The sequence below is a fragment of the Diadema antillarum genome, unplaced genomic scaffold (assembly GCF_040938485.1).
Source record: "Diadema antillarum isolate AM-2024a unplaced genomic scaffold, OU_Dant_1.0 seq00000693_RagTag, whole genome shotgun sequence".
Lineage (NCBI taxonomy): Eukaryota > Metazoa > Echinodermata > Echinoidea > Diadematoida > Diadematidae > Diadema > Diadema antillarum.
The window spans coordinates 1,445,513-1,517,417 of NW_027271598.1; the positions used below are offsets into that span (position 1 = coordinate 1,445,513).

General features: G+C 37.1%; 2 protein-coding genes across 2 annotated transcripts; both read left to right on the top strand.

The window, feature by feature from the left end:
- The first annotated feature begins 510 nt into the window (after positions 1-510).
- LOC139737451 (acid-sensing ion channel 3-like) lies at positions 511-11,886 on the top strand. Its single transcript, XM_071648127.1, has 9 exons — positions 511-758; positions 1,330-1,497; positions 2,928-3,052; positions 3,361-3,551; positions 6,693-6,876; positions 7,384-7,440; positions 8,552-8,720; positions 9,510-9,601; positions 11,777-11,886. Exons 1-9 carry the CDS (start codon positions 511-513, stop codon positions 11,884-11,886), a joined length of 1,344 nt encoding a protein of 447 aa, XP_071504228.1.
- A 10,607-nt stretch (positions 11,887-22,493) lies between these two features.
- LOC139737452 (acid-sensing ion channel 1B-like) lies at positions 22,494-39,065 on the top strand. Its single transcript, XM_071648128.1, has 7 exons — positions 22,494-22,822; positions 24,673-24,840; positions 25,596-25,772; positions 26,612-26,730; positions 27,659-27,849; positions 32,360-32,450; positions 38,929-39,065. Exons 1-7 carry the CDS (start codon positions 22,494-22,496, stop codon positions 39,063-39,065), a joined length of 1,212 nt encoding a protein of 403 aa, XP_071504229.1.
- Positions 39,066-71,905: the final 32,840 nt, after the last annotated feature.

Genomic DNA, 71,905 nt, shown 5'->3' on the forward strand with positions numbered 1-71,905 from the left:
CAAAATGAATCTTCAGATTGCTCAGCAAGACGGCGGCGTCGAACATCGATTATCAAAGGCACAAGTGCACCTGTGGAATTCTTTTGTTCATCAGTAGAAATCTGACAACTGTTTGAATAATTGCAGCCAGTTGGAACTCCATGTATAAAACCTCCTTGGACAATCCTAGTACTTGCGGGTATACTGTGTTACCTGTGTGCCAGGCGCGTAGGGGCTGACAACACAGTGAAGGAATTCCTCTGAAGGAATGGCATAAGTCCCACAGAATGTCATTATCTTGGCCGCATACGGGGACTGCGAAGTACCTGCAACGCCATCACTGGATTGGTATTATTCTGTAAGCTGGATAAAGTGAGCCGTACATACGTCTCCCAACTGGCCATGAAAGTGGACACTCGAGGCAGTAAAACGGCTAAACGCCTTCTGGATACCTGCAGAAAGAAGATGATTTCATAATAGACGAGCTTGCAAGAAGATCCAGCATGTAACTCTTCTCTGCTCGCATTCAATATGGCGACCGACGTTGGCGTGGTCTTTCTCTCAATAGATCCGGAGGGGGATCCAGGAAGTTATTTAGGTAGTGAGAATGGGCAGAAGATCACTTCTGCGCGGGATCATGAAGTGGAAATTAGTGACAGAGAACAACCCCAACAGAATGCCTCAAATTGGTGGGCGGCGATGTACAGCAATATTCCCGACTCGATCGGTTTATCGGGAGTGAAATACGTCTGCAGACCGAGGGAGAAAAGAACCAGACGGTGAGAGTAAACGTCATAACGGTTTTTTTTTTTATTTATTAGATGCCGCAATAGATTTGAAGATTTGTAATGATAACAGCAACAGGACACGGTTTGATGTGCTTAGTACAGGTCTGTTTTCTATTTAGGCATTTATAAGTAGGGTGCCATTTTGTAAAAGTTATTTTACAATGTCAACCATTTAAAGCCTGTCTCAATAAAAAAAAAAAAACAAAGCAAAAGATTGGCAAAGCGTGGTGCCATGTACATTATCCATTTAAGCGTTTATTACTAGAATGCCATTTTAAGAGATTTAATACAGCGAAATGAGCCCAAGGACATGAATGGGTTTGCTCGCTTCGAACTACATGACGTATTAGTACATTTGTATGACTCGTCAGTACAGAATACTTTGTACGGACACTTAAAATTCCTAGGAAGATGCAGCAACTTACAGCTTATCAGATTATGATAACGCCACAATGAATACAAATTCTTTCTTTTCTTGAATCCTTTTAAAGCTGTGGTTAATCTTATGTTCAAATTTTAGTTGTGTTTTAGTTTTTGGTAATTTGTTTTGTCCTCCTGTCAGGTATGGCTGGCTTGTTATTCTTTCCTGTGTAATGGTCGCGATGACGGTGCATGTAGGACTCAGAATATGGTACTTCTACTCGCGACCTTCGACTGTGGACCTAGCTATCACTTATGCCGACGAGCTAGTTTTTCCAAAGATCATCATTTGTAATCATAACAGCTTCATGTAAGTATCATTCTTTATTTCTTTTTCTTCCCATATTATGTCGAACAACATTTATGCGCTCCCTGTTCGATTATTTTTCTCCGATCTGTAAACATCATGAAACCTGTATTATCCACTTTTTTGTGTATAAACTTTCCGTCATGTGTCGTTGCTTTATCTTGATTTGTTACCATGCAACCTCGTATTGCTACAATACAACCATAATAAATAGGATTACGAATTTCTTCCAAACCGATGTCGTAAAATTTGTAAGTACTTATGAGAGTAACTGATATTTTGCCTTTTTTGTCATCAGGAAAATAACTTGAATTATCTCCTTCTGTAGGCAGTGTGAAGATACTACCCTTTATTTGTGCCAGTTTCAATTCCAAGGAATGTGTGCTCTTTTAAGTGGTATATGTAGGATTCTCTGTATATTTATAGTGTATAACTGTACTATATTGTCCTCCCGTCAAGTGATGGTAGCATCCGAACCTAATAACAAAAAAAAAGGAAGTCATGACTTTTGCACGGCTCTACCAAATGTCTTCAATCTTCACTGAAATTTTCATGAAATCTGCATGTTCGTTAATTTGATTCACCTGATATCTGGAGTAAATTCTCTCGTTGTTTCAACTCCTAGGTTTTTGTTACGCCCCGGATAAATGTTGTTTCGGGTGTTTTTCACTGCATCGCTACAAAGCAACTACAAATTCGCTTATTCGTTCATACACTTTACCAAACCACTGAAAGCGTTTCTTTCCATTCTCTTGGAATTTTAGGAGGTCAAGGACGGAAAAATTGCCGACGGTAGATATCCTTGTCAGAAACTATGCATACTTAGAAGCACCCTTCATCAATGCAACACGACCTTTAACTGAGGAAGAAAGACAGGAATTACGCGGAATGAACGCGACTGAGCTTTATCTGGACCTCGCACATCAGGCGAATGACACGTTCTTAATGTAAGTGATCAGTGTATCTCTATAGAAACATCGAGGTGAGAATATGGTCAAGTGATGTTCAACATACTTCAAACATCTAATTGTGAACTTGGCTTCGAAGGTTTCTGACATCAGTTATTTTAGGTAGTTCACATAGTGTCCATGTACTGTATACCCATTGGCCCGAATGCACGAAGGTGGTACAATCTGTGGACAAAGACCGTAGTTTTGTATGGGGCGCCAAGTGTCGCAAATTTCATTACGAAATCAGTCATTTCATTACGAAATTCTAACAATTCATCGAAGAATGATGATTTTGTAACGAAATAGGCCATATGCGACACTTGGCGCCCCATACAAACTAAGGCCTTTGTCCAGGGTTCAAACCATGGACACGATCGTATAGCAACTTCGTGAATTCTATTATAGTCGTACACAAGTCATTAACATTACATAATGCAAACATCATGAAATGAAATTGAATCTGCTCATGTTTCTCTATTGTAGGATTACATGGGCTGGTAGGGAGCTCAGCGTTGCCAACGTGACACCAATACTAGCAACCAGTGGCGTGTGCTACCAACTCAACGCCGACCCCGACCCAACAAAAGTTCTAAAAACAAAAGTAGCTGGTAAGAACGAAAAATGTACGGGTAAGAAATGTACAGGCTCCCCCCCCCCCCCACTCTCTCTCTCCCTCTCTCTCTCTTTTCACTGTCTTCCACAAACCTATCGGAAAATAGTGTCATTCCTGATACCTCGAAATTCGTAATTTTGATAAGGTCCTCTAAGTCCATCTTATTTTTGTTTACATTAGATTTTGTTTTTGTTTTCTTCGTCCATTATTCATACTTGTAGTCTCAATCCGTTCCCATCTCTCATTATCTTTTATTTATCATACGATAATATTACAATGTATAAATGTATTCGCTATTCAAAGGACAGACCAATAGAATGAGACTGATATTGGATACCCAGCAGAGTGAGTATTACTACGGATCGGTGTCAAGCTTCGCTGCGGGATTTGATCTGTACCTGTTACCACAGAACGAGACAGAAAGCAACACTGCAGTCGTGGGTGTAGATATCAATCCAGGAACCCTGAATTCTATCGGTATCACCACTACGCGGGTAAGTCTAATCTAAAACACACTTGGCGTATTCCACAATCTATTTTCAATATAGCTAGCCTTCGACATCTCCCCTCTCGTTCTCTCCCCCCCCCCCCCCTCTCTCTCTCTCTCCCCGAATCACAGCTGGCAGAAAAAGAGTGCCAATTTCCCCATGTATTCAGAACAATAATATCGGCTGAGTTGCCGAGTCGGATATCTGGTTAGTCGCAACAAAAAATCTACTCTCTTTCACTTGAAATACATAGCAATTTCATCGCTTAAGTGACCGGAGTCATCCCTGTTCCCTGGATCTTCTGTGTAGGCCAACACGTCAGTCCCGATAAGGAGCCAAAAGAAGAGTGTGTGGAATCGTTTTGCGTGTCACAACATAAATGAGTGAAGTTCATAGCTAGCGCTAACTGGCCGCCAAAGCATTACAATAAATATCAATGGAGTGTGTTCGTTTTTTTTTTTGTCTATACAGGGCGTATCCAAGAAAACGTTACACTTTTGAAAAAAAAAATGCCTAAATTATATTTCAAATATATTGAAGTTTTTTTTTTATTTATGGATGCCCAATAGTCTCATCTATCAAGTGCAATCAACAAAACAAATTTTTGTTCACGCTTTGCTGAACACTGACGCTCTTTGTCCAGAGTGTGAAAAATGACTTGCGCCAAATTAAAAGAAGATGGAAAATTCAGCCAACAGTCCAAATAAGTGCTCCTATTCAAACAAATTGCTCTTTTGCTTAAAGCTTTGATTATGTTATAGTCTGAGATTTCTTTTGACAGCTTTATCGTAATTTTGATGATTTCATTTCTAAACTAATTAGTGAGAATTGGAGTGCGTAATTACTTCAAGATCTTTAAAGCACAGTTTTCACAATACACGGACACATCAATACCATACGCCAGTTATTCATTAATGTGGTAGTGGTACCAAATGTTCAAATCAATCAATCAATTAATCAATCAATCAATCAATCAATCAATCAATCAATCAACCCATCAATACATGGGTAAAAGGGCTTGTGGTGGAAACAACAAGGGAAGAGAGCAGTGGCCATTTTGGATGAAGAAAATACCAAAAACCTAAACAAAACAAAAAACCGAGCCTTTAAACCACGGGGGTGGGGGAGGTTTTTTCCCCCCTATGTCGATCTGCCACTTTAATCATGCATACAATTGTGACTGACTGACTGATTGATTGATTGATTGAATGATTAATTGATTTATTGATTAATTGATTGATTGAATGAATTATTGATTGATTGCCTGATTGATTAATTGCTTGATTGATTGCTTGATTGATTGCTTGATTGAATGATTGAATGATTGATTGATTGATTGATTGATTGATTGATTGAATGATCTGAGGATGTATTAATTTTGTACTTTTCTTCTTGACTGAGCGACTGGCATGTGGGTTCGATAAGTCTCTGCATGATTTGTGATAACTGTGCTTAAAAGATCTTGATGTTGTTAATCAACCTTCCATAACACAATGGAATGTTTTAAAACGTGACAGAAAATCGCCAGAAAATTCCTAAACTATCATAACATAATCAAAACTGTGAGCAAAGGACCAATTTGTTTCAATGAGAACACTTATTTGGACTGCTGGCTGAATTTTCCATCTTCTTTCAATTTGGCGCAAGTCATTTTTCACACTCTGGACAGAGAGCGTCAGTGTTCAGCCAAGTGTGAACAAAAATTTGTTTTGTTGATTGCACTTGATAGATGAGACTATTGGGCATCCATGGATATGAAAAAAAAATCTTCTATATATTTAGAGATATAATTTAGACTTTTTTTTTCAAAAGTGTAACGCTTTTTTTATACGCCCTTCATCAGGAAATGAAAGAGGTCGAGATGACTGTTATGACAACAGGTGAAGCATGTGGACTATTTATTATGATATTGAACATTGGCAAGTAAAATAGAAGTGATCCCTAACAACTTAAAGATGGTCCATCCCTTTTGAATTCCTCCCCAAATAGCACAGAACATGATATATTTCGCCAGAATGACAAGACTATTGTAAAGCTATAACATTTCTGTGATGTTTGAGGATTGTTAGCCGTTAAAATTTAAATAATGCACCAAACTCTCACCGTAACGTATTCTGTGTACTAGGCACAGCTGCACACATTAATCGTCCTGTGGTTGTATTATGATACTTATACTTCGAACAAAACATATGCGTGTTAAAGCTGTCAGAAAAGAAGAATTCACTAGCTTCTTTTCGATGGAACGTAACAAAACTGCTGGAGTGAGGTAGGCTCTATACCTGGAGTATGCCTAGAGGGGGAAGTGTTGATGCGGTGGTACGGATGAGCGATAAAGGGATAATGTTTTATAGGTATGGATTATGTACAGACATTGATCATGTAGATTTGTCAAGCTTTTGAATGTATGTGTGTACATGGGTATGGAGGCATACTGTTGACCCCTTACATAGATATGTAGGCCTTTTGTTGACCCCTTAACAATAATTGATTTCATTATCTAATAATTACGGTTGTGACGAGCATACGGACGCAGTTAATGGGTATATTTTGTATTGTGTATTGTACATACACATTGGTTTTGCTGACCCATTATTAGAAAATGATCTTATAATTATTGCGGTTTACAATGACTATATTTGTGAAGCAGTTACTGTGTATTGTATAGTGGAATAATCAGAAATTGACAGAATGACAGTCCTAGGAATTCTTTTGTTATATTCTGATATGTTTGAAATGTCACGCAGCTAGCAACAACAACTAAATTTTGAATTGTAATCAAGGATGGATGACGGAATCGAAATGAAATATTGTTTGAAACACACCACTTTCATGAAATACATGTGCAACTAAGTACATCACACAGGCCTGTAAAACTAGACTAGTAGTTAAGATTTGTAAGTTTTTTTGTAGTACGAAAAAATTATTCAAATCTTAACTGTCAATAAATGAACTAACAAATAAAGATCATCTTGAGTTCAAGGTGTTCTCCTTCAATACCTAAGTGTTCTCACCAATTTTTCAAAAAAAAAATGCATGCAACAAGGATTGGCTGTCTTTAAACGTGCACAAACATAAGTACGTTTACTTTTACGAATTTTCCATTTTCCCGATTATTTGTAACCATCATCACATTTTCAATCCTTCCAGTCGAACTACTTAAAGCCTCCGTATGGAGTGTGTGGCGAGCACGAGCTCAAGTATTTCGACACGTACTCCCGCTTGAAATGTCGACTAGAGTGCCAGACCGACCTTGTGCTGAGAAAATGTCGCTGCAAACCTCCTTTTATGCCGGGTAAGAATGCCTGGGGGTGCATCCAGAGGTGGCATCAAGGTTTGATTTTATCATTATAATATCCCAATAGGCGTTTTCACATCAGCCCGATGTTTCGAAATAGCGCGCTATTTTCTTACTTGGGAAATTAAAAAATATCTCGAGCTTGGATTTTTATCGGGCTGACGTGAAAACGCCTATTGTTGTAAAAGGCGTTTTCACATCAGCCCGATGTTTCGAAATAGCGCGATATTTTCTGACTTGAGAAATAGCGCGATGCATCCCATCATGCCTAGCGTGTGTGACCCGATCGGTCGAGGCAAACTGCACACAAATCATGAGGAATTTTTGAGAGGGCACACACATTACTGATGCTGTCTGCACATACTCAGCTGTCGAATTAGCTCGAAAAAAATTCGGGCTAATTCTCTTCGGGCTGATGAGAATAAGAAATGAAATAGCGCGCTAATTCGCAATCGCGAAAAATATCTCGAGCTTGGATTTTTATCGGACTGATGTGAAAACCCCTCATGACACCTGTGGGTCTTTTTTTTTATCCCTCTCTAGGAAGATTTCCAGTCTGCGATCCTCTGACATACAAAGAATGCGGATATCCAGCCATCAGTAAGTAATAATAGACCAGTTTTAGTACCGACATCTACGTTATATACATCATTGTAATATATCACAAACATGAATTCTTTGATATTGTAATGACCATATCTTGTATATGTGTTGTACTCTCATACCCCGGAATGGGGTCGGAAGAGTCAAATAAAATGTAAATGTAAATCTAAATCTAATCAAGTTATTCATATTTTATGCAAACCATTCTTCTTGACAACCAAAATGTTGCCCGAGGTTTGCAACAGCTAATGTAAGCTAAGTGCTATCCATTTGATGAATGGCGTTGATTACAAAACAGCATGTACTACTGTACGTACATCAGGCCAGCGAAATGGCCTACAGAAATAGTACAAAGAGTCACTGGGATGAAGTTATGGGAGAACCGATACGAGGCAGTTTTCTTTTCTCCAGCATCGTTTTCAGTTTCCAGGGGTGAACCGTCGTATTTTCCGACTAAGAAGCGGTTTTGTCGAGAGTCATGATAACATGGACACCTGTAATCAGAGTAAAAAAGGATTAGTCTATCTTTAATATGAAAATAACAAATATCATCTTGCCTACTCGTGCTGTGTTGAGTACTCGTCTAGAAACTATGATGAAAAAATGTCTTTTCTGAGCAAAAGAACAAAGAATTACAAACTCCATAATAACACCCAGAATGTTCGCTATAAGTTGAAAGTCTCAACCCATTCGTAAAATATCACCCGTTTTTATGGCGTTGAATATAAATTGACAACTTCAAGACCTTAAAGTAACTATACAGGAGCGACATTGTATGTCAAGCGTTAGCCTATCGATGATATGAACTATGATTTCCTCTCATAAATCAATTATTGTTGCTTTGGTTTTTTTTTTCTGGAATCCAACTCCTTTTACCGTGAATTCTATTTCTCCATGCTTCTTTTGTCTCGTCTGTTCCCTATCTCTATACTGTATGTCCTCTTTTCTTATTCTCTCCCGTTCTTTGAGTTATTTATCTTCGTTTCTTTTATGTTAATTGAGATTGTTCTTCTCTGCCTCTTTCTCCTCTTTTTTTTACACTTTCTTTTTCTCTGTTTTTCGTCTCCTTCATCTTCTTCGTCGTTTCCTTCTCCACGTATCCTCGCAGAAAAGGCACAACATCAACTGAACGAGTGCGACTGCCCGGTGAACTGCGAAACTCTGCTGTACTCGTATACGCTTTCGTCGTCCAAGTTTCCTTCTCTCTTCTGGGACGACATTCTGGCGAGCAGAATCAAACGTCATGGCCAAGGACTTGTGGACAGGGCGTATCTCGAGTAAGTGTCAATCAACAAACAAACAAGCAAATCCAAACCCACATAGTGATAGGTATAACAATAAAGAAAAAATGAACAGAAATAAAGGAAACGACTTTAGGGAGATTATTTACGTCGATAACATAAAATACGTGTAGCAGCCGCGTTATACGAGGCATTGCACTTTTTTGGGAATGTCTGTAGTAAGCAGGAGAAGATACATGCTCCATGTCTACATATTCTGTTATGTTTAGATAATGACTTTAGAAGATAAGTTATTGAATAGCACATTGGCGATCATGATTTCGACGATGACATCGACAGTGGCCATTGTCAAAATAACGATTAGTAATACTGTATATATATATATATATATATATATTTACATATATATGTATGTATTATGTATATATATATAGTATATATGAATATATATATATATACATATATATATACTTATATATTTTTTCTTTGCTCAAAGTTTTCGCTATATATATATATATATATTCATCATAACTATTACTAATGCAATCGTTATTTTGTCCCCTGTACAAAAGATTGAAGTTACAAATACTAATGCAATAACTGGAATCCCTGTTTATGGATCAATTCAATAACTTGGTGCGGCTATACCAAGAGCCCCCTGGTAGCCATTTGCTTGCTTGTTCGTTTGCATGATCGGTTGAGTTTACCTTTTCAATTTCATTTTTCAAAGTTTATTTCATTTTTGGACAAAGCATATATTATTTCACTTCTTTGATAACAAAGCGAATGTAACCTACAATACTGCTACGTTGAATTCCAATTCAGGGAAAACGTTTGCGCCATCGATGTATACTTCACGAGCATGGAATTGACGACGATTAAGCAACAGGCAGCATATACCCCCCTTGCCTTGCTCAGTAAGTACTTATCGTTGATTATAGTATCAATCCACATCTGGTTGTGCAACTCAGCCAGAATGGTTTTTGATAATTTAAGGGCAATCTCACGAAACACCTTTATGGTGGCATCCATAATTAGTTTACCCATATTATTCTAGCCAGCTTAGGCAAGCTCACAGCAGGTAAACCATTAGTACACCTGTGCTCATGAGAACATAATAAGTGAAACTGATAGTTCAATTTGCGCAGAGTAGAGCCAAGGGTACATGGTATACCTCTACGGATCAAAGAAATAAACACAAATAATAAACAGCTACGATACTTTAGCCATCAAAGGCATCATTTACCATTTGCAGATAAAACCGATTAAAAATCCAGCAGTAGTGCTTCAAAATAGTTCTAACATGTGAGTTAGAGGTAGAAACAACCGATGTAAAAATTTGAAACAGTATGATTGATGTTAAGTGTATGATTATGAAGTATTGATAAATATACAAAATGTGAACAATAGTTATGATAAAAATGTTTCCAGACTAAACCGTCTACAGTTATGGTTTAATGAGAAAAATGTGATATCTTCTTGCATTTTACGCTTTACAAAGTTTTACATGGTAAGATGCTTTGTGATACAACTGGCCTACACATATGCATCAAATGTGATATATTGAACATTTTTTAAAATTACTGCTCCCAAAGGTAAACACTTAACTTTGAAGTATCTTAATGACAGTTCATTAATGCCGTTTTTCAAAGATCAAAAAGATTATACAGCACAATCAAATTCAAGCACTTTGCTCCATACTACTGCGCTGTTTTATCAAGCATATGCAAGGTGGCTATTACAGAAAAAGTTGATCGACGTAATATCATCATTTTTTGATATATTTAAACATAATACGTGACGTTGCATTCATGATTGCTCTGCTAAGATCAAATAGCTAGTGTGGAAACTTTTTTTTTTGCTTCTTAGATAGCGTCAAACGGACTCTACGTAAACATGATGACACTATAGTTTCTGTGTTGACGTCAAAGAAGTGGGGTTCAGATGATTTCACCCTTGTTCTCAGTAATGATAAAATAATGATAATAGTGGCTACTTGTATAGCGCACAGGTCCACTTTTCAGTGCTCATGGCGCTTCAAAAATGAAAAGATATATATTTACATGCATATACATATTCAAACATTTCAACAAAGAAGAAAATGGTTAACAAAAACAAATATATAACAAATAAAGAATGCAACATATACCAATTAAAAATACATTATTGATCCAACATCAATGACAAACAGCAATTACAGTCCTCAGTATGAAAGGAACAGATAAGTTTTAAGTTTGGATTTGAATGACTCTGTAGATGACAGTTCTCTTAACTGAAGAAGTAACTGATTCCATAATTTTGGTCCCATAACGGAAAAAGCACGATCACCATACCCATGTTTTACTCTGGGTGTTTGGAGTAAGAATGTATCTGATTATGAACTTAGCCTTCGTGTCATAATATATCGGACATATGACATCAAACATAGACGCTGCAGTGTTCACAAAGTGGTTCTGATGTGATGACATGAAACAGACGACATTCACCTTAAAGGAAACCAAAACCCAAAAGAAAATGTGGATTGAGTGAAAGCAGCAACACTATAGTACAGTGCAATACATCAGTGAAAGTTTGAGGTGAATCGGATAATCGAGGCAAAAGCTTTGAATCTTTAATGTTTTGGTGCTGGAACCGCTGGATGAGGAGACTACTAGACCTCCTGACGTCATGTGTACGTACAACTATATGAGAAGATATAAAGGAAATTCCACAAATATTCATTTTTCATGGAAACTATACATTCTATCTATTTGCTACTAACATAAGTAAGTTTAAAGTAGCAATTACTCCCCCTGATTTCTGAAAGTGATAAGTCAAGTGCTCTTTCATTATGCTAGAAAAGTGAAAGCATGTTGAATTTTCTTTATGTTTTCTTTATGGTTGTTGTCATCACATGGTGTCATAAACTCAAGTAGTCTCCTCATTAAGCGGTTCCAACATCAAAACTGTAAAAATTCATAACTTTTGCATCGATTGTCAGATTTTCCTCAAAGTTTCACTGATGTGTTGTACCATTGTTGCTGCTTTCACTAAATCCACATTTCTCTTTGTGTTTTGGTTTCCTTCTGATTTTTACATTGGCGTCTGTATAGGTGACATTGGCGGTGCAATGGGCCTGTGGTTAGGAGGAAGCCTACTCACGATCTACGAAGTCTTCGACCTCCTTGCCGACTCCTGCTTGCTTTACAGACGACTTGGGTGAATGACATCAACGACAGCAGTCACTGTTGACCTACCAATCCACCACTATATCTTTATCTTAATTTTGATTATTGTGATGTTGTGTGGTCAAACATTATTATATAGTTGTATTAAACGTCTTCAAATTATCCAAAGTCGGTTTCTAGGAACAGCGTTGCGGGTAAATTGGAGATATCCAACTGATTTGTTATACTCACAAATCAATATTGACAAACTTGAGATGAGAAAAATTCAAGTGGATTCAATTCAAATGAGATTTTATTTCCAATAGGATATTCTTATTGATACGAGTTCAAGGGGATAAAAGTACAATGTATACAACATTATATGTATGTATATATATATATATGTATATTTATATATATATATGTATATATTCATGTGAAACAATATATATATATATATATATATATTCATGTGAAACTGATTTTCAAAATAATTGGGTTATTGGAAAAGAGAGGACCACGTAAAAGACAAGTGTGTAGAAATGTGGGCCAACTCGCAATGCAGACAGAAAGAAAACAAACAAACATAAGTTTTGCACAATGCATAAGTTTGCTTAAAATTGAACCCCAAAATACAGATATGTGAGATGTTTCAGTTATATATATATATATATATATATATACATATATATACATATATATATATGTACATATATATATTATATAAATATATACAATTCAAGGAATGTAACATTGATATTCAAATTACCATGTATCAAGACCTGCTGTAAGCAAATGAGTTTTAATCATCAAGGTCCAAATTATTGAATGCATTGTCAACATGCATGAAACAATAAATAACTTTTAGCAGTTATAAATAGAGTTTAATTATTCTATTTGACACCATAATCACTTTTTACCCCTCCCTCATTTTTGATAAATCTCAGTATGAATTCATTTATTTTCTGTAAAAATATAACGTACATTATATATCATATATATATAATATATATATATTATATTTATACTATATATATATATATATCTTACATGATATATATATTATATATGTATATATCATATATATAATATATATATTATATGTATATATTATATAATATGTATATCATATATATATATATATATATATATATATATATATATAATTATATATATATACATTGGTCTGTTTTGTTTCATCTAATTCTATGTTGTATATGCTATGTTTTCAAGTACATGTATACATGGTTTGAAATGAGTTTATGTCATTTTTATGTCATGACATGAGGTAGAACAGCCGTGTTGGCTGAATCATGCTGAAATAAATGAAAGAAATCAAATGAAATGAAATCAGCAACATTACTTTGGATTTTTCTGCAATTTTATTATCAAAGAAAGATAAGACGGAATTTAGTCAAATGCATCATTACCGTGCAAAAGAAGAACAAGTGAACAGCCAAACAAAACGTTTATTGTAGATTTGAGGGAAGAACAGTCACTTTGATTTTCCGAAATGTGTTGCCAAAACAAAGAAATGGGTTCCAAGTTTATCAAATAAATTTCACGACCAAAACAGAAAAGGGGTATAGGAACGAATACAAAAGAACCGACTTTATATGAATTTGCATAGTAAAATGAAATAATACAGCACTCAGCCGCGCAATGTGGCGATTGGGTTTTTGCAGGATTTACACGAGCATTGTTATGTGATAATAGTGTGTGGGAAAAAGACCAAACAATACGATTTCTATAAAAATCTTAGTTGTAAATTATTATGCCCTTGCTGATAATGATAAACGAAGAGAACTATGGTAAGATTTATGTTTATGCATCTTTATGGAAAAATCTTCCGATCTCCAAAATAAATGAAGATAATAGTATGGCAATTGACGCAAGGATTCAAGAGATCCTTTAGTTCCTCCAACCTACAATTTTCTGGCAACTGACTTTCATACCACATTAAAACAATTTCCTGCATTCCATGGTGCTGAATAAGTCCATAAAACACATCTATTAAAATGGATCTATATTCTATTAACAAAAAGAAAATACAAGACAACCACTTTGTTTGAAAGGGATCTACCAATTACAATGCTGCATCTTCGAATGATCCAAATGAATATGTATGATATGGTGTCTATATTTTGATTGCAATGTTCTCTCAGAATTTAATCTCGTACAACCGTTTTATTTCCACTGCAATGCTAGTGAAAGTGGCGCGTGAGTATCTTATATTTCCATACAGTGCCCTGTTTAACATCGTGTAGTAACTTTTCAAACCATTCTAAATAATATTATTGAAAAGGATACAACAGCTTCCAGCTCTGAGGTATGACAGAAATAACATCTCCCAGTTGTTACAGTTATAAACGCCAATTTGTGGCTGAAAACAATCTGAAATTGCAGAAGCAAAGAATATCATAATATATTATGATATAATATAATACAATAAAATAAAATGAAATAAAATATGATATAGTATAATATAATGTGATATTATTATATAATATAATATAACGTAATATATGTTTCCCCAGCCAATTTCGAAAAATGTTATTTTTTTTTCATTTTATGTGCATTCAAATTAGTACTATGGGTTCGATAAGCATATTTTAGGCAAGCGATTTTACAATTTTCTCAATTTCGTAATGCGCGTATACCCATAAATAGGCAAGAGTGACTATGTCCAATTAATCTTTGAATGTGACTTTTACTTTTAATCTTACATTTCATTATCATGATCAGTACTTGTTTATTTGAACATCCAGATTGTTTTCTTTTGTAAAACATGCTATGTAAACTTCAATATAAAGTCCTCATTTCGTCATGTCATCTCATGGCTGTCTTGAAAGACTTCGACACACCGAGCACGGTAACGGTAACGGTCCGGTTTTTAGCTATGGTGCGCCAAAAGGAACCACGTCTGGTTCTGTTACAGTATCATTTCCCCGCTGATAGTTTTGTTGCAAAATAAATCTTCAACTCGGTCTACAACGCATGTACTGTAATTATGACACAGATGCATGTGTAATGGAAACTGTTGAAATTTTAGGAACTGGTATAATGAGTATCGCATTTGTATGTATTATGCTTGATTTATTGCTAAAAAATGAAAATGATGCAATACTGAGATAAATAAATCAAATCAAATCAAATAAATCAAATCATGCGTCTTTCTAATCTTCATCTTATATACTTATTTGCATCATCATGTGTGATCCACATGTAGACATTTTCAACATTTAATTTAAAACGCAGTAAAATTAATGTACTTTTCAATGGGAATTTTATAAGTTTAACTTGGAATGCTCCTTTTACGGACTTGTTTGCCCATGTCCGAACTTAAATACTCGGAAAGAGCTGGCGACAGGTGGAGACGAAATCGAATAACCATTGCCGAAAATGTATACGCATGCAATGAATTAGAATGCGCGAATGCGAAATCGGTTGCCAAATTAGTCCATTTGAACGAAGAAAAATGATTTTGAATTACCGTATTTTGATGCCTGAGCATATCTGACGAAAATGAATGCTTCTAATATGAAACTGAATGACAAAATAATAAAAATGGCCAGGAAAACCTATAGTCGATGGCCTTTTGTTTATTGTCCACAGAAAAGCAAAGACACTTTTTGTACATATTATCAAAGATTGCTCCACGTACATGTTCTTCAATTATCAGAAGTTTTAGTTTGTTTGTTTCTCTCTGCGTCTCCTTCGAAACCATTAACAATATAACAAACTTTACATGTGTCAAAATATGCAGGACATATGCACAACATGGTATCAAGTAACAGGCTGGCCTTCGATCTGTGCGTGTATTTTAATGCGAGGCCGAGCCATATTAGAAATAATAACACCAAAGTACACGTAGCACGAAATCAAGACGGAATAGAGGGTACTTACATTACGTTTCTCAGAGCCCGCATTTATAAATTACAGTCATGTCGGGATGGGTTGCGGGGGGAGGGAGGGGGGGGGGCAGGGGCGGGCAATATGACAAACTAATGCCTTGACACAATTTGCATTTTGAGACTAACCTTGTGCAACATACTATGACATGATATCAGTCCATTGTACGTTTCTTTCCACTTCATGCATCTTGACCTATACAGATTCCTTTCTGAATGTGGTTTTGTTGATCTCAATAACCCAAAATTTTGGGTTGTATATACTTCATAAATGAAAAATTCATGTTAAATATGTGAAGAAATATGAATATGATAATAGAAATAGATAAGTGTATATAAGAATCAATAAATCTATCTATATTTATATATATATATATATATATATATATATATATTATATATAACAGCAATAGGTTTCTGCTCGGAGTCCAAGAAAGTATTAATTCACAACAGTAGTTCAATATGAAAACTCCGTGAGAGACGTAGTTTCCATATTGAACTATAGATATATAGATAGATATATATAGATAGATATATATATGCATACATATATATACATATATATATGTACATGCATATATATGTATATATATACAGATACATCGTTATCAGAGTAATGTGTATATACAATGTATATGTATAAAATGTGTAAATAGGAGCTTAAAGATACAGATATACAATCATATATCTATATTTTATAATCTGACGATAATACCATGTCGCTAACGATTGCTTTGTGCCTCCTTCTCTAGTCACTCTTATCAATCAAGAAAAGGTCTCCGAACTGTACACTTCTGATAATGATGACCATAAAACACCCATTCACTATCAGATACACACAAGTCATTGTCACACAACTTCTTCACATCTTTGCGTCATGCACTGCACTTAGATTATCTTTATATTTTTCTTTTCTTTTCCGGTGAGTGGTGACGTGATTATCCAATCGTTTCTTTGTATTTTTCTACAATGTGTATTTCTGAGGCTGATATCCTGGTCAAGCGCTTGCTCATAGTAATGTAGTCTCCTGCATTTCTGTTCTAAACATTACGTTGAAGTTCATGTACGCATTCCTGGTAATGCTGTGTTGATTCAAGGCCGATTCGTTTGTAGCTTGCACCAGATAGATTGAAATCTCTTCCGGATGCACGTGTTCGTTCGACACCCAAGAGCCTTACAGCCCATGAACTCAACAATAGGCTAATAATGCCCATGAGTCTGACAGAATGGAAAAAAAAGGCCCATGGGACCGACATTACATCACAGGGCTTAATGTGTCGGTTTCGTAGGCCTTCTTTGCTTAGTGTCGGACTGGTGGACCGTGTTTGCCTATAGTGTAGGATTCATTGTCCACCTTTAAATAGTATCGAGCTCGTCGGCTTTATGAGTTGTTGGCTGCACCCGGAAGAGGTATGAATTTATCTGGTGCAAACTACATACGAATCGGTCTTAAATCATCACAGTATTGCCATGGATACATTTACTTCAACATACATTTAGTGAACTGGGTATGTCTTTTTGCACGACCTAAGAATGCATGGTTTGGATATGTCTGACATTTAACGTGAACAAAATACCAGTAACTATATACTGGCATAGTCAATAAATCATCCAATAATTAACATGCAATAACGCCACACTAAAATCATACATCAGCGTGCAGTGAGGGTGAATGGACGCACAACCATACACAACCATGATCAGTTATGGGAAATAGTTATAACGACGTCATAATGCAATGTCAACTCTGTCAACTCTCAACTTTTCTTGAGCTTTATCTCAGCCAGTGACACATTAATTTTCCTACTGGAGATAAGGAACAACAGAAGGCATTTTTCCATAGAAGACGAGTATGTTAGCCACATTAAAAAAAAAAATCAAACTCCCTATTCTTGAGTTACATGGAACTCGAGACACCAGACGTTTTGGCGGAATTGAAGAAGAACCCCGCACATTTTAGGGCTAAAGTGAAAGAAGCTGGTTTAATGAGACATAGCACAAGAAAGTATTGAATTTTTCGTGTTTTGTATTCGATCTTTGAGAATTTAATTTCAGTTCACGTGTGCTTACGTCAGACACGTCTTTGTTCGGACTTTACTTACCAGACAACTACTGCCAGGCTACCACCTACGTGACTTACACCGGCCAGTAGAGTATTAGACTCGCGCCATCTATTGACGGCCAGTAAAATGATGAAACATTCCATTTGAATTTATTTTATTTGAATTGATTTATTAGTTTCTGCATTATCATTGTGCATGTACACAGAATATCGATAATACATATACATACTCTTTGATTAAAAGATAACTTTGCTTCCAATGGATTTACATGGCTGAGAAAGAATACCTTATGATCTATGTTAGAAGAGTCAACACAATTGAAATTGTTTGCTTCACTTTTTCAGTGGTTTACAAAACGTTAATCAAATCAACTTATAATCAATAAAGCTGCATTACTTGCGATACCCTCGTTTGAGTCTGAACGGCATGTAGGCAAAGTATACAACATACACGATGTTTTTTCGCAGCTTACAGATCTAAAGACAAACATTTCTTCTTCTTTTTTTTTCAAAACAAATCTGAACACATCTAAAAATCGTGAAAAATCCGAAATCCTAGACATTTTTTTTTTCAACAGGCATGACAGAGTGTTACACATTTCTTGATTCCTCATCTCTCTATGATGATACATGATTTCCTGATTCATTTCAATTACTCTAATCAAGAAGGCAACAAGGAAGGAAAATGAAAATGACGAGAACAAAATGAAAAATAAATAAAATGAAAAGAGCTGGAGTGGAGTTAACCTTTGGAGTGAGCGCATGCAGGCTACCTCAGTATCATCTCTAATGGTGATACTGTTTCATGTGGCTCAAGTAGCCCGATGGTTAGGGGGCCTCTAAGAATTGATATAGGACCACCAAATTTTCAAAAAGGCTATCTTTTGGTGAACTGATTGAGCAGCTAAAATTCAGAGATAATCTGTATCATTTTTTTCCTTTATTTGGGGGCCCCTAAAATTTCAGATTCAAAGAAATTAGTGGCCCAAAGAAAGAATGTGGTGTTAGCCTTGTTACATACGTATAATTATGTATTTCGTTGTATCCTAAGGTTTACATGTGTACAGAGACCATTATCAATATTCCAATCTATTCTCTTTGTACTGGGATATGGCCTTTGGGTGATATGCGCGTCATATAATTCTCCCGTATTTCTAACTGACAGAATAAAACACATACACAGATAAACAACTTGAGATTTCGAGTACTTTCAGTATCATCTGGCAGAGAAGAACAACACAGGGAACTATCCCAAGATATAAACGCATTTATGGGACAAAAAATGCCTGATCAAGAAAAGTTGATAGATGATAAGCAATGTATAAGTAGACCTACATTGTTGTAGTTTGGAGATCTGATATATGCAAGAAATAAAACTATTATTATTGTTATTATTATTATTATTATTATAATTATTATTATTATTACTATTATTATTATTATTATCGTTGTTATTATTATCATTGTATTATTATTATTATTGTTATTGTTATTATTATTATTATTATTATTATATTCAGGAATTGATACGAGAACAACTTTTTTGGGGATGAGGATTTAAACATTGTAGAAAAGAACTAAGACAATGAGTTCGATAGATTTTATTTCAATTCCTATATTTTCAATTCTAACAAACACTGTCGATGTACAAAACATAGAATGAAGAAAAAAAAAACAATGTAAGAAGAAAGAAAAAAATACATCAAACACCATGGTGTCTCATGAATTTATTAGTTGTGATAAGTATCGATTTTCTGCAGTGACTATATACGCGATAGTCTAATGCATGTCTGATGGGAATTAATGAATGGTACAATAAACGTATTTTAAACACTATTGGAAGTTGTTTATTAGTAAACTAATAAAGAAATGATGCGGTTTTAAAATAATGTATGTAAAGCAGTGATTCTAAATCTTTAATTCGTAAAACAATCTTTCAGTCGAGTGCTAGATAATGAGAACTATTCATAAGTCTTATACATGTTTTTGTAGTGACAATGATAGAAGTGATTTTGGTAATACCACAGTTTCTCCATACAGTGTTACAATATGCGATATAATAAGGTATAGTAAATGAGTGTATTATAAAGAATTTGCAGCTTTTTTATTACGATATTCTCTAACTTTCCAGAGGATCCCTATATTTCGTGATTATCATCAAATAAACTTTGAATTCCTCTTAAAATGGCATGCTCTGTACTATTTTCTGAGTGATTTCTTGGTATCTCGCAAAAAGTTAAAAGCCCACTCCTCATCTCCATTAATACTGTACCATCCCTTTAAGGTCTGAACTTAGTTCCTGCATCGGACGATCTTGAATCATCGGATCACGTCCTCCATGTCTGACACTGACATGATAGTCGACGGACACAAATCACATTCGTCGGACTGTGATACGATACACTTCAGTGGGTGATAGGAAGACAAAAACATTGTTTCCGACGAGTAAGAAATGAGAAACAAGCTCTGTCGGCGGAAAATGTATATTGTGTCCATCAGCTATATCATGCACAAGGATTCTTAATGAAATGCAAAAGGTAGATAATTGACTACAAAATTGTCTGTCTAAGATTGTCTAAAATTTTAATGCCATAACACGTTCAATAACCGTGACTTCTTCAGTAGATTGGGAAAATTATTTTCCAGTGGACACTTTTGATAAGTGAGCTGTGGAATTGATTGCTGTGAAACGAAATTATTTACAGTTTGTGTAAAAGTGAGTGAATGACTGATTAGAAATGACATGCTAAGTATTGCTCGATTTGAACGACAATTTTCAGAATTCAATTAACTAGAGTTTGAAATTGGTTGGGAAACGAGCCATCATTTATAATTATGTCCGTCTATTCGTGTGTGAAAATGCATATGTGAGTGTGAATTTGACCCGAATGTTTAATGTATACACTAGAAACATATTCCTCGACATTAAACCTTTATCATTCATGAGATGTCTGCTCGTCTCTACCCCTTTGTTGCATTAGCTTGAGTGCCCCCTCAAATACCCGCAAAATTGAGACATGGTACTGTATACGGAGAGGCGGCGCAAGACTCGCTTGATTACGGTTTGTTTGTTTGTTTGTTTTTTGTTGTTTTCTGTCCTTCTACAACGTCTTGCGTAACTCATTGGCATCATATTATTCAACACTTTTCCTGATTACGATCGGAACCGCTTTTGAACAAGCCGCGCGGCCTTGGAAACGAGAGCGATAAGTATAAGTTGATAAGTACTTCACTCTTTGTGTGAAAAAAAAACCCAAAAAACTTCTACCAACTTTCCAGGTGAGTGTTCATCCACACTATAATGGAGTCTCTAAGAGGCGGTGGAGATACTTTCAAAGACGGTGTTCAGTGACAACGAGGTGATGAACGACGTCGACCACGAAGGTACGACATCAGCCCACCTAAGATCCAAAGATGAGAAATGCCAAAGGCGAGAACCAGAACAAAACTGCCTGGGGCAAACTCTTTCTATGCGTGCTTCGGACTCCTTAGATGTGGTGAGCTTAAAATGGATGTGCGGGGAGAAGATCTCACGGGGCAAGCGGTAGGATGTCATCCTAGGCGTCTCGTGAAATCACGTTTTGAGTAGAAACACGAGATCTGCTGTACATTAATTTTGATGCACATCCTTGTCTCTTCCTCCTTAACACGTGTCCATGGTTATACGGACCTTGTAGGTCCATGGTTATACCAAGGAGGTACAAAAAAAAAAGTTCCCATGGTTACACCAAGGAGTTACCTATGCTCACATTGTACCTCTTTGGTTAGACTTGCTCGCGTGTCCTGTCAAACAAGGGCATCGACCCCACGAAAATATTGGGGGGGGGGGGGGCAAACATCATTTGCCCCCCCCCCCCTCTTATATTATTACCAAGATGCGGATATATTTGTTGCTTTTTTGATGGAAAACTGTCCAAATATTTCCCCAAAGTGTGCACCAGATTTTTAAATTTTAATTTTGAATATGCAAAATCTCCCTCGAATAGGAAGGTGGGGGGAGGGATCCCCTTCCCTCACACTTCCTTGTCTGATACCCTTTCGTGCACTTAGCACACTTTTGAAATTGACAAGTTTCCGAATATTTCATCACAAGTTGTGCTCCAGATCCACTTCAGTTCCGACAAATTCAAAGGTTCTCTCATGCGAGAGTGGGATATCCTCTTTCAATTTACCCCTCACCCTCGGTTCCCATCCATAAATTCAATACATTTCTTTTAGATACAATTTCCCAAATATTCTGAAAATGCAAAATCTCCCTCGTGTGGCCTCCCCACCTCCTCCATTGCATCGCTCCCTCGCACGTATCCTCCAACTTTTGCCTCCTTCCCCCACCATCGTGAAAACGGGTCAACGCCCTGCTGTCTAATACCCGCATAAATGTGTGAGGAAATGGAGCTACAAATGTATATGAGAACATGCATGTATCTTGTGGCGCCATGATGAGGAAGACGAGATGTGATCCTCCGTACTGTCGACAGAATGAGGGTGTGATAGTTGCACGTCATGAAAACATTTTGATTGCATAAGTCTGTATAAGTCGTTTAGCTTTTTTTATCACCCTCTCACGTCTAAAGAATTACGTAACTTATTATGGCATCATATTTAACACCCCCGTGATTAGCATCGCACCATTAGTTTGTGAAATCGACGAGGGGCGTTGGAAAAGAGAACTAGAGATAAGTTATCGAGTATGCACTCCATACTTCGTGAGAAGAGCACTTCTACCAATTTTCCAGTGCATCTGGAGAATGCAGCTATGGAGTCTCAAGAGGTTGCCGAGGGCGATATCTCAGGAGATGGACGTTGCGTCACCTTGATGGCGTCCAGTGACGAAGAAGTGGTGAACGACGTCCCCCATGAAGGCACGACTTCAGCTCACCCGAGATCCAAAGATGAGAAATACCAAAGGCGAGAATCGGAAAGAAACTGGCTGGGGACTCTTCGCGTCCATGCTTCGAACTCCGTAGATGTGGCGGGCCTGAAATACGTGTGTGGGGTGGAGTACTCACGGGGCAGGCGGTAAAAAACCTATGATTCGTATTGTTCGTTCATTAAATCTTTACCTCATATAGCAACATGAGATCTGGGACGGGTTTTTTTTTTTAACCCAGTATTTCGTCAATAAACCATTCGCAGAACACGAGCAGTATGTATAGGAAGTAATGATATTTGGCAAAGACGTCAACAAACACTTAGAACAAAACGTGAACAGTACCTCGACGGGGATAACACAGATTTAACTTAGTTTGATTTTGGATTTAGTGTAATTTTCGTGTGCTCATTGCTCAGGGTGCTTCCATCATTCATGGCCAGTGTGACATCGGTAGTCATGAATAAATATTTGATAGAGACTACGAAACCAAAGCAACCACCCACATTACGATAACTACATTATTTAATAGAAGAATATAATGTGTACTAACTGACTACAGTTTTATCGTTCAAATTGACTTTTCACGCAACCGTACCGATGAAATGTATTTTAATTTTATTATATTCACTAAATGCGGACATACATAAACTGTGCATGCATGAGAAGCCTAAATAGTATTTGTACATGGAATAATCATTGATTTTATGCGCGAAACACATTTTTCTATCGTCATAAACAGATTGTAAGGTTTCCCGGAACTGCCAGTAGATATAACTTATTCATCTAGGTACACGAACAGTATACAACTATTTGATTATTCTCTTAATTACTTGCTAAAATTTAAATCTGTGTAATTCAAATTCCCTTCCACTCCTGCCCCCCCCCCCACCTAAAAAAAAAGAAGAAAAGAAATGAATCAAGTTCGTAAAAGTTAATTTCATTTAGCAAGGGAAGGTGACGTAACTTCGCAATTTATCACAGCGTTCATTTTGGCAAAATGTTTCGGTCATTCAGTTTCTCACATTTGGCATTCAAAATCGTAAATCACTTCGAACAGATTTCGTCGACGAGAGTTATTCAGGTATATTCGTTCATTGCTCATAATAACTGTATTGTCTTTGCCTGCTTACACGCCTGTTCTCTTTATTGAGTAATATCTGCATAAACTTTGCTTAGATTCTGTCTTTTTCGTCTTCCAAAGATATACTCTCCTCCCCCCCCCCCCGCGTTCCGTTGAATATTCGCCACGGCAGCCCATTTGAATGCCCCCCCCCCCACCCCGGTCGTTCTTGTTTGAATGACAAACGAGTCAAATTCTTTGGTCAGGGTTTAGACTGAATGACCGAAATACGCAGATAAATGACGAATTTTATGGTGCAGGTTTTGTTCGCTAATTTGAATGATTCTTATCAAACCGAACGAAACACACTCACACACACACACACACATACACACACACACACACAAATAAAGTTGAAAACAAAATTATTCTTTGAAAGAAAAAAACAAAACAAAATGATGTCATGATGACACTGTAATGATGACACGGTAGTTTGATAATGATGACAATAATAGTATTCATGATGATTAAACGCCTAGTTGAAACAACAAAGGTTTTCCCATCCAATAATGTTTTTAGCATAGATTTGGTTTGCTTAGAATGATTATTTACTAATGTGAATTTGTTTATGTAATGATACTTCATATCATAGAATGTCACACTCATCTATGTGAAGGGTACACTTGTCACAAGTTTTTGTCCTTCAAGAGATGCACCCCAGCATGTTTAACTTGATGACATGCTACTTGCACTAATATATACTTTACATTTGCTAGAAATAAATGTCATTGACCTTGAACCTGAACCTAAAGTCCATCAAACGAGGAAAGGTGCCGGATCAATGGAAAACACCCTGCTCGTCCCGTAATTGCCGAGCATTGTGTTTTCGCTGATTTTATAGCGATAATCGACTTCATCGTCTGTGCACTGTTGCAGAAACGGCTGGCTGGTGGTATTGCTGCTCACGGTGACGCTTCTTGCCGCACACATCGGTAACCGATGTCGCCACTACACCTCTCGGCCAGTGACTGTGGACATCGACATCGAGCGGGCTCACGAACTCGTCTTCCCTAAAATCACCATTTGCAACTACAACGAGTTTGCGTGAGTTGTGGCTATTCTAGCAACTTCGCTTAATAACTAGTTTGATTTGCGTGCGTTTGGTTGTTAGATTATCTCCCTCAGTTGATAAGTGTGAAGAAAATTCATTTTGTTACATTGAGTTGTCGTCCTGCCTATGATTTAGTTCATTTTTGTCATCCAGCGTCACGCCATGACTGAAAAAGGGGGAAATAGAATGCTGAACTCCTGAGTGCGTATGGTAAGCTTAAGTAGATACAGGGCAGTAAAGATGAGATTATGATCATTTATGCGAATTTGCGAATTCAAAAAGTTGAAACCAACAGCAAGAACATCCCCTTGACCTGTTTTGTATACGTTATCATGTTAGGAATAGCTCATTGCCCGCTCTTCTTTTCTTATGGTAGAACGAGACAAATGAAAAGATTGATGTTAAATTCTCTCAGTTTTTTGTACCTTTCTGTGGTTTTCCTACTGTGACATCCAGAATTGTTGTAACCTTTTTGCCCATACATGACAGTATATGGTTAAAACCCAAAGTTAAACCACATTTCCTCAAATTTTCGCTTTGGCACATGGCCGATATTTGTGATCATTGATCAAAAATATAAATCAACTATTTGGTGAAACAAGCTCCCTTTAAATCCTGTAGCAAATGATTTGATGCAACATGAATTTATTGCCTCTTCATCTTTACCTTTGTCATAACAGCACCACTTAATGCTTGTATGTTGGATCTGTAGAACGATATTGATTTAGGATTTTTATTGATTATACAGGAGGTCAAAGGTAGAGAACAAAACCGTAGTGGACGATTTAATCAAGGCGCACGTTAAGACATGGATCTCTGGTACGGCGTCTCCCCTGAGCGACGAAGATCTGAAAGTCCTCAGCGAAATGAACACCAGCAACGTTTACATGGACCTATCCCTCAACCTGAATGACACGTTTATGAGGTAAATATTTGGGATCTTCAGTTTTATGCACGTCATTTCATCTCATTCCATTTTATTTCAGTTAATAGTTCAATAGTATAATTCCATTCGGCGTATGGGTATATATTATAAGCAGTCTAGACGGCCACGCAAAGACTATCTCAATTCAAACAGAGGAGGGAGTGTTCGAACAATCTGCTATGGGGAAGGGACTCCAGTCGGCTCTGAATTACAACGCTGCTTTCCCACTATTGTGCAATCCGTTATGAACACCACGATTGATCATTCGTAATTGATCGTGGAAGTTTCGTTCAACTCATCTGAAATTTCATGTTTGGATACGAGGTTACGCGAGTCGATACGGGCAAGTACGAGATGATGCGATATGGTCACAACTGGTCTATTTCAAGCAAATACGATCTGTCACAATCTGGTCTCCAGTTCAAATACGATCAGATAGAATTGTCCCGTTTGAGTGCACGATTACTGATCTAACACGATCTCATTACTATCGGTATTGGCGATCTTTGTATTATTGAACCGTCAAAAAAAAAATTATATAATATAAAAGTTATATTTGCGTTCCTTTTAGCATAACTATTATTTCTAAAACTGTTTCTTTGCTTGCAATATGTCTAACAATATTGTATGTGGATAAAGAAAGCTGGTCATATCATTGTCACCACGAAATTTACAGCCATGTCCAGTGCAAGTGAAATAATTAAAAACAAAATTTCCTTTAATACATCTTATCACTAGTATTCTCTTTTTAGATACTGTGGTTACATAAAAAACCACGAAATCAAGAACTACAAAACATATAATAGTTTATTATGTTCTATGTTTCTTGCTGTTTATAGTATCCAATTTGCTGACAAAACCCTCAGCACCGCAAACGTGACCAACATCTTAACTTCCGACGGCGCTTGCTTTCAGCTAAATAGCGACCCAACGAACTTACTGAAAGCAAAGTTGACAGGTTTGTGTGTTTGTTTGTTTGTTTGTTAAAATATATGTATTCAGGATAAAAAGTTCACCAAAAGCTGTTTTACAACAATGTCCTGTATTAAAATAGATATAAAAACAGTTTCAAATGCAATTTCTAATGCAGTGGATTTCAGCATGTCATATGTAAGTTGAATGGCATTATTCAAACTAAAATATCAAATTAGTAATTTTATAGTAAAGATAATCACTAAAATAGAAATTATCAGGTGAGATACGAACCTACTGGCAGCCAGACTTTTGCAAACTTGACATAAATTAATTTGGCTGAGTGAATGAGAACAACCATCACGTCGGCTGTCGTATCATTATGGTTCACAAAAAGAAAGGAAGGGGGAGGTAGGCAGATTTGAAGATACATAAATTTTGCAAGAAATAAAGCAGCTATGTGCGTAAAATTACCATAAAACTGATCTGCCGTTGAATATTCAGAAGATTTAGACACAATTTGAAATATAATTCTTCCTGAATCATCTAAATTCTAATGTTACTTTACGAGAGCGGAGGATCTACTTTGATATCAAACAGTTAATAGAAAAGAAAATGTGGGGGCATTTCATGAAGCATTTTGTCCGACAACTGTGTCGGACAGATTTGCTCTTCGCCAATCAGATGCAAGGATTTCAATAGCTTTAACAGTTTGTCAGGAAAAAATATCTGACAAAACGCATCATGAAATGCCCCCAGAGCCCAGATGGAGGTTAAAGTATAAACAAAATAAGAGACTTGTAAGGGTGTATGACCCTACGACGTTATCTAAAATACATTTCGTGTTATTGGGAGCTGATATAGAAAAATGAACTTATTTATTCCATCACAAACTCTGGATTTTACCCGAGTTAAATGAATTTTGAACATGAAGTATTATTGCTCACTCTGCTATTTCTGGTAATCGATTACAGGACGGATGAACGGGCTTCGTTTAATACTTGACATACAGCAAAGTGAGTACTATTACGGAGCACTGGACGTCTTCGCGGCTGGTTTAAAGGTGTACATGAACTCGCAGGATCACCCGGCGCTCCTCAATGAGATCGGGTCGTTCTCTGTAATGCCCGGTACCCGCTCCTTTGTTGGCTTGTCGCTGACCAAGGTGCGTGGAACAACGTGTTGTAATTCAGTCGTTCGCTTCATCTGTTACATCAGAGAAATTATTATATTTCCTTTGTCGCAATGTACGTTATACCTATTTCCGGCGTAAAAAAAAAGATAAATATATATATTTATACAACACCTCAGAATGATGTCGAATTGTGATTGGCCAAGAACATGTCACATGACATTCAACAGAAAATACCTATCAAGCTCATTGAGAGTGACAGCCATACAATAGGCCCCTGGCATGGGCCTATTGCACGGCTCGAAGGTACTATAGCACGGCTTCGCGGGGGGCTACTAATGCATGGCCGCTCACAGAGTTCTGTGGCTCACACCCGTAGCAAAGCGCCAGCAAACTACATTGTACGTGCTGGCCGGCTGCGCTGCGCTGCCGGTAAGTCTCACAGACCAGGCGCGGCGCGCCGGCGGAGTACTGCAACGTTAACGTGTACGTACGTGTACGCGCAGCTACTTCACCTAGCTAGCTAGCGCTAGCTAGTTGCATGTATCGCGCGGCCTTTATACCTACTGCTGTGTTTTTACTTTTGACTCTGATCTGCTACGTGGACCACAGTGATCCCAAAATCAAGACTTCATTTCAAGTTGAGAAACCGTAATTTGATTATTTTTCTGTGTTTTTATACAAAATCATTTTCGGAAATAGAGTCTAGACCTACAGTACTACTAGATCTACCGACATCTCAGATCGGCCTAACAGTCAGGCCTAACTCGATCTAACGTTAGCGTAGAATGGGTATAGACCCGCTGCGGAGTTTGTGATTCCTGTGACTGTGTGGTCGAATCATGACGAGTGTTTGAAAGCAGTACACAGGGTGGGTTAACAATTCTCTACCTAATTGTTACATTTATTTTGGGGCCTTCCTGAGTTGGCGGTCACTAATTTTGTACTGTGATTGTGGACAAGGTGTTGTATAAAACGAATAATTTATGATTTTGTTCGTGCATTGGGGCACGTAATACCGCACTCGGCGCGAGATTCGCCACTGGTCTATTCAACGCGGCGCTACGCGCCTTGTTGAATAGACCAGTGGCTTATCTCGCGCCTCGTGCGATATTCGTGCCCTATGCACTCATAACTCATAAATTATTCGTATAATATATATATGTATATATACGTATATATATATATATATATATATATATATATATGCTGACGAATTGCTACTCGCTAGGATTGTGGTGTTGTGGAATGATGCATACTTTAAAAGAAAGTACTATCTTTTGTCAGAGCAATATTAGCACCTACGATATACAAGAGCACATAAATTCTCCGAAGCAGAATTGGTACACTCTGCAAAAAAAGAAGGTAAACACTTTTTCGAGGTCATATTTTTCATAGAAGATTTTTATGAAAATCAATGTATTATACTTAGTATACCATATTGAAGGGAATTTAATTGGCTGTTAAGCTGATAGGTTAATTGAAAAGAAAACTTTACGCATGAGTGAGCACATTCGTTTTTGTTCTCCAAGGCACAAAATTAAAAATTGCAAAAATTGACATGTTCTCTTTCATTTTGCAAGTGGCCTTCACGATGAAATTGACAACAAAAGACCAGTTTAACACAATGAGAGACATGAATGAAATAGGAAAAATAAGTTTTTGTTCTCCTTATCTCTTTATAACCTGTAAGAAAAACAAAATGGGAAACTAAAGGGGAAAATAAGAATTTTCTGTCAAGTCAAACTTCAAATGACATAGGGAATGACAAGCATAAAGATGATTAAATGAGCAGAATGTCTTTCTTTATTTCTTTTAATCTAGTGATTTAAGAATCCATGTGACAATTTCAAGAACCAAACATTACTTACAATTTCCTAATTTGAAAAAAAGGTTCATATTTGTACCATTTTTGTTAATTATTACTTCTTCTCTTATTTCATTTGAATTTTGATTTGACATAAGATGCTTTATTTTCCTCCATTATTCTTAGCCTTCATTGATCTTTTGGGCTTTAAAGATATCATAGAGATCAAAGGTTTAGTCTTTCAACTTAATTCATGTTTCTTTTTGTGTGAAATTTGTTGTTTGTTCTTGTTGTTCTTTGGAAGAGCACATACGCATGAATGACAACTTGTTCAGTTTTGCAATTTTTACTTTTGTGTCCTGGAAGAGAAAAACAATGGTGTTCACTCATGCGTAAAACTTCCCTTTGTGTTGACCTAACAGGTTGATGGCCAATTAAACAACCTTCAATATGTGACCGTGCACCTCAAAACGAACATAAAGTCGCACACACTGATTTTGCGTGAGGACTGAAAATAAGTGAAATGGGTCAACCTAGCCGAACCTGACTTTTTCATATTTTCCGAAAGAGCGGGTCTTCTTTTACATTATGCTTAAATTTGGTATCATAAAACGGGCAGAAAAGTGTGGTTTTTTTTAGCAGTTTATCTCAAACATTTTTGGCAGAATGGTGTGATTAGGTGTGTCTTTAGAATCCCTTTTTCATTTCTGAGAAACCTTGTCCACACTCTTCACTTTCAACTCTAATAACTTTTGAGAAGAAAGTGTTACTGCTTTGAAAGTTGGCATTGATTATGGACAGAATGTGTTAATGAGGCATGTTTAGTTTCAATTTAATCTGATAATCTCTTCATTGTTGTTATTCTGGTGGTTTACTTCCTTTTTTTTTGTCCCATTCATCGCACAGCCAGCACGGTTTGGTAAAGATTAAGCGCTTGAATAGACACTGTACTTCCGAGCCTCTTTTCTCAGTTCACACTTTTCCTGAGTTTGTGCTTTCTTTCCAATATTTAGATACGTTAGGAGAGTCCATTTGATTTGAGTTATACATCATTTTAAAGCTTAACTGAAAACTCATGTCTGGCGACTTTTTGTTTGTTTTGAGCTGCAGGGTCACATATGGTATATAATACATTAGCTTTCAGTCAAATATTCTATGAGAAATCTAAACTTTAAAAAGCGTTTATTTTCTTTTTTTGCTGAGTGTATATAGGAAGGATTCTCATTTCTTCTCATTCTACAAAAACTCCCTAAATAGTGATAATAATGAATGACATAATAAAACTTTAAATGACAAGTGCAGCAAAGTTGTTCGGCTTCGTTTACTTTGCTCAATAAGTTTTTATCACAAAAAGGGGCCTTTAGTGACACTTCCGAAAGTGCCGGATTTAGGTTTTCCGCCAAATTTCATCAGATTTTCATTCGAATTAATGAAAAGTCGTTCAAATTCGAGCTCTGCTGTCATGGTTCAGTTTACTTTTTTGATCATTCAAATTAATTTCATGTCATTTCTTTTTTTTCTATTTCATCAAATTTAGAGTGAAATTAATTCAGTTTAACGACCCAAAATTGGCATTTAATTTCGAGTCAGCTGGATTGACGTTCAATTTCGTCCGTATTACCAATTTGATAAGACAACTTTGACCTCTAAACATTCGAATTCAGTCAACATAAACAAGATCTGTCGTAATATGATAACGCTTTCATACACATAAAATTTCCTCTTTCTCACTGTTAAATAATATAATTTTATATTTTCATCTTTATTTCGAAGTTTCATTCAGTTGATTTCAGTCATATTCTATGTTTTTCTCCTAAATCTGTGGCCTACTATGATCTTTCTTCCACTTTCCCTTATACAATGTCAACAATAATTATGGATAGAACACTTACGGAATGGACATAATATTTCTCAATTTTTTACACTTCCAGATCCAAATACATTTCGAACCCCTCTCATTTGATTCTTCACTGTCCTCCTATCCACCTGATACATTACTCGACTCAACAGTGGATTTTATTTTGTTTTATTTCATTTTATTTTTTTTTTTGGAAGGGGGAGGGGTTCCAAGAGTATATCGATAGTTGTGCGTGAATGTGATCTTGCTGGTTGTCAAAATGCTTCAACCACTACAGTTGTGTACATATTAAAGAAAAGCTGTTTATATAAAGTGAATTTATAAATGAATGTATATACATGCAAGTATGCTATGAAAGTTGTTGCTTCGGATGACGGTTATTGTTTGCCCAAGGATTTCAGCACAAGTCAAAGCTCCTACGTTCAATGTACATTAATTTTGCATTATTTGCTCAAACGCATGAGTTACTGTACTACAAAGAACATAAGCAGTAACAAAAAAAAAAAAAACACTGCCCAAATGCTGTAAATGTTTGCCTTTTCCAGAATTTGAAATTCCTCAACGTTTTTCACGGCGGTACTGATGCGAATTTGAAAGTGTTTTGCCGTGCAATTTTGATTTGAACGCGCTGTTTACACATTCACATTAAAAAGTCACGAAATAGAATGTTGATGAAATTGAACTGAATGAACTAGTTAATTTCTAGATATTGATATGGGTGATCATTCAAATTTGCTCGAACTTAATGATCGGATCATTAAATCGAATGCAAAAATATGATCAAATCGGGCGGGTAAACATAATGATACTTTAAAGCCTATCTTATACTAGTACATTCAGGGTAATTATAACGTCTATGTGCTTATAACATCATACAGAGACAGTCAGTACGGCCCCCGTATGGACGCTGCGGAGAGAAGAAGCTCAAATATTTCCAGAATTACTCACGAATCAAGTGCAACCTGGAGTGTGAGACTGATTACGTAACAGAGTTGTGCGGATGCAAATCTCCATATATGCCGGGTTTGTGTAAACATCAGGCGTTAACATTGATTTTACATGTAAAGGTGATAATCATTGGATGAGTGATGATTGTTATTCTGGAGTTTCGTATTTCTGAAAATGAAATAAGGTTCGTTATTCAGAAGGTTCGTTGATTCCGAAACATGCATATTCCGTGTACCTGTTAATCTGGTAATGAAAAAAAAAAGATTCCTTAATCCGAACATTGTTATATTTTTGGAGTTATTCCCAAGGTTCCTTCCTCTGAAGGTTCGTAATTCAGCAAGTGGAATAAGGTTCGTTATTCCGAAGGTTCGTTAATCCGAAAATGGATTAACCCGTTGAGGACGAACTGATTTTGCTTCAACACGCATTTCCCATAGACTCCTGCCCGAGTATACTCGGGAGTATACTCGGGACTTGTCCTCAACGGATTAAGTTTATTTCTAAGGTTTGCTAATTAAAAAAAAAGGGAAAAATTGTTTTTTTCTCGTTCATTATTTGTTTGTTTGTTTCTTTCTTTCTTTAGGACCTTTCCCCGTATGTGATCCCTTGACGCAGAGCTTATGCGTTTTAAAAAACATAGGTGAGTATACGTCGTAAACAAAAACAGAAACATGATACCGAAACGACAATGACAATTGAGAATCAATAACAATGATAATAATGATAATGATAATAATGATTATTATAATAATAATGATGATGATAATAGCATTAATAATAATAATGATAATAATAACAATGATAATAATAATGATAATTATTACTATTATTATCATTATAGCAATAAATACCACTTATATAGCGCTTAATACTGACTTTTCTAAGCGCATTAATACAGAAAATATACAAAATCAAAATACAGCATTATATAGGCCTATACATGATACTGTGTACATCATTATGTTCTATTGTTCAGTAGTCATCAGTTAATTTTTCGTGGTATAGATTATAGCTTGTAATGGAATATGATAATAATTTATTTTTATATACTCATTTCAATAATCAGCCACAGTGTGCATGCCCCGTTAGCACAGGTCTTAATGCTGTTCCTAAAAGGTTGTTCAGCCGTACTACCTCATATTTTAGTAAAGATTCTACTGTATGTTTTAGTTTAAAAAAACTTAAAAAAGGCAGACTTTCATTAAAATTGAACAAAATTATATAGGACAGCTATGGAAACTCGCAGTTTCCACGTGTTATCACAACACACTGTTATCTATCGATTACAGTTGTGTATGCAAATTATGGAATTGGTGTTAATACTACGACCCCAACCACTTTTTTGCTGTTACACAAATCTCTTGTGAATAATTCTCTACACGAAGTCACCTCAGAGATATTGTATTCTTCACATTTTACAGCATGGATTTTTATATATTCGTGAGGACCTTTTTAAAGCACGTGATTTTAGTTCTCTCTTCCCTATGGCCATTCGAATATCACAGATACCGTTCGCACGCGATACGATGAATGTAACTGCCCGGTGGACTGCCAATACAGTAGGTTTTTGTACACGCTTTCAACCACGACGTTTCCGTCGCTGTTTTGGACAGATCTAATGGTGGAACAATCCCGGGTTTCGAAGCCGGGAATCAATAGCACTTATGTTCGGTAAGTGTGTATGAAAAATATACATCCCATTTTATGTTCATTTTCTTTTTTGGCTTTAAGGAGTTGACTTAAATTAGAAATTGAAACCATAAAAACTGCAATCTAATTTGAAAAAAAAAATAGTGTGTTTCAAGAAATAGTCATAGTGGTTACAGTCATGCCAAGATTAAAGGAAATGAATAGATGTCACAGAATAGCTTTTCATCCATTCGTTTGTCCATGAAACTTTATTTCTTATCATTTTCATTTCATTTTATATAATTATATTCATTTACAATCAAACCTTCCACAGCGTCATGTACCCGCAATGGAGACAAACAAAAGTGGTCTTTATAGGCAAGTGATCCCTACAGGGGCTCTAACTTACCTCTCTCGGGGGCGATCTTTTTTTTCAGTGGCCTTATACAGCAGATAGTGGCCAATGCAGGTTTGACTGTAACTTAATGAAAGCACACCAAAGTAACAAATACGATACATTGTGCACCTTAATACATTGACATGGAAACACACCGCATCTCTTGCATGAAGCACAACTGTAGTTAACTCTGAAGAAATCCAGCTATCACGTAGTCACAACTAAAATGGGTGCACGTCACGAGACCGACACCAACGAGTGATACAGCCCACGAGTCATACAGCTCACGAGTCACAAGGGCGTCACCAGCTTTTTTTCAAGGGGGGTGCGTTTTGACCCTAATGTAACGAGATTTTTTTTTTTTTTTTTTGACAGACATTTGTAATATAGGACGCTCTCAATCCCTAGACTTTTACTGTTGTTGAGGGAAACCAAGCGGGGAAAGGGCACCGGCGTAGCTAGGATTTCATCTTTTACAGTAAAAAACTACCATTTGGAGCTATATTTTTTCGCTTTGGAAATAAAGGGGGGAGGGCGCATCGGGGGCAGCTGCCGGCAATTACTGGCAGCAACATCAGGAGAAAGGCATAACAATGAAATGCGAGCGAGCGGAGCGAGCGAGCTTTAATATTTTGACATTTTACAGTAAAAAAAACACACAAAAAAACTGCCGTTTGTTGCTATATTTTTTCGCTTTGGAAATAAAGGGAGGGGGAGCACCGGACGGAACTGCTGGCAATTACTGGCAGCAACATCAGGTGAATTGCATAACGATTAAATGCGAGCGAGCTTGAAAATTTTACATTTTACAGTCCAAAAGCTGCCGTTCTTAGCCATATTTTTTCGCTTTGGAAATCAAGGAAGGGGGGCGCACCGGGCGGAACTGCTGGCAATTACTGGCAGCAACATCAGGTGAATTGCATAACGATTAAATGCGAGCGAGCGAAGAGAGCGAGCTTGAAAATTTTACATTTTACAGTCCAAAAACTGCCGTTCTTAGCCATATTTTTTCGCTTTGGAAATTAAGGGGGGGGGGGGAGCGCATGCCACCGGGCGCAACTGCTGGCAATTACTGGCACTGGCAACAACCAGGTGAATTGCATAACGATTCAATGCGAGCGAGCGAAGAGAGCGAGCTTGAAAATTTTGACATTTTACAGTAGAAAAACTGCCGTTTGTAGCTATATTTTTTTCGCTTTGGAAATTAAGGGGGGGGGCGCACCGGGCGCAACTGCAGACAATTACTGGCAGTAACATCAGGGGAATTGCATAAAGATTAAATGCGAGCGAGCGAAGAGAGCGAGCTTGAAAATGTTACATTTTACAGTCCAAAAACTGCCGTTCTTAGCCATATTTTTTCGCTTTGGAAATCAAGGAAGGGGGGGGGGGGCGCACCGGGCGGAACTGCTGGCAATTACTGGCAGCAACATCAGGTGAATTGCATAACGATTAAATGCGAGCGAGCTTGAAAATTTTACATTTTACAGTCCAAAAACTGCCGTTCTTAGCCATATTTTTTCGCTTTGGAAATTAAGAGGGGGGAGCGCATACCACCGGGCGCAACTGCTGGCAATTACTGGCAGCAACATCAGGTGAATTACATAACGATTCAATGCGAGCGAGCGAAGAGAGCGAGCTTGAAAATTTTACATTTATTTTTACAGTCCAAAAACTGCCGTTCTTAACCATATTTTTTCGCTTTGGAAATTAAGGGAGGGGGCGAACCGGGCGGAACTGATGGCAATTACTGGCAGCATCATCAGGTGAATTGCATAACGATTAAATGCGAGCGAGCTTGAAAATTTTACATTTTACAGTCCAAAAACTGCCGTTCTTAGCCATATTTTTTCGCTTTGGAAATTAAGAGGGGGGGGGGGGGGAAGCGCATGCCACCGGGCGCAACTGCTGGCAATTACTGGCAGCAACATCAGGTGAATTGCATAACGATTCAATGCGAGCGAGCGAAGAGAGCGAGCTTGAAAGTTTTGACATTTTACAGTAGAAAAACTGCCGTTTGTAGCTATATTTTTTCGCTTTGGAAATTAAGGGGGGGGGGCACCGGGCGCAACTGGACGATTACTGGCAGTAGCATCAGGGGAATTGCATAAAGATTAAATGCGAGCGAGCTTGAAAATTGTGACATTTTACAGTCCCAAAACTGCCGTTGGTAGCTATATTTTTTTGCAGTAAGGGAGGGGGGCACACCGGGTGGAACTGCCGGCAATTACTGGCAGCAACTTCAGGAGAATGGCATTACGACTAAATGCCAGCGAGCGAGCTTGAAAATTTTGACATTTTACAGTCCAAAAACTGCCGTTTGCAGCTATATACTTTTTCGCTTTGGAAATTAAGAGGGGGCGGGGGTGGGGGGGGGGGGGGGTGGGGACGTCCGGTGCGCCCCTCCCCCTGGATCCGCCACTGGTAGTCAAGGGTGTCGGTTTATGTTCATGACTGGGGGAGGTATGACCAGCGAGGTGGCGTCGAAGTGACCAAGTATGGGAAGGATGTCCAAAATCTATGTATATAGTCAACACTGTATAGAATACACTTGCACTCGTAGATAATTATGTATAAAATCAGTGCTGCCATGCAGAACCAGGGGTTCGAATTGCTTTTGCCCACAATTTTTTCTATTTTTTTGTTTTTGTCCCCGATGCAAAATTTCAAAAAAAAAATAAATAGATAAAAAATAATAATCATTTAGTGTCCGGCGTTGAGGTCGCTCGCAGACTGAAGTTTTTTTTTTTTTTTTTTTTTTTTTTTTTAGGGTCTGAAGGGGGGTGCGTTCGCACCCAACGCACCCCCCCCCCCCCCCCTGGTGACGCCCATGAGTCATACAGCTCACGAGTCACACAGCCCATCAGTTATACAGCTCACAAGTCATACAGCCCCTGAGTTCGACACTAAGCTATATGAGGAAGGCCCACGGGTAGATCGACACATTAAGCCCCGTGTTTTTAATATGTCGAACTCGGCTGTTTTTACCTAGTGTCTAACTCATGGGCTTTATTTGCCTAGTGTCAAACTCATGGGCTGTATGACTCGTGAGCTGTATGACTCATGGGCCTGTTTTCAATGTCGAACTCGTGGGCTGTATGACTCGTGAGTGTCGGTCTTGTGGAATGACTCCCTTCAAATACCATATACGTTTATGTACTTTTCACCTGACCTATTTCTTCAGGAAACACTGGGGCTATAAGTAGAACGGTGATATCAATCAATTTATTATTCACTATGTATGGACAGTCAGATTATTTAGAAAGTTATTATTCGTTTCATTGTTTACTAATGAACTCCTTTATCACACACCGTTATCACACACCAGATGGTTCCTAGAGGGGAACTGAAGGCACTGAGCAATCAAAAGCCCAGAAAGAGGGATGTCTCGAAAAAACTAAGAGTTAGCCTTGTAGATTGAAATAACCTGACGCTTGATTGTAGAAGTCATTATTCTTAATTGTTTAATATTGATCTACAACTATCACAAACCGATTACTGGTCAACATAATTATTGATTTTTCATCAGTTTTCATTAGATCAGACGAGACGGTGATATCACTCTGAAAATAATCACATTGAAGAAATGCCGACAGGAAGATTAACTGACTCTTAAAAAAGAATGAAAAAAATGTCAAAATGCAAATATTTACGTTTTTGTTTGTGTTGCTTTCTCCAGGAATAACATATGCGCCATAGATATCTATTTTGAGTCTATGGATGTAACAACCATGAAACAAGACATAGCCTACACACAAATGGCCTTGCTGAGTAAGTAATGATATTGTGCCATTGGACTAAACTAGTCAGAGCATACTCAAGTTTACATGATTATATGAAATATATATAAAAACTTTTTTTTCTTACAATCATTGGTGGAAGCCTCCAACACGGTATCAATTTGGCAAGACATCTGCATCTGCATTGAGACTGCAATGTCGGCAGTCGCAATTTTTATGTTTTCTTCGAATAAAGCAAGGAACCTATAGTAATGATTCCGCTAGCCACGTCCGCGGTGTACTTTTCAATTTTGGTATGGCAATTGTGCTTGTTTCTGCTAGACTACACGATCAAGAGTATAATGGGAATACTATTATTTGCATGAACAAAATACTTTGGGGGAGTTTTCCCATTTTCTTCAATATCACTGTCTTCAAAATTGGAACGATACAGTAACTTCCCCATTCGCATATTTTGCAAATTATTATTGGCAGTACCTTCATATTCGTCTTCAGTTCTGGTTCCATTCTATCTGTTTTCTGTCGGCTCGTAAGTTATAATGGGTAAATCCATGACTTCGACATGTGTGTGTGTGTGTGTGTGTGTGTGTGTGTGTGTGTGTACGTACGCGTGTGTTCGTTCATGTGCCTCTGTGTGTTAAATTGGGTGCTTATTTCCCGTCATCAGAACATCTTTGCCGTGAAGTGCTAAAAACTGCCCTTGCCGTTTCTGAACACTCCCCGTTTTTCTTTGCAGGTGACATAGGGGGCGCTATGGGCTTCTGGTTCGGCAGCAGCCTGCTCACTTTGTACCAGGTCATCGACCTCCTTACCTTCACCTGCTTGAGATCTAAAAGGGAAACACTAACGTCGCATTCAAACTCAATTCTGTGACTAGGGAAAATGAATCAGACAGACACTTTTAATCGGACATATTTGTAGTGTGTAAGATATGGAATGCTGCAGGATTTTATAAGTTTTCAAGAAGTAAGAACGTTTCTAATCACATTTAATGAATATTGCTGTGGTAATTGTACACAATTTAGTGGCCTGTAAAAATACAAATTAGATCCATGAATAGTAATCATTGAATAATATTGTGAAAGCCTTGATAAATTTCGTGTCATTGCCTCAAAGTGTGCAAATATAGAAATACGATCGGCATTAAAAGTGGTAAATTATTGGTAAGTAGACACAACCTAAAGTTGCATTTACTTCATCTCAACAGCTCTAGAATGAATACTTGAGAAAGAGTTTGCTTTGTTTTGAAGAAATATTGCTAAAATATATATTTCTGGTATTGGTTTTGTTCAGATCATGCAGGACTTAAGTGACACCATGACGTCACCACTTCTTCCAGTGGCAAATCAGGTTCATGTCACTGATTCTGAGATGCAACTGTCTACTTTCTCATGCCATTTTGTCAAAAGTAATTCTCCCTTCCACAAGGTCCCAGACGCACATAATATATACGAAAACATTAAAGCAATCCACATTAGCTGCTGATACAACTGCATATCGCACAATTACGCAACCAGCTCTATCTCTGTCAACCAGCCCTACTGAAGTTGTGTTGGACGCTCGTATAATATCAAAGATCTGACTTTGATCAAATGCATAATTCGGGTGTTTTAAATGCCTGTCTTATTTTTGATAAACTCACATCTTTTTTTTTTTCATGCTGCCACCCGTAACATGAGCGCAGTTTGTATCCTCACATTTTATCAAGCCCTCTTTCGTGTGTTTGATTCGCATTTCCAACTGGTCCTTAAATTCTACAACCGTCGTAAGGTACATCGACAAATAAAAGAAAGAATACAAATGTGGGGTTTTTCGGCATATAATACAAACAAAACATTAACAAATTTGTAACCAGTTTGACTTTAACAATACGGCCTCGTGTCGAAAGCCTGTGACCTGCACTTTTTGCGACTGGCATGATGCACATTACATGCTGCACATAACATGCTGCACATCCAGAGACTGCGATTTGGAGTGAATAATGTTAGTGTACAATGTTGTTTGTCTTTGTATAATATCGTTTTGTCTTTGTTAATGTGATATTTTGTGGCGTTGAACGAAAAATCTAATTTAAAGGTATTAGCCCACATTTGCAAACCCACGAAAATCAAAACTGCATAAAACAGGTCCAATATGACTTCAAGTACAAGTTATAACAGTAACATACCTCACCTGTTGCTCTTAGTCTATACCATTCGATAAAAGAGAGAAAATCATCGTTTTAAAATCAATTTTCAAACCGGGTCAACCCGACCCAAAATCGAATTACGAGCGCGGGCTAGTACGTACATGTAACTTACACATGTATCGCATGCATGTAGTACGTACGTGGACCGGAGCTAGCGAGCATTATACGCATGCATACGGTGCATTTTTTTTTTTTTTTTTAATGAAAGTAATGGACTAATTGGAACGAAATTTTGCACAGGTGTTACTGCAATCATACCCAAACTCCATGCTAACTATGAGACCAATTGCTGCAGGTTTACAAATGTGGGCTAATACCTTTAAGAATCATAAAAAACCCAGACCATTATGTTTTCTTCTTCTTCTTCTTCTTCTTCTTCTTCTTCTTCTTCTTCTCCTTCTCCCCCTCCTCCTTTTGAAAGTGCCTTGACCTTGAATCAGAATGGAAGATGGTGCTTATAGAAAATGTATTATTTTGTTGTTGTTGTTATTATCATAAATGAAGCATCATATTGTATAACTACGTTGTATACGAGGGGAAATTTATGGCTGCATGCTCGTTGGATTACCTAAGAAATCGATGGCAAAATGTCCGGCATTATGAAACAATAGTATGTTGTGTCAAACAATTATTTCCTTGCAATTCAATCTTATTCTATCGTAAAACTAGTAATAAGTTTGATTTATATTTACACCTGTTGTATAGTTTCCTATCCTTGACTTATATATATATATATATATATATATATATATATATATATATGTATATATATATATACAATGTATATATATATATATATAATAGAAATCCTATATTTGGTAGATTTCATAGTTTTGTAAAGTGAAAAATACAGTGTATCACAAAGGTAACCGGGGGGCCAAAAGCTAAAAACAGAGGTCGAGTTGCACTCTCTCTACAAACTAAGTAGACCATGCTTATTTTCAAGTTTTTATTGTAACAAACAACATTCCACTGGTCTACCTCAAAAAAATTGTTGCGAAAGCCTCCAAATCCAAGATGGCGTCCAAGATGGCCGCCATATTTACTGAATTTGTTATTTAAATGATAGAATTCGATAGAAACATCAGATTTCAACAAATGTGATGTCATATGAAAGAGAATAAAATTTTCTACAAGTTGATACCATTTGTGTGGGTTATTGTGATAACTGGATTGAGATTTTAAGGAAAAACACTCATTTTTTGATATTTTTCTGAAAAAAGGAAAATCATGAAAATGCTTGATTCAGCATAAATCAGAGAAAGACTGAAGGATTATCTTGAAACGTTTCAAGAATTTTGTTTGACATATAATTAATATTTGGAGAAAATTAGGGGTCAGTACCGTTTTCGGTTCAGGAGTTATAATGTCTCAAACTTGAAAACTCACTATGTAAAAATGGCCACTTTAGTTGTGACCAACACCTTGTTGTTCATAAAAAAAGTCTGCGCGCGCCAAGACTACTACACGCACCACTGGCACTGGCGCTTGCAGCAGTGCCAGTGGTGCGTGTAGTAGTCTTGACAAATGCAGACTTTTTCTTTGACAAACAAGGGTTTGTGCCTGCAAACTAACTTTTCATACCAAGTGGTAGCTCGGGTGTTGATCGCTATTATTTCAAAGTAGATTGTTTTGAAGCAGATGAGATGAAGCAAAAAAAAAAAAAAATTTTCAAATAGTGGTAGTAGCTTGAAACTTGGCACCAATCTGTAGTTTAAGACAGAATTTAGATCAACCGCTCAAAAAAAAAAAATCAAGATGACAGCCATCAAAGTTGACATGTGTATTGCGCCAAATTAAATGTATCATTTCGTTTTTGATACAAATTTGTCTGTTGTGCTATCTTAAACCGTCTTAAGTTTTTATGGACACATTTTTTAAACCAGTGATATTCTACTCTGCGAAAAAGAAAAAACAAATCGAGTGGAAGTTTTTACTTTTGATGTGAGGAGTGAATAACAGAAAACGGTGAATTTAGAGTGAAATTGGAGTGACTTTTGAGTGAAAATGTTCATTTTCACTCATTTTAGAGTGACCTTAGGCAGAGCTCCACACTAACTTTTATATTTGGTGGCCCAAAGGCAAATATCCGATCTTTTTTGGTGGCCCGATCAGGCCACCAAATTCTTCATTTCTGACATTTTGGTGGCCCGACGTGCGTTTTTTGTGGTCCCAGGCCACCGGACCACCGTTAGTGTCGAGCCCTGCCTTAGGGATCACTCGTCACTCTTCGAGTGATCCCCGAGGTCACTCTAAAATGAATGAAAATGAACATTTTTGCTCTCGAGTGATCCTGATATCTAATATAGGAAAGCATCTACCAATGGCATAAGTTCAGATCAATTGTGACACTATAACCCACATGAAATCAGCCTAAAATAATGTAAGAAAAATCTGATAACGGAAAATACAGTTTCAGCATGCTTATTTGTAAATGTGAATATACAGCACGAATAATCAATTTGGACAATTTTATTCGAACAATATACTGAAAAGTAATTTCGCACAACACATTTAAGAGCAAAGTTGAGAAATTGCCGCCATGTTGGATTTTTTTTTGGGGGGGGGGGGGGGTGGGGGGGGGGGTTCCGGATCAGATTGGCTTTCAAGGACATCTACGGATCAGACATTATTACACATAAACCATCATCATTCACGTTTCTACAACAGCAGAGTAACATACAAGTAAAAAAGCATATCTTTGATACAGAAGCATTTCTTATTTATCAAAGATTGGGCCTTACCCAAACACTGGAATGAGCTCCACCCCCCCCCCCCCAAAAAAAAAAAACAACCCTCAATATGGTTTACACTAGTACAATATCATTCGGATGTATAGAAACATGTAATAGACAGCAATATAAGAAGATTAAAAAAAACATATTAAATCATATAAGTTATAAGTTGAGATCTAACTTTGACGCAACACACTAAAGGTATTGTTTACCATTGGGAGAGATATCACATTCGATTTATATGTGCAGGTTAGTTGTATTACAAAACATTCTACCATGTAAAAAAATTATAATAAAGCCTAAAACATACGGAGATATCACCATTTCTCTTCAAGAAACCATAACAATGATAACTGTTGACATAAAAAAAAAACATTCTTATCAGATCTATTTAGTATATCTAACAATATTTAGCATTAATTATACTGATTTAAGTTTGTACATTAATCCCTAACTCACAGTTTAGAACTAGTTTGAGGAATTAAAAGGGCATTGTACCGGTTTTTTATTTTTTTATATGTTGTTCCTTTAATTCTAAAAGACCCAGCGGTGCAAACAGAATCAAAATTTCATAACGATTTAGTCCGTAATTTCATGTTGAAAATGGAAATTTTTGGGCGAGAATTATGCTAATGAGCTGACGAGCCCGGATGTCGTGATGTCACAGGTGCCAAATGTTTCACTGATTACAAGCCCTCGCATACGCGTGCGTTAAATCGTGCCGAGTAGCAGACGACGCTTAGGCCCAATTTAGCTAGCAGGCGGCACTTGTGTACTGTCCTATCCATGCAGCTGTCTCAAATTTCGCAGAACCAAATCGTACCAAAATTACACGATATACTTCTAAGCATATTTCAAACTACCGTATTATATTTGAACGAAATCGGTAATCGAGAAGTATCAATATTGACGCCGAATTTCAAGTTGTCACTAAAAAAAACCTCACTCTTCGCGAGAGATCTTGGTAAACGCGATATGCACAATCTAGAACTGAAGTTAGCCGACTAGTGCTGTGCGAACGGGAAATTTACGCGGGAACTAAATTAAAAAATGTCATAATTTTAGCGATTTGTGTGATTTACGAACTTTCTTTTTCATTCAACTTAGCTCAAATAATTTATAAATAGATTTTTTGCTCCCGATTACTTGAAAGATTTGTCTCATGATATTAGATAGCTAACTTCAGTCTGTGCGTGCGCAGGCAAGTAGGGCTACTATGTACGCCGCGATCACTCTTGTTTAGTCGTACAGCAGCAGATTGTTTTTAGCGACGACAGGAAAGTCGACAACTTCACTTACGCTTCTCAACTTGCGATTTGGTTCCAATTAGCGTGAGCAAGTGGACATGAGTCATAAAATACTTCTTGTGATTTTGGTGCAATTTGGTTGGGTGAATTTTGAGATATCTACATGGATACGGAAGTACTCTAGCACTATGCCTACACCAGCGCTTGGATCGTGAAGCGGTGGCACTGTTTGTATCTACGTGGTCGGGCCACTCTTCCGAGGTATGGGTCCTACTAAAACTAGATCTAAGTATAGTCCTTGGTGTTAATACGACCACCATGAGATTTATCTCGACCACAAAAACATTGAAAATCCATAAAGCAGATACCTTACCTGCAAAATTCAGCACAGAAACACAAGGGCCTCTAGCGGCAACGCTAGACCTTGGAGTCTGGACTTTCGTCTGGACTTTCTTCAAGTTCTGGCAGCAGGGGTATGTATTGCATACTAAACGTTTACACTGTGCCTATTATTAGGGAGCTTTAGATTTTGACGCGCGGACGTTTGAGCCGACGCTTGCGCTGGACGTTCTCCTCTCCCTGCGTCGTGTGGAAAAGTAGCTTTAGATTACGCTGGGACGCAACGTATAAAAAATAAAATCGTGCCCCCATATGCTCAGTGCACGAAGAAGCTCTCTACGTCGCAAACTGTGCGGACGTGAAAATAGCCCAGTACGCGTAGTAAACAACTCAGGCGACGCAAGCTAAAAATAGATTGACTTTACGCGCGCTACTGCGCAAGCTCAGATCATGTTTTTTTCCTTTGAACGTCCGCGCGTCTAAAATCTAAAGCTCCCTATTAGCGCTGTGCACGTACAGCTGTCGACGGAGCGGCGAGTAGAATCTTCTCGGTCCTTGACTGCTCACTAGTCCTAGTCCTAGTTCTAGTCTATAGGGTCTATATGTACTGAGTGCCGTTTTCTTCTAACTAGGCGTAAACCGTGATTGCCGTTGACTATTTTTTGGATTTAGATTTTAAGAATCACTCAGTCCTCATCTTCGTTAGATAGTTTGAACTGTGATGTCGAACCAATCTATCGCTCATCATCAATGCATAGTTAGTGCAACGTTACTTACACACAGTTTTCTATGGGTAGCACGTTCGGACAATGATGCCAATTTCATTTTGCATATCTGGAATATTCCCCACAAATTTGATCTAAATAAAAAGCTTTTGAAGAGATTCCTTTTAAAAATTAATAAATATTGTTTAACATGTTTATTTCAGCTCCATATTGCAATTTTACTAAACAGTTTTTGCATTACTTCGTGTGAGATTTCATCAGTAAATTGACATGTGTAGAACCTTTCTAGTTCGTTTTGCTAAAGTCGGAGGTTGGCACCTGTGACGTATGCCAAATTGTGTGGATCGTTCCTTGGCTTGCTCGTTTTCATTTTTTTCAAAAAATCATTACAGGCTTATCCTGGGTTTTAGAATCCTCTCTTTCCAGTCGTAGGCATCAAAAAATGTAGATTAGAATTATCAGACAAGTAGAAAATGTCAGTACAGGTTTCTTGTAAGTAAAGCTGGGTTTTTGTTTTACGTGCACAATGGTAAATAATGCCTTGAACGACAACCTCGATTAATTACCGCCATCTTGAATTTTGTGTGGATACTATTTTTATCGCTAAATATTACACATTGGCAAAATTTGTGCCAAATTTTAAGCTCCTATCTCTTTTTGGAAAATACTTTCTGTTCAATCTTATCTGCCTCAGAACAATCTACTATGATGAAATGCTACAGTAATAGCGACCAGCGTCACCTACCACTTGGCATGAAAAGTTAGTTTGCAGGTACTTGCAAGTCACTAGACCATTACAGTATTACATGTGACCATGTAAACACATTGTAAGCAAAATTTATAATGCATAAATATAATTTTTTCAAGTTTTAGATGTTAACTTTTCAACAGTCTATGATATTGCCTGTAATTCCAGAAATATGAATTATGTCTCAATCTCAGTAAATCTCAATCTCAATCGCAGGTTTCAAAATAATTCTTCAGTTCTTCTTTGATAAATACTAAAATATGCATTTTTACATTTCTTCCTTTTTTCAAAACAATATAAAAATATGGATCCCCCCAAAAAGAAGCAAACACCCCCCCCCCAATTTATCACAATACACAGCTAAAGTGGTATCAACTTTTAGAAAGTTTTACTCTCCTTCATATGACATCAAATTTGTTGCAATCCAATGTCTCTATCAAAACGTTATGTTTGAAATGTTAATTTCAATAAAATGGCGGCCTTGTTGGACCGCATCTGTACTTTGCAACAAATCTACTGAGGTGTACTTACGGAACATTGCTTAGTATGCTTAATATTATGTATGGTCTTGTTTATAGAGAGAGTGGAACTCGAAAAGTAAGCACAATCTTGGATTTGACCCTCTGTGACGTCTTTGGGAACAGATGCGTGTAAATAACATATTATGTAAAATGGGATTTCAAGTTTGAGACATTATAACTCCTGAACCAAATACAATACTGACCTCTAATTTTCTCCAAATATTGATTATATGGGAAAGATATTAATTTCTGCATGGTTTTCATAAACATTTTTAATTTTATTTTTTTAAACTTTTTAGAGAAATATTCATGGTGCATTCTGAAAAATGTCTCCATAAAAACCTAAGATGGTTTGAAATGGCATTAAAATGTTCAGAATATATAAAAACCATATAAATAGACAGCAAAACAGACAAAATTGTACCGAAATCGAAATGATACATTTACTTTGGCGCAATACACTATGTCAGCTTTGATGCCCTGCAATCTTGAATTTTTTGAGTGATTGATTCAAATTTTGTTTTAAACTTTCTATAGCAAGGTTGTTTCAAGCTTCTACCTCTATTTGAAAGATATTTTTTGTTTCATGTCATCTGCTTCAGAACAATCTACTTTGAAATAATAGCAATCAGCGTCACCTGAGCTACCACTTGGTATGAAAAGTTAGTTTGCAGGCACAAACCCTTGTTTGTCAAAGAAAAAGTCTGCATTTGTCAAGACTACTACACGCACCACTGGCACTGCTACAAGCGCCAGTGCCAGTGGTGCGTGTAGTAGTCTAGGCGCGCGCAGGCTTTTTTTACGACCGTCAAGGTCTTGTCACAACTAAAGTGGCCATTTTTACATAGTGAGTTTTCAAGTTTGAGACATTATAACTCCTGAACCGAAAACGGTACTGACCCCTAATTTTCTTCAAATATTAATTATATGTCAAACAAAATTCTTGAAACGTTTCAAGATAATCCTTCTGTCTTTCTTTGATTTATGCTGAATCAAGCATTTTCATGATTTTTCTTTTTTCAGAAAAATATCAAAAAATGAGTGTTTTTTCCTTAAAATCTCAATCCAATTATCACAATAACCCACAAAAATGGTATCAACTTGTAGAAAATTTTATTCTCTTTCATATGACATCAAATTTGTTGAAATCTGATGTTTCAATCAAATTCTATTTTTCAAATAACAAATTCAGTAAATATGGCGGCCATCTTGGATTTGGAGGCTTTCGCAACAAATTTTTTGAGGTAGACCAGTGGAATGTTGTTTGTTACAATAAAAACTTGAAAATAAGCATGGTCTACTTAGTTTGTAGAGAGAGTGCAACTCACTCGTTAAGTAAGCGACTTTTTGGGGTTTGGCCCTCCGGTTAAGGTGCAAAAGTAAAACTAAGACAGCATCTTATTATTCATATTGTTTGAGAAATCAACTTCAACCTTCCAATATAGATGAAGAAAATATATCACACCTCGCTCTCCCTGAGCCCTCAATTTTGGAAATGGAATCTATTCCCTAATAAACTTCTCCGACGTTTATGTTTTATTATCATTATTATTATTATTATTGTATTATCATCATTATTATTATTATCATCATCATCATCACTATTATTATTTTTGTTACTATTCATTCAGCCAAATGAGAATGACAATAACAGTAACATATCATACAATCACAAGGAAATAACACAGTTGATGCATAACAAATACACAGTTCACGAGTGACGCAGAGTATGGATTGAGAAGCAATACATGGGCTAGGGCTCACAAAAGTACTTATTTTACTGTTGCCCTTAGGCATGTGAGCCCTCCATTCCCGTACACATATGCAATAGACTTGTAAAAATAAGAATACACATTATCAGAACAGACCAATAATATATCACGTTAAAGTACAGGAGATAGATGAAAAAAAATACGCCAAATTATATAATCTTCACTTCAAATTGTAAGTCAACTTATGCCGTCACTCTATCTAATAAAAGAAAAGAAAAGAAAAGAAAAGAAAAGAAAAGAAAAGGGGGATTATTACACAACAGTATAGTATTGTGCTATACACAAACCAAAAAGAAAAAAAAAATAGGTCAAATTCATCATCATATCTCTACATTACAATTTGCATCACAATATAAATCCCCAAACAAAACCCGAACTGTATTTACTTTTCAATCAATTGCATATTTATAAACCTCGGCTCTTAAAAACATACAAATTCATCTAAATGTATCAAAGTATGTGTGCTACTTCTTACTCGATAATAGACTGAACTGTTTTCCAATGAATACATAATATATATATATATATATATATATATATATATATATATATATATATATATTACCTAGTCACATATTATTTATCATTAAGCACACAAAAGTGAGTGCTTATTAAAGTGAAGTAAGGAAGGAAGACAGGGAACATAGGATGGCGGCATCCCTTGCTTCAGTGGGAAGATTATTCCACAATTATTTTCGGAAACCGCTGTGAAGGGGAAAAGTACGGAGCCTGGGTTTGAGAGGGGAGGTGTCGAAATGTTAACACTTCTTCTTGGTGTTAATTTGGTGCTATTACTGATGACAGTCCCACATAAAGTGATGCCACACGAACACTTGAAAATGAAGGAACAGAGCAAGACGTCCCTTCTTGAAGCAAGACTTGACCAATTGAGTGTAGCGAGCCTCTCCCTATAGGACATGTAACCTCTGCGTTGTTTAAGCGCCATACGAGTGGCTGCCACTTTTCCCTTTAATAGTTTGTTTTGATCTGTTCTCATCTGTTTTTCACTGTAATGGCTCCAGTATTACCGCGTGTATTTGCCACTCTGTGTGTCAGTTACGTCAATATGTGATAACCACACATTATGGATTGCAAAGGGATGGCAATGCACTTTAAAAAAGTCGCTGTAGCAAATGAGATCAGACAAAAACAGGGTCGTTTACCCAAAGAGGCGAATCGTCGAAAATTAAAGCCAAACGAGGGCATTCCCGTCAAAGACTGACTTGAATGAAAAGAGGAAGATCACAAAAAACAATCGGAACAAAAAAGTTTCATTCGGCTGGGACATCGTTCAATAGGAAGTAAAGGAAGTTTTAAATTAAGTATCCTTTTCACAGAACAGATCAACCCCATAATATACAAATAAAATATGGCTATATCATCGACTTACACTTTTTTAGCATGTTTAGAGAAATTGCTATCAAAACCAATAATGCAAGAATAACCCCCTTATCCATTGTAATTGGTAAGCTGTTAAAACTACTTTGATGCAAAGGAATAAATCCTTGTTTATCTTCTTAGAAAAGAGAAATATAATGTAGTATAGAAATATAATCATTGAAAGACCAAATTAACGATGACAATAAACAAGCTCGTTTAATTTCCACCTATTTGGTTGCAACTGGATAACATTGCTTTATAGTACACATATAAAACAGGGCATCAAAATCCCATATTTTTTTTCTACTCTCGTCGGGTGCCCGTGCATTGGCCGCTAATGCAATACAATTTGTATTGCGTTAGCGGCCAATGCACGGGCACCCGACGTCTTTTACTGTGTCTTATGAATAATAGTCATTTTGTTTCATTTGATCAATTTTTCTCCATCAAAGTAACATCTTCAACCAGAATACTATGTACATGGATTATTGGATGTAACTTTAATGGCATCTGAGAAACTGGGTCGGTAAACCCTGGGGGCGAAATCGTCATAACTTTGGTCGCGTACCTCCCATTCTACCCGAAAGCCGCATTAACGATATTTTCTCCGACAAGTAAAAGGGAATATTTTGGCTGTAATCCTCTGGATACTAGGCATCCCAGTATTCAAATTCAGCATGTTGGTCATTGACTCCAATCTAATTATACTCATATCATCTCACGCTCTCTTTCCATGCATTATACTATGAAAACATATAGGCTATACATACAAACACTAAGACACGCATTATCTAAATATGTATACATATATGTATATATATATGTATGTATTATATATATATATATATATATATATATATATATATATATATATATATATAATACACTCAACCAAAAAAGTAAGTTCCCCCTAGCATTTTTTGATATATCTCAAAAAGCATTTTACCGATTTTCATAATTCAAACGGGAATGGATAGGGAATTTTATCACTGAATTCCTCTTTTCAATATTGAGTTACAAAAAAGATTATATTGCTTACTTGTTTATTTATCTAAAATCCGAAGTTGATATTATCATGATATTGTATCCATGTTTTGTTGAAAGTTATGTGATTCAAAGTTCCTTGAAATATTATGTACTCATGTAAACGTTATGTTTATTTCTTTGTATAGAAATAAAATCATTTGAATTGAATTGAATATGTTGATTTTATAATACAGAAAGAAAACAAACAAAAATATATATTAACTTTGGCATACACTTATCGCACACCAGCCTACTCCATCAATGCCCATCATCAATAACGCTTCTTTTCTCAAAGCCCTCATTATGAACTTTGGTAAACATCGATCATTTTTCATTCATCATACACCTAATGGCCAATTTCCGGGCATAATCCTGCCCGTGCTTTTTGTGCTTAACACATTGCCTAGAAAATTTAACGGTAATGGTCGAAATAGAATATTTATTTTGATAAGCGGTTAGACGGGAGTGTTCTACTTGCGAGCAATTCTATGCATGTCGCGCTCTTTTTTTCTTTTTTCTTTTTTTTTTTGCCTTCATCGTATGTGCCACATAATCTTTCCGTTTTTACCTGCCCTTCAGTGTAGACACGCACGCACACGCACACGCACACGCACACGCACACGCACACACACACGCACACGCACACGCACACGCACACGTACAAATCGTTCTCCCTGCAGGCAGCCAAAACCAAAACCAAAACCACCAAACTTCTCCAGTGTTGAGCCAAATACCCAACTATCAACAGGAAGGTGCCTTGTTCAGCTGCAGTCAGGACGACTGATGTCTAAATCCCGGCCGTGTTCATTCAGCATGAACCCTCGACACACTTAACCTGCCAGTCTATCAGCGACCCGCCAGCCCATGCTCTCCTCATCTCTTCCTTTCGGATATTGGTAGTCGGAAGCGAGACAAGTGGAGCCACTAGCACTGCAAACACGGCGAACCAAGTTGGAGTTAGGTGTTTTTGACTGGTTCGAGAGGGGCAGATGGGTATTGAAAGTACCGTTTCTTGCGGGATAAGATAAAGTTTTGGATTTGCGTTGTGCCTCCTCTCGAGTTCCTCCCGAGCAGCTTCCCCGTTCACCAACATGAAGGCCTCGGTCTGCATCAGCGTGCGGAATTTTACCCTGCTACGCTACCTTCTTACCGTGGTTTGTTTGCTGCAGGTAAGGTTAGAAAGATATCCACTTTGTGTTCTGAATTTATCGGATGTACTGGAGATGTGCACTTTTTTTTGTAGGACTAGATCTTTCTCTTCGAGAAGACACAAACAAGAGCGAAGCATCGTATTGCAAGAAAGACTTCATTTTTCATTCTTCTACTTCTCTCTCTCCCTCTCTCTCTCTCTCTCTTGTGTGCACTTTTGAATATGCTTTTCAGTGTGTGAAAAAGGGAATTTTATTGATTAAAAGTGTTTAGAGTGTTTTATTATCATCGTCATTATTGTCATCATCATCATCATCATTATAATGATTATCATTTTGTATATAGGCAAAGCAACTTAACTTAAGTCAGGATTTTTAGCTAACTTATGCAATTATGTCAACTTTTGTCCAATACTGATATATTTCCATTTTCTTCTCTCTCTGTTAGTGTTCACATTTGAATCGTACTTTCCAGTGTGTGTAAAAGAGTCTTTTATTGATTCATAAAAGTGTTTAGAATGTTTTATTATCATCATCATTATTGTCATCATCATCATCATCATTATTATGATTATCATTCTGTGTAGGCAAAGCAAAACTGAAGTCTGGATTTTTAGCCAACTGATGCAATATGTCAACTTTTGTCCAATACTGATATATTTCTATTTTCTTCTCTCTCTGTTAATGTTCACATTTAAATCATACTTTCCAGTGTGGTGTAAAAGGGCCTTTTATTGGTTCATAAAAGTATTTAGAGTGTTTTATCATTATTATCATCATAATATGGATCAAAATAAGTAGTTGTCTTTTGGAGGGACCGTCAATTCCCTGGTTGCTTCAGTATAATTATGATTATCAACATTCTTTTCCATTCCCATTCCACTGCCTGTGTTCCTTGTACGCCATGCAGTTCTTACATCCCTGCCACTGCGCGGTTGTAGTATCTTTCAAGATGATCCGCTTCAGCAATCCCGGCAACAAGGTGTGGCGCGGAGGATGTTGCGACGACGACTGCCGACCGTGCGATTACGAGTTCATGCTGTGCTTCTCGAGAATGTCGAGGTAAGAAAACTTGTGGACCTCCTCGTAACTATCGTACCATGAACACATTTATTTTTTCTAGATAAGGGAGACGGCCCCCATACATGGATTCAGCGAATTAACCTAGAATCACATTCTCAAGACTAAATTATATGCGTGGGCAATATTTATCCAACACATCTCATCAGTTGAATGCCAACGGAATGTCAGATTTTCGCAAAAGGTTGTGACAATATTATTCTGTAATATTTGTGGATATTGTTTTACCATTGTATACATTTTTTTGGTATTATAAATCAATATGGAGTTTTCATGTACACATGGAAATAACCAAAATTTTGAATGTATATAAACTTTGAACGGATAGTCCAATTTTCCCTTGAACTATCACTGCTTGTTGTTGACTAATCTTAATTGAGGAAACTTCCCCTTTAAGTGTAGTGTGCTACGTACTTTGGCCTTTGACCTTTGTCACCTCTCTCTTCTTAGACTTGTCAGAGGGGGATTACCACCATGCATGAGGTAAACCAATGTCATATGTGCGGTTTTTGCCTTTGTCTAGACCCCCGGGTGTGTGTGTGTGTGTGTGTGTGTGTGTGTGTCTGTGTGTGTGTGTGTGTGTATGTGTGTGCGTGAGTGTGTGCGTGAGTGCGTGTATTCATTTGTATGTGCAATTTTTACGTAAAACACTCATGTTCTTCTTTGGCGATTTGTTCTATACTGCATCCCAAATCACTCATATTCCACATGTTTAACTGTTTGTGTAAAATGCTGTATTTGACAATTCACCCGTGCATTTTTTTTTTTGTAATGTTTATGGTGTATTTATTGAAACGTGGAATATGGAACTATAAAAACAAACAGACAAAAAACAAACTGAACATTCTTTACCAACGTAACCTATCGCTTTTTGTAGTTGTATAGTTATAAAATGTGCAAACTTTGTCCGTTTTGATTGATGTCGTGTGTGGGATAGCTATTTAACGCATCAAGCACGCTAACAGAATCGGTCTCGAGAATGTCGCCATTCCTGGTACAATGTTCTCACATTTTCAGGTAGTGTATAAGCTAGCTGTCACTTTATAAACTCTAGTTACGATTTTTGTTGAGTGTGATATGAAAGTCTTCGAAATCAGTTTTGACAGGCAGACTGACATAGAACTGGGAAGACCATACAACCCAAAACAAAACAGAACAACTGTTATTTTCAGATGTTTGTTTTCTTTTCACTTTTCGTTGAAGTGAAATGATTTACTCAGGGGTATTGTCACTATCTACCCAATACTGAGAACGAAGTGACTGGGAATTGAACCCAGACTGGGGAAAAAACCAACAACTAGCAGTCAGAAAACATACAAGCCTTCAAAGCAAGATAACTGGGTCACATTTACAGCGAGAACGATAATACATCTGCCTCTATCGGTGTAATTTGACGTTTCCTTTATACCACCAAACTTCCTCTGGTCAACCGACCGTACAATGGGTATATACCCACGGACATTCCGTTTCCTGGGTACGTCTGCCATGCATGCCGAAAAGGCCTCACGTTTAGGCCGAGCTTCCCTCTCGTTCGATGGCAGAGTCATATCAGAGGAAGAAGCAGAGACTTCACATCACACATCTGCTGTGGTGTTGTCAGACAACGAGAGGAGATGAGATTAGATTTTCGTCACGGCTCTGGTATACGGACTACCATTTCCGGTTGGAGATAAAGCACAAGAGTAATTACGCATTGGCGTACCACCAATATGAGGCCAATGCAGTAGGGCCTATATGCTCAGAAACAGAAACGCATATAGGAATTGTAAGACAATGGAATACAATCTTCATTGGGATATTGTCTATTATTTAATAGAACACTTTTGGCATGCTAGATATTTTAAATGGTGATGCCGGAATCTAAGAGATGTTGTTAAAAGTTCATGCTTATGTTTTGTTTACTTTTTAACGTGTTCAAAATTCATGCAAATCCATCTCCATTTATCATACAGAGGGACATGCAACTTCACACCGAAACTCGCGTATGGCATACATATGAGGAAATCTAAGTCATGTTTTCCTTGATTGTACATCTGTTTCCTTCGAATCGTGATGAAATCCTAATTCTAAATGAATGTCGGTATGCTGGTTCAACCATCAGTAAATAATTAAGTCCGTACCTTCATTCTGTGCGTGTTTTACTTGAAACGGCATGAAAGGCTTAACCATCCGCGCACAATGGTTGAAGCCCGCAGCGTCTAAATATGCCTGGAAAAAGATGCGAGTGCACTCCGGACGTATTTGCGCTGGTGCTTTTGTTCATATAGTATTTCGTCACTTTAATATATATATGCGTCCAGGTTGACGACATGAACCACACAACCTAATATGTTATTGCTGGTATAAAGTGCAATTGTTGCCACACAATTATTATGATTTCAAAGGCCTTACATATTATTCAAAAACGGTAATTTATTGTCCGCAATCATTACTCATGAAAAATTCGGGGGAAAATTTCAGTTGAGAGACGATACAAAAAAAAAGCCAGATCCGCGTGCAGAGAGAGTTTGATTGATGAATGAGTTTCTCTTCAAGATGTATGATAAAGTATGAATATATATCTTACTGAACATTTATAAAGAAATGTTGATAAGTGAAAATAGTGAATATGAAAATAGGCCTGTGACACATTCTGACACGACGGGATATTTTCCCATTCAAAAGCGGTGCGCGATCGAGGTTTGCTATAAGTTCACGTTGAAGTATTTCCTGGGGCGACTATCATGTCAAATCCTTTTACTAAATTGTTTGAATGACGACAATCGAGGTCATGTGATAATTACCGGTGACGAATTGCTCGTGACGCGAAAGTACTTGTTATTGCCCATCGTTTATAAGCTCTCCGTGAATTAGCTATACTCTGTACTTTCGCGAGTCAAGGAAGGAACACTAATTTGCACAGCATAGCGGGATACCTCGATCACAGCTTTTGCTCTCACAGGTCAGGAGGAAAACAACTTTTAATGCACGCACGTAAATACATACATACACACACACACAAACACACACACACTTTTTTGTTGTTTAATGATATTTCATTGATTTCATTCAAATCAATCATAAATCAACCCATTCTGGGTGTAACATGAACATAAAAACGGTACAAATGCCATTCAAAAGACAAATCCATTATCAACTTATACTGCCCATAATCTCCCTTCAAACATAACAACTCGATTATAAATCAATCCTACTGACCATTTCTTCACGAGAAAGTATTGACATGTACAAAAAAAAAATGTATATCTTTGACTATGGTATACTTATACTGCCAATCATCTCTCTTCAACATAACAACTCGATTATAAATCGAGTATGTAAGGGTATATATATACAAGGGTATATACATAAAAAAGCAACAAAAATACGTTATACAAAACTAGAATGAAATCATTTCATTGAAAATCAAATCCCCATCCCCACCAACCCCGATGCACTCAAACCTATCCCACACCCCCACCACAACCCCAAACACATACATCCACAACCACCACACACATACACCCCAAACACCAACACACATACACACCAACACCAAAAACGCACATACACACATACATCCCACACACAAAACACACCCGAAGCAATACCACCTTCCTTCCTAATGAAAACGACTTCCAAATGTTGATTGATACATACAACATACAAGCGTGTAATGGCCGTATGCAGAAAAGCATCGTCCGCCCGCACCCAAATACCGCTCCAAATACCCATTCAAATTCACCCAACAAAACTCATCAAACTCCTAGCTGCGGACAAAATCCTATAACTTTTACACCACCAAAAACTTATCCCTCCCCGCGCGCGGCCAATGACACATTATATTGCCTTCACCACTAATAACTACACTGTACTAATAAAAAGAAAAAGAAAACAAAACAATACTTAAGCTCTCGTTTCAGAAACATTTTCCCATTTCAGCAAATGTAATCCCAACTTATTTCTTTTTATAGCAATTTCTTTTTCTTCATCCCGAAAACTTATTATTCTTTTACAAATTTCCTCCAAAGTAGGAATTTTTCCCTCCGACCTAGATCTAAAAATGATATATTTCAAAATAAAAATTATTGTATCATAAAATTTTACTTTTGGATCCCTTCCCGTAACACCAAAATGAACGTCTCTCCACTCTATATTTCGAAGATCTGCCATCTCAAACCTATCTATCACTTCCTGCCACAAATTCTTAACATACACACAATCCCAAAATAAATGTTTCTACCGATTGCTCACAAAAAGAACACCGGTTATTTGCAACGAAACCAAACTCAAAAAGATTTTCCTTTGTATTAACAACTCCATGTAATAATTTATACTGAAATTCCCTAAGTTTTATTAGAAGTGTTGTCATTCTTGGTCTTAAAAATATATGTGTAATTTCCTTTTTCGAAAACAAATAATCATTTTGGCCATCTTTCATTCGTAAAACATACAATTGCTGTAAATTTGTAACAAAGAGTTCATACACCTTTCTAAATGAAACATCTTTCAATAAAATTACATTCTCAAAAATTTTCAAAGAAATATTATATTCCTCTTTATCAACAGAATAAAAATCAAATATATTTCCCTCAAATTTCACACACACGCGCACTCAAGTCACACACACACACACACATATATATATATATATATATATATATATATACAGTGCGAGAAGGTGAGGGCATCATGCACGGAAGTACAATTGCTAGTTCAACGTACATGTAGTTTATTTCCAAACTTTCGGTCTTTTTAAGACCTTCATCAAAGCTATGAATGCCCTTATCTTCTCACCCTGAATAAATAATGAAGGAGCTACGCAACATGTATATGATATATATATATATATATATATATATTATATTTGACATTGGTATTGATCTTATATTGTTGTATCTCTCTTGTATGTCCATCATATTTTTGTAGGCCTACTATGTCGTACTTGCGTTCTGTATATACACTAAGTACGAATTTTATTTATGTACCGATGTAGCGTGTATACAGTCATGTAAGTAGAACAAATTTCCACAAATGGACATTAAAATCAAATTGAATATATAGGCCTAATATCATATGTAATATATATATATACGTCTTTATGTCAACAAATGAGAGCTTTACATGTACGTGTGGCACGTTTAAAACATATACACTATACTCGACATGCTTCACCCAACTATCACTATCAATAAGAGTGCAACAGGGTGAAACGTCGTAAGCATTCCTAGAATGCGAAAGGATATCGAACAAAAAATAAAATTTACATTCATTTCGCTTTTGTGTAACACCAACCTATTTTAAACCATATTCCTCTGACAAAACGCATTGTCAATGAGGAAGGAGAATATGGGCATGACACGTCCAATCGGAAATACTGAGAGAGAGAGAGAGAGAGAGAGAGAGAGAGAGAAGAGGATATTATTGGTACGATTCATTTTGTTTCTTGTTGAAAAAGCCATGACATTACTCTGTCTGTTCTCACGGGGATGGGAACCCCACTCGTCTTCAGCGATTTGCACCATATTGATACCTATTGTATATCCTCTCTTTTTTTTCATATTTCAATGGTCGTGATGATAAAGACAATATTCTAATTGTTACCATTGTCTATCAAGTACCATTATTCATCCATCGGTTTTGTTTGTTTGTTTGTTTTTTTAGTGTGGCAGGTTAAAGTGCCAGAAGCATATGACATTTTGATTATAGTTGTTATTGTGTTTCATTTCGTCGTCAGTTCATAAGCTTATAAAGTTTAACATTATTCAGAGCGAAACACCACTCCATGGGCAATCTGTATTATACAAAATACATTAGAATGGAAAACAAATACTAACCAAAACAAACAGAACAGTATAATTTTCACTGAAGTCACTAGAATCTACGGAATTTTAAAGTTTCATCCATCCTTCGCATAACTGTGATATCAGCAACATCATGTTATTCATCGCCTCAAGATGAAAATCTTCAATTGCACAAAGACAACATTTTACAAATCTGACCCCATCACTTCATGTCAATAACTAGGAACTGCACCCTCCTGTAGTTATCACTGATAAGTAAGTGTAAATTTACACATAGGTAAATCCGAAGCATACAATAATTATTCCTTTTTATTGTCTTCAACAAACAGGAAATATAAAGCGAAGGTCAATGGGCTTTCAATGTGACACTCGTGAGACAATGACGTCATCATCACATCTCATTTGCATACTAAGTAATGTGATTGTGACTATATAAAGAGCACTGTCTTGTGAACGCGCTAGGAAGTTGTTGAATTCCCTGTCTTACCCTAAAGAGGAAATCCAGTCCGAATATAAGTTAGTCTGATAAGAAAGAGTACATAATGTTATGGGTTCAATGGTAAAATTTTGATCGAAATCGGGTGAAAAATAAGGAATTTATGACATATTGAATTTTTGCTAATTTTTGAGGAAAGAGTTCTTGAACAGTCAAGAACAACTTGCCATATAGTTTGCCAAACACAATTATGCTCGAGGCTGAAATCGTGATATATATCTAACTGATGACTATTCTGAAGTCATTCAACCAGGTATATCATCGCGTTTCAGATTTAGATGACAGAAACATTGAATTTTCGTCATTTTTGTACACGATCAATGGAAAATTGTATGGTTATGACATGGTCAGCTCACTCATATCTTCTGTACAGGAACTGTTTTCCAGAAATTAGCAAACTTCAAAATTTCATAACTTATTTTTCTTCTGATTTCAGGCAAATTTTTACCCTTGAACTCGTCAGATTTTACTCTTTTTTATCAGACTAACGTAGTTTTGGACTAGATTTCCCCTTTAACTGTCTTATTTTGTGTCCGATATGTTGAAACTTCTGATGTTCTGCTCGTATGATTTTATGCTCTTGAATAGGCTTAATGTGGGCAATGAGTGCCATCGCAGTGATCACGCCTATAGTTTAACTTCTTTTAAATTTTTTCACTCTTTCTCTGTTCCCACTCCCGTTCCAATTAATTTTCAGCTCCGCGTATACGTCGTCGGGGGAACCCCACTGCGACTATGGTCGACGGTACACGGGCAAGTTCCCCTCACGTCCCGGCGAGCTGCTCTTCACCCCTCGTCTTCCTAACCGCCAGCACAACCCGTTCAACATCACGGTGCCGAACTGGGAGGTAATGTTTGCTCTTGCATTTATGGACAAACCAGTGTTTGCTCATTAAGAGTTCGTGTTAAAAGTGCACGTTGCAACCTGCCAGACAAATCGCATTATTCGTGCCGAAGTATCAAGCTGTGTTCGGGAGAACATAATACGAATCATAAGGATTTAATCATTAAAGCCGTGGCATTTGTCCTTGAGACTATACGTGAAGACCAAAACAGAGGAAACAACGTTTCACCTACATGTAGATGCAGAAAAAAAGGGTAGAAAGTTCGATCGTTTGAACATTTTGTGGGTTAATCACATTACTTTGTCTATTGTTTCTTAGACTCCGAATTTTGCTAACTCCTGACACACATGCAATCATCTATGTTGTCGAGAAAAAGTTGAACAAGTTGAAAGGAAGATATATTGCGGTTTTCGGAACTTTGGGGTACCAGACAAAACCCCGTCATTTTGTATAATTTGTTCACATTTTTTTTTTTTCGCTGTACCATGGGTTATTAAATTTAGGTGAAGGTAATTTCAGTGCTTTATGGAAGAAAATTTTGTTACAAGAATGATCTCAGCCGATCTCAGCAGCGTCAAAACATCAACTCCGCTACATGACTGAATTGATATAAATTTTGGCTGCCATAATTGCAATGTTTAGAATATACAGCTTCCGAACTCGAGATGGCGCCATACAACGCGGTACCCCGGGATACCGCGTGGTGCGTGATAATTATGTTTTACCAAACTGCAGTACTTATGTCATTTTTATTGCATATGCTATCTTTTGGGACGCCAAGTTATCCACTGATGAGCGAACAACCCTCTCATTGAGTGAAGTTTTGATTTAGAGTTAGGACATGCTTCAGATGGCCACTAGGGAGGCAACTGAATGCATAAAAACGAGCAACCACAGGACAGACGATACCTCAAAAACAATAGGCAATGAGGATAAAATGCTTTACCAGAGGGCGATATAAGACTGGACTTGAACCAGAGACCTCGAGATTAGAGTGTGTGGTTTTATGTCCTATCCACAGAACCAAAACAGCTCCTCATGTTAAGTCAATATTATTAAATATAGATAATAAATCAAATAATAAAGTATCAAATTTATTGAATAAATACATAAACAATGAGATCATGATGATGCGGCTGCTAAGATAGTGAAACGAAGAAAAGTAATGACAAAGAAGGTTCATAGCAAAAATAATGGTAATAGTAACAATATTAACGACAAAGATAATGATCATAGCAACAAGAACGATTTGTAAACTTGATGCGATGCCGTCGTAATTGCACACTCCAATCCTTTGATGAAACAAAGCAAGATTCAAACAACAGCCCTGCAGTTATCGTGTTTGACAATTTAAGTTACATGACACTTCTTGCTCAAAGCCAAATTTGCTGCATTTTGCTGAACTCAAAGAAGAAGAAAAAAAAAACAGAAGAGAAAGCACCAATATTATACTACTCTGCCGATTCTAGCTTCTTTTGTTGCTCTAGTAGAGCAGATAAGCCCTCAAAATCACGTGAATTGTGCAAAATTTGACTAAAGCATGAAACTTTCACCAGTGTTAGTACATACCATAAGATTTATTTTAAGATCGGGAGGTAAGTCTGATTTGACCTCTGATGACCTCCAGAGGTCAATGTACTTTAGATATCAGAAAATCGATGTTTTTAGACATTTGCGAATGATATATGTGGTTATGTTGCACTAAACAGGCATTTATACCACAGAGAAATCATTTCCAGATTCAACAGAGCACTGACAGGTTTTTACCTTTGACCTCTGATGACCTCCAGAGGTCAATGAACTTTAAATATCAAAATATCGATGTTTTTAGACATTTGTGAATGATATATGTGGTTATGATTCACTAAACATGCATCTATACTTCAGGGAAACCATTTTCTGATTCCACAGAGCATTGACAGGTTTCTACCTTTTACCTCTGATGACCTTGAGAGGTCAATGACCTCAGAATATCAGAATACTGAAGTATGACATCATTGGTGTCAAACATGGTAAAGATGTACAAAACAAGCATATCTGTGTACAATGACATCGTCTTCATATTCCAAGGCACACAGACAAGTTTCTGCCTTTGACCTCTGATGATCTCGAGAGGTCAATGACCTCAAAATATGAGAATAGTTTGGCATCATCAATGGTAAACATGATGATGTTCTAGAGAGCACTCGTAGGCCCTGCTTATTAACGAGCCATTACCGTTCACCTATGAAAATCACACAAGGTCAAATACCTCGAATGAAATGTGAGGATGTTAATATTGATATTGCGATAGTTAATAGTTAATTATTGTTTATAATGTAGGGCTTTACAAACCATGCATTTCTGTTACCAAAAAAGTGGCTACTCATTCCGCAGAACTTTTCAGGTAATTATCTAAGTCAGGTATGTGCACAGAGCAAGGGGTGTCGATTTGTTTCAACGTGGGGGGGGGGGGGGACTTGGAAAATATGTAAAAGCATAAGTTCATGGTGCAAAGGAATGAAGCGGAGGGGGAGGGGAGGATGTGGGTGGGGGATTGGATTTTTGCAGGTTTAGACCTGAAATCAGTGATTCAGTGTAGCTCTTGTTTAATGTGTGCGTCATCACTTATACGGAAGTTGATGGGGTGTGGGCGCATCTCACCTACCCTCCTCCCAAAGACGAAGTTTTTTTTTTTTTTTTTTTTAAGAATCTGATGCATACGTTTTGGGGAATATTTAGAAAATTATGGATCACCAAGGTGTACCAAGTCTATATGGATGGGAACCCAGCAAGCGCAGCGTTGGCGAGGGTAGGGTATTCCACTCCCATTCGAGAGAGCTCTTGTATTTTGAGAAATGAGATTCAACGACCTGGCACACAGGCACTTTTGAAGGAATACCTCGAAATTTGTATCAAAAAGGTGTAGTAAATCAGCCATCTATGGAGGGAGACCAATCGACAGAAGGATGTGGGTGGAGGTATCCCCCTCCCACATTATGGAGCTTTTGCATTCTTTTGTTTGCAATTCAATGATCTCGTGCCACTCTTGGTGTTGAAATACCATATTGAAAAAAAAAAAGTCCATACCCAAATGTGTAGCCATAATCAATGCATGGAGGAGAGGTTGATACAGCGAGAGGAGGGTATGAAAGGGGCTGTCCCCCAATCCTTCCCATGCGAGGGAGCCTTTGCAGTAAGAATAGAAATGTAAAAAAAAAAAAAAAAAATTAGTATACTCATTTATGATGGAATATTTGGGAAATTATCAGTAAAAGGAGTGTACCAAAATAATCTAAGGGTAGAAACCGAGGAGGGATTGTTAATTGAAAGATACACTACCCCCTCCAACAAGAGGGATTTTCTTTGATATGTCGGAACTGAAATTAAAGATCTAGTTCATACTTTGTGATGATATAGAACAAAAATGGGACAAAAGCACTGAGCGTATATGGAAGGGGACATAACGAAAGATAGTGTGGGGGAGGGGGTATAACTGCAAAGGAGATTCTGCCTTTTAATCTGGTGCATACTATAGCTGAAATGTTCAGTGACAATTCATTTTCTGTCAAAAAAAGTGAAGAAAAAAAATCTCCATCTCAGGAAATACTTGGAGGCAAAGTTTTATGTCCCCACCATTCCCCCTCCCATATTTTCTCGGGAGGCGGGGCAAATGCCTCTTGCCCTCCAAAATGAACAATCGTGCATATATAGGGAAGCCTTTTCATCTTTGGAATTCAAATAAAAATATCTCTTAAAAACATTTTTCATAGAATAAGGGAAATTATCATTCCCCAAAGTATGTTATATCTGTGGAAGGAACCAAGCAGGGGGAAGGAGTCTATCGAAAGGAGATATCCCCTCTCACAGAAGGGAGATTTTGCATTTCAGAATTAAATTTTAACAATCCGATGCACACTTAAAGTGAAAAACTTGGGCAGTTTTCTGTCTAAAAAGCAAAAAGCAAAAAACAACAACAAAAACTAACAACAACAAAACATAGATCATTATCTCATAATTTAATGGGGTGGGGGTCAACTATCCCTGTCACCACCCCACCCCTCCTCCAAACTGATGCCCCGGTATGTGCATGTGTTTTATTCCACTTGTTGAAAAGAAGAGAGAGTTTTAAGAAACAATATTGTTCAGTGGTCGCTATCCCAGTCAAGTAAATTGTTTATCAATAAGGTGATTTCCTTCACCTGTATACCTTAAGATGATGTAGGCCTGGTATTTGCCTTGCACGTTATTACATCTATTTCTTTTTTAGTATTCTCGTTTATATTTTGATGTGAAAGTTGTTTACTTTGCCAAGATTTTATTTGTACATAGAAAAAATAATCCAAGACTGAAAATGAAACTGATACAATATCTAATGATTGACATAATGCACATATTGTGTATTTCTACAGCAATAAAAGTGAGCAATTCAAAAGGCGTGTACTCATTTCACATGAACATTAGCGATGATCCTCTGACCTTAAAGGAGGATATTGAAAGATATGCATCAAAATGTAAGAATATTGATGTCTGGTCTCATTGGTTTGTAATGGCCAGCTGCTTATGAAATAATAATTATATTTAAAAAAATGCATTGTGTGTGTGTGTCCAAAATTGTATGCAGAGTATTCCACACACAGTTCAATTTTGACTTCCATCTAGGACAATGAGCGGTTACTATTTTCTCAACTACACTGTAATATCAAAATCTATTGAAAAAACACGGTGGCGGCTGGGTCTAACACATTATCATTCCTTTTCATTGGAGATCCATGCGGGATGGTCAAAACAAACATAAAAAACAAATATCTCAGACCTAATTGTTATAACAAAGCATCATATCCTCATATACCCAACCCAACCCTATATGCCCAGACAATGTAAACCACCCCATGGACTTGCTTGGAGCTATAGAATATCCTTTGTCAACAGAGAGAGACATCCAAACCTTTGCAGTGCCGACTAAGATCTGTCATGGAACTGATTGGTATTGGCTCTGCATCATTGACAGCAGATCTCGTTTCCTATTCTCCTTCTTCTTCTTCTTCTTCTTCTTCTTCTTCTTCATTATACTGTGTAATCTTGTGATATTCTGCCATGCAGCCTTTTCTTAATTGGTTAAAGGAGGTATCCAAAGAGCTATATGAAGCAAAAAACAACAAACAAATGCAAAAACAAAAAGAGAGACATATGTATCTTTAATAACAGAGCTGAATATTGAGTATCTATCTCCTGAAGTGTTTCAAAGAGATACAAGAGACAGTGGCCGAGAGTAGCCGCCACCTTTTTTCGGAGTAGGCCTACTTTGTGTTCTTGCAAATGATGCCTGACATTTTTGGTCATTTGCCCTTTTTGAAGAATGCAGCAATAGAGCCACAACTTCCTGCGGAGTGGATATTGTGGGGTTCTTGATGCAGAACATCATCGCTGAATTTGCCTGTGCTGTACGTTCTTACAGGGATTGCCATTGTAGTTTTGTTTTGTTTTGTTTTGTTTTGTTTTGTTTTGTTTTTCAAGTGTGGCTGTAACACTGCTTGTTTTGCATATGATGGTCATTGCAGCTAAAGAGTGCGTATCTTCTCTGGATCATTCCAAACTTCATGATGTTTCACCTGGGTGAATGGATCCCAGATGATGCATGCATATTCCAGGACAGTCCTGAGCGGCATAGAGTAGCAAAACACCTGAACTTTATGATACTCGTATCTTCGTCTGGAGAGAGTCTTTGGTTGAAGTATAACCTTTTTAAGCTGCTGTGGCGATTTGATTCCAGCTGAGCCTCCTATTGGAACTCCAAAATATTTTGCACAATCCGCTTTCTCCATGGTTTGCCATGAAGGCTTATCTATTCCCTGGGTAGGTCTCGGATGGCAATAGCTAGTTGCAATACACAGGATTGCTTCATGTGGAATGCATGTTGGGCCTCACAGTATGTCGAAGTTTTCAAGATGGTCCATGATGTCGCAGCTGTGGACTGTATACTCCAGGACCATGAGTCATTCATCGCAGTCATACTGTAACAACCCACCAGCTTTACACGGGCCAATACAGGCCCACCAGCTGGAAACTATACAAATATTGCCCATGAGCTTGACACTTAGGCAAACCAGTCCCATATTGAGTCCGACAAATGGGGGAAAAAATCTATGAGACTTACACTGAATAGATTAAACACTCTGTATATCAGTCTCGTGGGCCTTGTTTTCCTCGAGTGTCGAGATAATGGCCATATTTGCCTATATTTGCTAGTCTTCATAACTAACCCAAACATAACAGTTATATTTGAGGTCACTGCCATCACTCAAGAAACTTAAGCTTTATTTCTGAAGTAATTGACCTCTCACATTTCGGAGACCTGTTACTATAAACCAATGCTCTGTGGAATATGCATACATACTTTGATCAAAACGTCAATGCGTGATTTGTACATTATTAAGCATTTACGATTACACCAATGAAGCCAAACATCAATACAGGTAAGCCTACACATGTGACCTTAGTGACCTCTCATTGTCCTGAGAGGTCAAAGTTGGATATAATGCACAGGCTAATGACCAATGTTCCATGGAATGACAAGATTCTTCTATTATAGCATAAATGATTGTACATCGGGTATTACAAAGTTGACCATTGACTATCGATAGAATATCAATATTCTGATATTTTGAGGTCATTGACCTGTCACCTTCCTCAGAGGTCAAAGGTAGAGACACGTGAGTAATTTCTCTTGCTCTGTGGAATAGGAAAACAATTCAATTGTAATACAAATGAATATAACATCTAAATCATGTTTGTCATCAACCAATTGCACCAAATATCAATGTTCTGACATTTTGAGGTCATTGGCCTCATCATAGGTCATCTGAGGTCATCAGAGGTCAAAGGTAGAAATCTGACTCGAAAGGCTCAGTGGAACATTGAGGCAATTCCTCTTACAAAAATTAGTTTTTAGTACATAATTATCGTGTTTCAGTTATGAGTGACGCGTTAAAATATCAATTTTCTGACATTTTGAGGTCATTGACCTCTGGAGGTCATCAGAGGTCAAAGATAGAAACCTGTCAGGGCTCTGTGGAATATAAAGACAATTTCACTGTGACAAAAATTAAGTTTTAGTACATCATTACTGTGTTTTATCATTAACCAATGATGCAAAATATAAATTTTCTGACATTTTGAGGTCATTGACCTCTGGAGGTCATCAGAGGTCACAGGTAGAAACCTGTCAGGGCTCTGTGGAACATAAAGACAATTTCACTGTGACAAAAATTAAGTTTTAGTACATCATTACTGTGTTTATCATTAACCAATGACGTAAAATATCAATTTTCTTAGATTTTGAGGTCATTGACCTCTAGAGGTCATCAGAGGTCAATTCAGACTTACCTCCCGATCTTAAAATTAATCTTATAGCATGTACTAACAATGGTGAAAGTTTCATGCTTTAGTCAAATTTTGCACAATTCTTCGGCTTATCTGCTCTACTACTCTGACATATTAAAAGTTTTTCTGTTTGTTTATTTGTTTGTTCTATATTTGGGCATTTCTTGTTATTTATACATTACCGTTTAAAACATAAGAAACAATATACAATCGAAGAGATAGTTTGCTGTACTGACAGTATGCTGTACTATATACGTCGTCCGTATTTTTGACTCATTCGTACGAAATGTTTAACTTGTAATAATATTACAAGGAGGGACTTCCATATTATGGAAGTCCCTCCGTTGACTCACCGGCTATACGCAACATCAGGAAATAGAGAGAATAAGCAAAACAAAAGAACAGTTTCCTGACCTGTTCTGCATGCCCTCAGTCTTCCCAGAGGAAGTACGGTGCTTCCAGCTGAAGTGCGCCCGAGACTTCGGGCAAGGAGTGCTTGGTTCCGCTTCCTGTCAAAATCTGCTGTTTTCATCGGAAGTCGCAGCACAATAAAACTTATTCTTCCTTCTCTCTCTCTCCCTCTCTCTCTCTCTCTCTCTCTCTCTCTCGCATTCTCTCCCTCTCTATCTCCCTGCCCCCCCTCTCTCTCTCTCTTTCTTCAATAAATTACGTAACAGCTAACATCTCACTGGGAAATTTCACCATTCGGCGTGAATGATTATTAATTTCGAAAGTGTCTTTTGCTCTATTTGGGGTACTGGTATTAAGCAACAAGTGTGCTAATAATAGTCTACACCAAAGATGAAGTGTTCAGCTATCTTGTAATTGCCAAAATCATCATCTTTCTATGATACTGATTCCATCTAGGCATATAGGTGTCTACATCACATTACGCATATTCCTGAAAATGTGACATTGATGTTTTGAATTTCGCAACCACCACAAACACACCAAATGCAATCATATATTATAAATACACATGGAATACTGCGGTGATCTATGTGAGTATAACAAAATTCAGATTGAATAAGTATCATACTTTTTTATGTTTACTAAAAATATGTTCCTTGAAATTGTTTTGCGATAACGAAAGTGTTCAGGGTTGTTTTTTTCGGAAGCATTATTTCGAGTTCGAGTTTGTACATTGTTTGACCCGAATTCCAGCTCAAAAACTAAAAACTTTGGGTTACAGTTTGGAAACTTATCCAAATAGCAAATTGTAAAAGGGAGAGGGTATGATACACGCTTGATAATTATCATTATTGAAAAAAAAAATCACTGTCTCAATTACAGTGTTTTGATGTGTAGGATACTAAAGTAACAGATTTTAAAGACATAATTATCCTCCCCACCCCCTCCCCATTAAAAAAGGGGGAAAGGACAAAAAGAATCCCAAATATTGTCAGAATACAGGTAATGTACTTTAGCACTTGACCATAGAAAATCGGTTTTCTAGGAACTGTGTTGATCATTATGGGAAGCTGCTTCCTGATTCTGTGGTAACATCTCGAATCAAGTGAGGCAAAGTCTATGAATCATTGGAAATATCTTAATGTGGGGAATTCATGATACAGTGTAGACTGTAACACACACAAACACACACACGCACACACATGCACATACCCGCACAAGAAAAAAAAACAACAATCACTATCAAGATACTAAGCACATGATATATATATATATATATATATATATATATATATATATATATACATATATATATATATATTTACGTTTTATTGTACTATACTTCATTGTACATGTTTATGTGTATATAGCTATGTATACCATATCCGATTCCTTCAGAAAATCCAAATGAATTTTCCGAAGGAAAATGGCGAAGGATGTTACGTCAAATATTCACTTAGGTGATAAGCACTGTATATTGATTCTTCTGAACTAACAGAGTTGGTCCCCTGTTCAAAAGGTTCTCCAAATCCTATATCTTTATTTCAATTCAAAGGTTGCTCTTGGCAACGAGAAAGCTCACCAAACACTTGATTTCCCCGATGGTGCAATATGAACGTCAAGTATCATTTTGCATTGAGTGTGTGCTTGTGGCTGGAATAACTTTTTGATAAGTTCTTGTCGGAGAACTATCGATGAATTTTAAAAAATTTATCACACTGCCCTAACTGTTCAACCGATCTCTCGAAACTGCGTGGCCGATAACTGGTTTGTTGCCATTTCTAAAAAAATGGTTGGATTTGGTGACATTGAACATAAAATGAATATAGGTGGGGGCGCTGTGGCATGCTGGATAAGACTCCCGACTCCCAATCGGAGGACCTGAGTTCAATTCCCGCCCAGTTCTTATGTCCTTGGACAAGATCCTTTTACCCACTATGTCCCTCTTGACCCAGGTGTATAAATGGGTACCTGGCAACGCTGTTATGGGGTAATGATAATGACAGGGCCCTCTGATAGAGCATTGGCAACACTGAAGAGGCTACCCTGGATAAATAATACCTTATTATTATTATCATTATCATATCAGTGGACGGCAAACAAGTAATATCATGATTCAAAATCAGACATTTGATGTTCGGGACATAGATTTTTTTGGTGATGTGTCATGGCATGGCTATTTCATATATCAGAACTAAGAATTCTGGATTGTGGACTAGAAATAATGGCACGACATTTTGCTCCTGCGACAATTCCTATACGGTCTGATTTTCTCCAAGGACTTAGGGTCTGGGTTATAGGGTTGTGATGAAGTTTTAGCCTTTGAATAGTTTGATGTGAGGATTAGGATTAGAGTTAGGATTATGTTTGGGTAAAATGTTGGGCTTAGCGTGCAGATATTTGTCGCAGGAGCAAAGTAATGTTATGGAGCCACTAGAAACACATTGATTCTCTGCTCATATTTCTGAGTTCATGCCCGTTATTCTCATGACCTCTACGCATGAAGTTAGCGGTCATGGTTTTTGTCGCAGTGATGATTGGGGAAAAAAAAAAGGTATTTCCGACAAATAACCAAAACAAATCTCTGTTCAAAGTGACGTGGCGACCCTGAGCAAAACACAAAAATACAGCCTGCATGAACCGCATCCCTTTTATTCAGTCAGCAAATTAGTCAGCAATCAAAGACAGTTAACTCTACCTCCCTTCTTCTTCCGAGCACTATTCTTACTAATATTTATACAACCATCTTGCTATTTTTTTTGTGTAACTGTTTTTCCTATTATCATTACAAATACATACTTTTATCATTATCATTTTTGCAATCGTAATTATTAATATCATTATAAAAGTAGGCCTAATTACTCAAGTAGTAGGTGCATTCATTATTTTAAAACATTTTGCACAACGATACCTTTGCTCTATATATGAAGTCTTCAGCAACTATACAACTACTAATTCTTACAATCATACGACTGAATACGGTTGGTTCAAAGTAAGAGTCACCGCCAACATTTTAATCTATCCTTTATCGGTTTGGGAAGTTGGTTGCAAAGTTTGCGGTGAAATCGCCAGGTGAGGTCATGCGTCCGTCTGGGTGCGAGTGTGAGAAGATACCCGAACGCGTGCACGCAATCCGCGCCGCAAATTCAAGTGCGGAAACGATGACGAAGAAAAGTAAGCCGTCAATAGGGAGACGAGATTCAGATTCAATTTAGTTAATCTACGCAGTGCTGAGCTTGAGATAATTAAATGACCGTGACGTCTGGAACATGCTTCAACGCCATGGCAGGCGTTCAGACGCTGAGCAGAATACCAGGATGGCCGTAACCTCATAAATCACCACAAATTACTCCGTGATGTAGTTGTTAATCACGCAGTCGGCCTCTAGGGGGATGTGGTAACCCGATCAATGTGAAATTAGAAGAGAGCATGTTCGTTTTTGCAACGATCTTTCCACCGTGCTGCTTTTAAAGATTGAACATGCATGTTCTCACGACCGAGACTTTACATGCTATACTTCTTTGGGATCTTGGGGAATGGTTAAGTGGACTACCCAAACAACATCGAACAACGCAGTTGTATACCTTGAAGAAAACAAAAATTAATGTGCTCTGAATTGACAAGCGATTTTCATTTGCAAAAGACTCCAAATCAGAGAGACAGAAGATTCAATGAAGTCGAAGATGAAGAAAGAATTAGTGCAAGTTTTCACGAAAGACTGATATCGGCCGTGAACACACATGGAAATTAAGTGATGCAGATGATATCCTGATCACTTCACTTTACATTTATATAGAATAATAGTTTCGATGACTTGTAGGCTTCAACCTTTAGATCTCCCACTCTAGATATCGCCATTGCTGATTTATTGTTTCATCAAAACCGTCTCACTTGATGTCCAATATGT

Excerpts from the sequence above, each read along its gene's own strand:
- LOC139737451 (XM_071648127.1), top strand. The coding sequence starts at position 511 with ATGGCGACCGACGTTGGCGTGGTCTTTCTCTCAATAGATCCGGAGGGG. Across the intron at positions 759-1,329 it reads AGGGAGAAAAGAACCAGACG|GTATGGCTGGCTTGTTATTC; the intron begins GTGAGAGTAAAC and ends TCCTCCTGTCAG. Across the intron at positions 8,721-9,509 it reads GTGGACAGGGCGTATCTCGA|GGAAAACGTTTGCGCCATCG; the intron begins GTAAGTGTCAAT and ends ATTCCAATTCAG.
- LOC139737452 (XM_071648128.1), top strand. The coding sequence starts at position 22,494 with ATGCACTCCATACTTCGTGAGAAGAGCACTTCTACCAATTTTCCAGTG. Across the intron at positions 24,841-25,595 it reads TGCAACTACAACGAGTTTGC|GAGGTCAAAGGTAGAGAACA; the intron begins GTGAGTTGTGGC and ends TTGATTATACAG. Across the intron at positions 32,451-38,928 it reads AATCAAGTGCAACCTGGAGT|GTGACATAGGGGGCGCTATG; the intron begins GTGAGACTGATT and ends TTTTCTTTGCAG.